Raw genomic sequence first — 60948 nt, 5'->3', positions numbered from 1 at the left:
GCTCCCCCTGGATTCCATGCGATCTAACCTCCCCCAGCAGCCTACCATGTGGAACCTTATCAAAGGCCTTACTGAAATCCATAAAGACTATGTCTACTGCCCTGCCCTCATCAACCTTCCTGATCACCTCATCAAAGAGCTCTAACAAATTTATCAGGCATGATCTCCCACGCACAAAGCCATGCTGACTATTCCTAATCAAACTAATAGCAAACTTTCACTGAATATTTTCTGGTGTTAATTGCTACATTAATAGATTTGTAGATTCATAGAGATGTACAGCACGGAAACAGACTCTTCGATCCAACTCATCCATACTGACTAGACATCCTAATCTAATCTAGTCCCATTTGCCAGCACCCGGCCCATATCCCTCCAAACCCTTCCTATTCATATACCCATCCCGATGCCTTTTAAATGTTGCTATTGTACCATCCTCCACCACTTCCTCTGGCAGCTCATTCCATACACGCACCACCCTCTGCGTGAAAAAGTTGCCCCTTAGGTCCCTTTTCTATCCTTCTCCTCTCACCCTAAAGCTATGCCCTCTCGTTCTGGAGTCCTCCACCCCAGGGAAAAGACCTTGACTATTTATCCTATCCATGCCCCTTTGTGATTTTATAAAGCTCTATAAGGTCACCGGTCAGCCTCCGACACTCTAGGGAAAACAGTCCCAGCCTATTCAACCTCTCCCTATAGCTCAAATCCTCCAACCCTGGCAACATTCTGATTTAGAACCCCTACAGTATGGAAACAGGCCCTTCGGCCTAACAAGTCCAAACCGACCCTCCGAAGAGTAACCCACCCAGACTCATTCCCTAACTAATGCATCTCACCTACACATCACTGAACACTATGAATAATGTAGCAGGGCCAATCCACCTGACCTGCACATCTTTAGACTGTGGGAGGAAACCAGAACACCTGCAGGAAACCCACGCAGACACGGGGAGAATGTACAAACTCCACCCAGACAGTCGCCCAAGGCTGGAATCAAACCTGGGTCTCTGCCGCAGTGAGGCAGCAGTGCTAACCACTGAGCCACCGTGCCACCTGTTATTAAATCAAATCTCTTTGTGAGGTGAATTAATTTTTTATTGATGATTTTGATTTTCTTCTACCCGTTCCCTCTCCTCTTCTGAAATTGTTACTTGTGTTTGGTACACCTTTCTCATAGACAAAGAAGCTATTGGTTATTATCACAGGTGCTGACAGGGAGTATTGGCCACACCAGGGGGACCTGGGTCAATATAGACCATATATTTGGCTGTACATACATTCAGGGCACAGACATTTAGAAATATGTAGATTCAGGATCATTCACACCCTATACATATATAAGCATAGCTCTTCACTTGTACACAGATGCAAATGTACAAAAGAGATTCAGTTAGCTAAGTTGGCTGGATGGCTGGTTTACAATGTAGAGTGATGATGGCAGTATGGGTTCAATTCCTGCATCAGCTGATGTTACCAGGAAGGACTCCTGTTCTTCCCTTTCCTGAGGCGTGGTGACACTCATGTTAAACCACCACCAGCCGAATCCCTCTCTAATGAGAGAGCAGCCCCCATGGTCTGCTAGGGCTTTACCTTTACATGTAAAGGAGCACAACGACTAACAATAATATGTTTTAGTAATATTATTGAAGGATAAACATTGACAAGGACACCAGGATGAATGTTTTCCTGCTTTGAAATGTTGCCATGGGATCGTTTATTCCCAACATAGAGGACAGACATTTACCATTTTAAGTCACAAATGTGCAGTGCTCCCTCACTGGAGTGTCAGCCTAAATACTCTTGCAATTGGACTTGAACCCGTGACCTTCTAACTTCCTGGTGTGAATACTTGAGCTTTAGCATCACCCTAAGGAAAGAAATCCAACAAGCAGACAAGATTTCCAACTAGTTTTAGGAATGTGATAAGTGATACAGACCCTTTGCTAAACTGAGAGCACTGACACTGGGTGTCAGTGGACTGAAAATATACAGGCAGCAAATCCTACTGGGGATTGGTCAGAGAAAGACACCTTAGCTAGGCGGGGTTGAAAAGATGGGGGTTGAGATTTATGTTTAAAAGGTGGAGTGAGCAGGCAATGGGAGTAAAGTGCTTGTGAGGCACTCTCAGAGCAGGATGCAAAGTTGCATAATGATTTTGCAACTATTGCAAGGGGTTGATTTAAAGTCTGAGAGCCTAAAGAGTCTGTGGCAGAGAGACAGTGGGGAAATGTGAGGGATTACCAGTTAATTTGTTTTCCTGATAGAAGTGTTGGTCATAACATTTGAAGAATGCCAAAATAGTGCACTGGGACCTTTTATGTTGAGTAGTAAGACTCTCTCTATTACTGAAATAATACTGAAGGCATGAACAGTGATCGAGGAGTGGTGACAATATGGAGTGATCTGAAAAACAAAGATAAGAAATTTTAAATTGAGATATTGGGAGTCACCAGAATTCAGTGAGCATAGAGGTGATGGTTCAATAGGACTTAGTGTGATTTAAGATATGGGTGGCACAGTTTTGGATAAACTCAAGTTTAGGAGGTTGTAATTGACTTGTGCTGCCTGCAGTCCCCCACTTTGGCTCCAGTCTGATGGTACATGCCAGCTATCTGCTGGGTCATATTAAAACCTGTCAGGTATTACAGGAACCCAGCTTCTGTGCAATTCTGCATCTTCTATACTTGTAAAAACACTGAAATCAGTTAATACAACCCAAGGGATAATGCTCCCTTCGTTCAAACTGTAAACATGGACTGTTACCTTCAGACGTAGTGATCAGGCAACACATAAATGTCGTTGTTGAGAGATAGCTAATATTTTTTTAACTGTTTCTGGTCTTCGGTTTATTGAAATTAACCGATTGCCTGGCAGCCAGAGCCCTTTGCTGTACAATCTGAGTAAGATTTTTACCCTGTCAGAGTACTCACCTCCTTTATCAGCTGTTCAACCCTGATAGTCACAGGCGGCAATTCCTGTGGAGCCACATTAAACAAGGATTGTTTATACTGTGACCGCTTATCCGTCTCAGCTCCACCTATGAAATCATACCTTTGACCATCTGGGCCGAAAATGCGGAAACATTCCTTCTCTGCCTCTCCACCTCTCTTTTCTACTTTTTGCTAGAATGTTTGGAGATCTATTCTAATGTCTACCTCCTGTGACTTGGTCGCTGATTACACTCCTGTGCAGCATGTTGGGATGTTTCACCCAATGGACTCCATCTCGAGGCAAGCTGTTTTGATACTTGATTGTCTGTGTCTGTGACCCAGCAGATAGCTGGCATGTACCATTAGACTGGAGCCAAAGTGGGGGACTGCAGGCAGCACAAGTCAATTACAACCTCCTAAACTTGAGATTCACTTCATCTCCCACCCTCCGCATTCACACACAAATCACCAGGGTCAGATCACTGTTATTATGTTGAATTGTATTGCAAAGGGATAGGTTGTGGAGCGGGGAATCAGTCTCCTTCAACCATTTTAGTCAAAAGCCCTGATTTCTAGATGATATCACTTAATTATTCCCAGAATTAGTGTGACTTATATTTGTAACTATGGTGATTAACTCTGGAAAAAGTCACGAGAGGACATTCTGTTGGATTGTTGCATTTTTGCTGGACAGTTAATCCCAGAGACCTAGATAATGTCCTGGGCACCCCAGTTGTAATCCCACTACAGCAGACAGTGGAATTTGAATTCAATAAATCATTGAGGGCTGAAGGACCTGTACTGTGCTGAATGTTCTAAATATCTGGAATTAAGTGTCTAATGATGGCCATTGTCAGATTGTCAGAAAACCCCATCTGGTTCACTAATGTCCTTTAGGGAAGGAAACTACCATCCTTACCTGGTCTGGCCTACATGTGACTCCAGACCCACAGCAACGTGGTTGATTCTTAACTGCCCCCTAGGCAATTAGGGATGGGCAATAAATGCTGCCTGGCCAGCGATACCCTCATCCTGTGAATTAATTTTTAAAAAGTTTGAGAAAAAACAGGGACATGCTCCATGATTTATTCCTTGACCAGCTTTACAAAAACCCTTAACATTCAATGGTGTTACCATCACTGAATCCCCCCCCATCAACATCCTCGGGGTTATCGTTGACCGGAAATGACACTGGAATCTACATATAAATACAGTGGCTACAAGAACTCAGAATACTGTGACGAGTAACTCATCTCCTGACTCCACAAAGCCTGTTCACCATCTACAAGGCATGGATCAGGAGTGTGATGAATACTCCTCACTTGCCTGGATGGGTGCAGCTCCAACAAGACTCAGTCAACTTGACATCATTTAGGACAAAGCAGTCCACTTGATTTGGCACTACATCCACAAGCATCCACTCTCTCCACCACACTTGGTAGCAGCAGTGTTGACTATCTACAAGATACACTGCAGAAACTCACCAAAGATCCTCACCACCATCTTCTCAAGGGCAACTAGGGTTGGGCAATAAATGCTGGCCAGCCAGTGACGCCCACATCCCACAAACAAATGCAAAATAATTAAAATCCAGCCAGTGTAATGGAAGGCTAACAACAGAAACCAGGCCAGTTGTGGAGCAGTGTAAAGATGTGATCTAATCATGGCACAACACAAATCACACTCTGGTTCAGTTATTTCCTGTAAGTTCTACATATCACCATTGACACACACCCATTACTGAGTCTCTGACTCTGTCAGTACCCCACAGATTCCAATCTAACCAAGCTGTAGAAGCAGAAAATTGGAACAAGAAGGTAAAAGAGGAAAGTAATTTGCATTTATATAGCACCTTCCATGTCTTCAGAATGTCACAAAGTGCTTTGCAGCCAATGAATCACTTTTGAAGAGTGGTCACAGCTCTCAGATGTTTGTGAGTCTTTAAAACTCCTTGCCACAGACAATGGTAGGTGTAGAGTCCTTGTGTATGTTTAAAATTGAGATCAATAGGTTGTTGATCAATAGGGGAATCGAGGGTTATGGGGAAAGGGCAGGAAAGTGGATGTGAGGAATTTCAGATCACCTATGATCCCATTGAATGGTGGAGCAGGATCAAAGGGCCAAACCCATTTCTTACAGCCTTACGGTCTTAATGTGATTGCCAATTTACACACGGCAATAGTCTGGACCAACTATGCTTGCTCCTTGTTGTTAGATAAGCAATGGAAGATGTTGTCCACAGGTCAAAACTGCTCTCCACTTTTCTGCCAATTATGTAAAGAACCACCTGTGTGTGATATAGGTTATTGTGACAATACTATGGCTTTGAGAGGTATATTTTGTCCTGGTTTGTTTATGAAGAAAGTTTAAGACAGAGGTGACAATCGAGGTAAAAACAATGACTGCAGATGCTGGAAACCGGATTCTGGATCAGTGGTGCTGGAAGAGCACAGCAGTTCAGGCAGCATCCGAGGACAGGTGAGGTGACAATCGGTCTACTCAAAGCCAATAAAGTGAACAGATTGTGAGGCCTTGAGTTTTTTTTAAAAGTTGGAACAATAGGAGCAGCCTGATTGGCAGGGATCAAGCTCCCTGGAGTCAGGATATTTAGTTTCAGTTTCTCAGCGGTAGTTGCGGGCTTCTTGAATCTGGGTTTGGATGCTGCAGAACATCTGTCCCTGCTTCTCTCTCTCTCTCTCTCACACAGAGTTTCCTCTAGTTGTTTTTCCTCGTGGAGTGGAGAATTGCCTATCAGATCATTTATTTTATTGAATTTGTCTTTGCCAAGGTGTGTTAATGGGATGTCACTATATCAGAACAGTTACTGTTTAGTCTTTAAATAATCTGTTATTTTGTTAAATTTTCCACTCAAATTAAATTATTCCAATTTCTTCTTTCTTTTGTTGTATTTTAACTATAGTGTGTGAATACAGTGTGTTTTGCTTCAAGACTAGTAGGTTTGACCAATCAAATTGCATCTGGATCTTAATACCTGGCACTTGAATTTAATATAAGAAAAGTTGGAGTCCAAGCTACCTTCTGAGTATATTTTGAGGGGGTTTGGTCTGGTCCGTAATAATATTTACATGAAATATGTACTCGTGGATGGGACATTTATGGAAACATGGCTCCCCGATAGGTGGATGGTTCCTTTTCATTACCCAGAAGGTGAAGGTGAAAATTACCTTAGACTGAAATAAGGAAAGCGACTGGGGAAAGAAGAAAGTGGAAAGTAAGGATGTGGAACAATGGGAGAGGAGCAAGAAGCAAAAGCAGGTGGAGAGGAAACTAGATAGCCAAGTAAAATCTCGGTGAGTGAGGTGATGGGATTAATAGGAGGAAGGAGACGGACAACGTGAGAGAGAAAAAGCGAGAAAGGTGAAAGACAAGGAAACTTGGAAAACAAAGGGCTAAAGGAGAATGAAAAGTGAAATAAAGTGGGTAAATGAAGGAGAAAGTGGGCTGATAAAAACAGAGCAATGAGAGAGAGAGACAGAATAATGGGGAAGAGATGGAAGGTTTGATGTGAATGGCACAGGCAACATGGGTGATAGGATGGAATAGAAGCACCAATTCAATGAATTTCGAGATAATAATTGGGAATAAAGCTTGGCAAACTTCACCTTAATAGATAAGGTTTCAAAATAACTAGTTTCTTCCAACTTATGATGTTCAAAACTATTAATTAAAAAGGGGGACTTGGAGAAGTACAAGGCAATCAGACAGAGTCAATGTCGTTTATGAAAGGAAAATCATGCTTAATAAACCTTTTGGCATTCCTGAGCAAGTAACATGTGCTGTAGATAAAGAAGAACCATTGGATGTACTGTACTTAGACTTCCAGAAGATGCCACATCAAAGATTAGTGCAGAAAATAAGAGCTCATGATGTAGGGTGTAACACATTGACATAATAGGATCATATTGGCAAAGTGGCTAATGTAATGAGTTCTGTGATATAGAAATCAGTGCTGTGGCCTCAACCTTTTACAATTTATATAAATAAAGAGGCCCAAATTATAGTTGTTAAATTTGCTGATGACATAAAGACAGGTAAAACAGAAAGTTGTGCAGAGGACATAAAGAGTCAACATAGAGAGATAGATAAGTTGTGAGAGGGCAAAGATCCAGCAAGTGGAATATGATGTGGGAAAATGTGAAATTGTCTACTTTGGCAAGAAGAATAAAAAAGAAGCATCTTATCTAAATGGTGAGAGAATGTAGAGCTTTAGGATACAAAGCAATCTGGGGTTTTTAATGCATGAATCATGAAAGATATGATGCAGGTACAGAAAGTAATTAGGCAAGCAAATAGAATGCTATTATTTATTGCGAGGGGAATTGAATCCAAAAATAGGCAGGTTACACTTCAGTTTTACAGGACATTGGTGAGATCTTACCTGGAATGCATAATGATCTCCTTACTTCAGGAATGATGGAAATGCATTGAGTGTTTACAGGACCAACACCTGGAGATATTGAACAGGCTAAGCCTGTGGGTTTTAGGAGAGTAAAAACCAACTTGTTTGTTTGGGAATAATTGTAAAATCACTGGACTAGTGATCCAGAACCCTAAAGTAGTGTTCTGGGTTCAAATCTTACTATGGCAGGTGATGAAATTTGAATTTAATCGAAAAGTGTTTTTGAATAAAAATCTATCCTAATTATTTGTGTAACTGTGGTCAATTGTCATAAAATCCCATCCTGTTCATTAATGCCCTTTAAAAGGAAGGAGATCTCCCAGCCATATCTGGCCTGGCATCCACATGTCTCCAGGTCCACAGCAATGTGATTGACTCTGACCTGCCTTCTGGGCCGGTCACAATTGGCAATAATTTGGTATTGGCACAGTCAGCGATGCCCATATCTTGTGAACAAATAAAATAAAATAAAGATCATGAGAGGTTTTGATTGGGTGTGTGTGGAAAGGATGTATTTTCATGTTGGAGAATCTGGAACTAGAGGTCACTAGGGTGATCAGTCAGAGCCTCACATTGGTACCACTGATATAGGTAGACAGAAGGCAGAGATGGGTTAGTGGAACTGGGAAATACATATTACAAGTTGGAGCTATAAAACAGTAATTAGAATAGAATGGAATCCCTACAGTGTGGAAGTAGGCCAGTTAGCCTATTAAGCATACACTGACCCTCTGAAGAGCAGCCCATCCAGATCCACTCCCCCGTCCTATTCCTGTAACCCTGCATTTCCCCTGAATAATCCAGCCAGCCTGCACATCCCTGGACACTCTAGGGCAATTTAGCATCCAGCTAATCAGCACATATTTGGACTTTTTAATGCCCAAATGTTTCCCAGTGCCAGTCACAAGTAAACCCAGTAATAGGACAGAGCAAAGGAATGTATTGCTGGAGTGGGGGGGAGGGCTTCAGATTTTGGAGATATTGAAACTGGATTGGGCTGAGGTGGAACTATTGAACCAGTTGCTCTTCAGCAAGGAAGGGGCAGAGTCCAATGTTGTGGATTGCTTCTGAGGAGAGATTGAGTTATCTTGGAACTGGGATGGCAAACTGAAGTTGGGATAGGAAGGGACAAAAGCAAATGGAGAACAAAAAACTAGTAATTGAGTAAAGATGGCAGTGAAATCAAAGGCTAGGCAATCAAGTGGAATTGTTCAGTGACCGGGTTATACAGACCCATGCAAGGAGTGTGGTGATGATCAGAAGGCACAGATAGACATTGGAAGAAGTGCAGGAAGTGCTGCTTTTTGTCATTGATATAAATGATTTGGATGTGTGTACAGGAGCAGATGATACAAAAACAGGTGCTGTCGTTCCACTGCCTTATGGTGTACTGAGCATTTTCCAATGTTTTGGAATCTCACTCCAATTCCCATTAAATTCTTCTCACGAAGCAATGTCTGTGTCGGACCAGTAATTGTGTGCTTTTTTTTAAATTGCCCAACACACATCTGCTTAAAGTGGCCTGGTTAGTGATTTCCTGGCTCTCTGCTCCTGGAATGTATAAGCTTCCTCTCACAGCCCTCTTGGTTTCACTCTCCAGCCTTGTCTCATTGTATCCATCCACTACAGCCACCATGTCAGATGGGGTTACAGCTGTTAAAAACATTCCTGCCCTTCCAGCCTGGATTATTTAAGGATTCCCCTAATGCACAGGGATTGTTGTTTGGTTTTAATTCACATGATCCTCAACATTTGAACAGCTCACCAGCTCAACTTCGACTCAGGGCCATTCTGGAGACAATGTAACGTAGCCTGTATCTCTGTCTCAGAGCTGTAGATCAATTTTGTTCCAGTGTGTTCTCTGACAGGTAAGGAAGGCACCCTGAGTTGTTTTCAGAAGTATACCTCTGTTTTAAGTGTTTGCATAACATTTATGGGGTTCATCAGCATCCAACAGTATCTGGAGTACTGGGACCAGCGGTGGGTGTACTGCAGGGCTGAGTGCAGGGACAACTGCTGTTTGTCGTTTTTTTATATAAACGATGGGGATGAGAATATAGGAAGCATGGTTATTAGATTTGTGGATGACACAAAATTAGTGGCATAGTGGACAGTGAAAAAGCTTTTCAATGATTACAAAGAGATCTTGATCAATGGGCTGAGGAGTCGCAGGTGGAGATTAAGTTAGATAAATGTGAGATGTTACATTTTGATAAGATGAACAAGGGCACACTTACACAGTTAATGGTAGGGCCCTGGGGAGTGTTGTATAACAGAGAGCTCTAGGGGTTCAGGTGCACAGTTCAGACCATCTACACACAGCAAGTTCCAACTGTCAGTGGTGTGAATGCAGACAGTCCCTTTCTCTTTGTGTCCACAGCAGTCTTTAGTTTCCCGGTCTCTGATTGAACATTGATTGAAATACACTCTGGAATGCCCCTGTCCGCTCCAATCCTCTCCATCCTCCGCCACCCCCATCTCTGTCTCTCACAATTCTTGCCCCATTGTAAAATTTCAAACAGTGATGGCTCTATCCTCTTTCTATCTCTCCTGTTCACTGCTCCTGGACACAATAATCCCAGAACTGATGTTCTGGCACTTGGCAAAAACAACTTTCCCTGTCCCAGACCCTTTATTGTGCTTCCATCCTCTCCTCTCTTCCTATCTCACCTCCACCTCTGCCTCTTTTTCTTACTCTTTCGTGATCCAGCCATCCATCTTTTTCACACTCCCTCTGATTCAAGCCTTCTCGGAGCTCTTACACTCACACCAATTTGAACAGCTGAAGTTGAACAGAGAAAGAGAGAGTGAATGAAAGAAATTGAGGGGACAAGAGAGAGAGGGAAGGAGAAAGAGAGAAAGAAAGAGAGAGCAAGATGGACACACACACACACAGCTCTACAATTACATCCCCTGGGCATTTCATTTTAAGGTCAAATTCCTGCCACTAAAACAGACATTAATGAACCAGAACTACACCAGGCTCCAGCTCAGGGCTGTTTAATCTCGAGGCCGTTGAGAATCGAACCAGTACACAGCAAGATCCCACAAAGAACAATGTGACAGCAAACAGATTATGTGTTTCACTGATTCTATTTAAGGAATTAATTTTTGGCTCTAGGACTACAGAGAGGAAATGTCCTGCTGTTTGACAAATTCAAAACACTTGCCCCCTCTCTCTCTGTGTCTCCATCGAACACAGGATGCCCATATAGCACAGGAATAGCCCCTTCAGCTCACCATGTCTATACCAACCATAATCGTGTACCTGCACCTAATCCTAATGCCATCTGCCTGCACATGGTTGGTAGCCCTCTATTCTCTGCCTGTTCATATCTCTGTGTAAATGCCTCCTAAACATTGCTTCCAGAACCTCCCTCAGTAGTGGATTCCACTGGCACTGGTTAAGGGATCCGTATCTGCCTTAGGATTAGTTCAAAACACTTTTCCCTTGTTCTTTTCTCTGCCCTCACTGATCTTTTCCTCTCTCTGATTTAATCTTGTACACTGCAAACATTGTTTCATATTCAAAAGACTGAATCATTTGTTTTTATAAACCATGACCATTTCCCTATGACGCACAGTGAGATAACACAGACAGTCCAGAATGAGCTAAAATCCCCCTTTACATTCAGCACGTGATGGCTCATTCCTTTCCAACCCCTTTGTCAAAGAAAATTCACCAGGTGTTGGTAAGGCTACTTTTGGAGTATAGTTTTGGTCACCCTGCTACGGGAAGGATATTATTGATAGTATGCAGAAAAGATTTACAAAGGTCTTTTTCCCTAGGATAGGGGGATTTAAAACTAGAGGGTGGGAGGAGAAAGATTTGAAAGAGACTTGAGGGGCAACCTTTTCACACAGAGGGTGGATTCATGTGTGGAATGAACGGCCAGAGCAAGTGGTAGATGCAGGTACCGTTATAACATTTAAGAGACATGTAGACAAGTACATGAATAAGAAAGGTTTAGAATGATATGGGCCCAACGCAGGCAAGTGAGACTCATTTATTTGGGAAACTTGACAGAGACGGGTTGGTCTGAAGAGTCTGTTTCCATGCTGTATAACTCTGATTCTATTCTTGGGGGCTCTTTGTGAAGCACTGTAATCTAATTTCTCTCAGTTGACACAGCTGGTCACCAATACTCAATGTTGTAGCAGGGGCCCAGCATTGCTATTGCCTTCAGGTCCAAAATGACCAAGTAATGGATTAGTAAATACACCTTGCTGGTCTAACTGGAGGTGTTACTTGGAGTAAACAATGTGAGGTTATGGCATTACTGCAACAGGTTACATGTATGTAACTGACACTAACTAGCACATAGACTGTTTAGAGCACACTAGTCTCAGCTCCTTCTTTCCTCTGACCAAGTTTCCCTGATATTCATTACAATGGAACTAGTCCCCTTACCTTTGACCTGGCATCAATCACCCTGATTGTTGTCAATCATCCTCCATCCTTCCTCTGTCATAACCCGCCCTCTGTTCCCCTCACCTCACAGTAACTCCCTGTATAACCCTCTCATCAGGCTTGCCCTACTGTCCATTGACCCTCCCTGAGGTCGAGCTGCTTCCCTCCTTTCTCCAGAGGACTACCTCCCTCTCTCCCTAGATCAGGCCTGCCCCTGTTTCCTCTCTCCCTAGATCAGGCCTGCCCAGTTTCCCCTCTCCCTAGATCAGGCCTGCCCTGTTTCCTCTCCCTAGATCAGGCCTGCCCTGTTTCCTCTCTCCCTAGATCAGGCCTGCCCTGTTTCCTATCTCCCTAGATCAGGCCTGCCCTGTTTCCTATCTCCCTAGATCAGGCCTGCCCCTGTTTCCCCTCTCCCTAGATCAGGCCTGCCCCTGTTTCCCCTCTCCCTAGATCAGGCCTGCCCTGTTTCCCCTCTCCCTAGATCAGGCCTGCCCTGTTTCCCCTCTCCCTAGATCAGGCCTGCCCTGTTTCCTCTCTCCCTAGATCAGGCCTGCCCTGTTTCCTATCTCCCTAGATCAGGCCTGCCCTGTTTCCTCTCCCTAGATCAGGCCTGCCCCTGTTTCCCCTCTCCCTAGATCAGGCCTGCCCCTGTTTCCCCTCTCCCTAGATCAGGCCTGCCCTGTTTCCCCTCTCCCTAGATCAGGCCTGCCCTGTTTCCCCTCTCCCTAGATCAGGCCTGCCCTGTTTCCTCTCTCCCTAGATCAGGCCTGCCCTGTTTCCTCTCCCTAGATCAGGCCTGCCCTGTTTCCTCTCTCCCTAGATCAGGCCTGCCCTGTTTCCCCTCTCCCTAGATCAGGCCTGCCCTGTTTCCCCTCTCCCTAGATCAGGCCTGCCCCTGTTTCCCCTCTCCCTAGATCAGGCCTGCCCTGTTTCCTCTCCCTAGATCAGGCCTGCCCCTGTTTCCCCTCTCCCTAGATCAGGCCTGCCCCTGTTTCCCCTCTCCCTAGATCAGGCCTGCCCTGTTTCCCCTCTCCCTAGATCAGGCCTGCCCTGTTTCCCCTCTCCCTAGATCAGGCCTGCCCTGTTTCCTCTCTCCCTAGATCAGGCCTGCCCTGTTTCCTCTCCCTAGATCAGGCCTGCCCTGTTTCCTCTCTCCCTAGATCAGGCCTGCCCTGTTTCCCCTCTCCCTAGATCAGGCCTGCCCCTGTTTCCCCTCTCCCTAGATCAGGCCTGCCCCTGTTTCCCCTCTCCCTAGATCAGGCCTGCCCTGTTTCCCCTCTCCCTAGATCAGGCCTGCCCTGTTTCCTCTCCCTAGATCAGGCCTGCCCTGTTTCCTCTCTCCCTAGATCAGGCCTGCCCTGTTTCCCCTCTCCCTAGATCAGGCCTGCCCTGTTTCCCCTCTCCCTAGATCAGGCCTGCCCCTGTTTCCCCTCTCCCTAGATCAGGCCTGCCCTGTTTCCCCTCTCCCTAGATCAGGCCTGCCCTGTTTCCCCTCTCCCTAGATCAGGCCTGCCCTGTTTCCTCTCTCCCTAGATCAGGCCTGCCCTGTTTCCCCTTTCACAATGCCTCCACCCCTCAGTTCGATAATGCTCTCTGTAGACAAGAAGCTGTACCTATTCAGTTCAAATCCATCAGAGGGATGACCTTATCTATTGCAGGACATCTTTAGCCTGTTGCAGAGCTGAAGGCCGATATTTCTCTTTCAGTCCATACCTTACTCCGAAAGTGCAAATTTATTCTGGCAAAGTTGAGTTTTAGAGTCATAGTCATGTGGTTAAAAAAAAGGATCCCACACTTTCTGTCAGGAAGTTACTCTGCCCTCAATTTGCTGCCAACTTCCGTCTTACCATCAGGAAACTGACATTCTGCCTCCTACTCATACTTACTGGCCCATACTGCCCCCATCTCGGGCAGTAAGGTGGCTCAGTGGTCAGCACAGCTGCCTTACAGCGCCAGGGACTCGGGTTCGATTCCAGCCTCGGGTGACTGTCTGTGTGGAGTTTACACATTCTCCCCGTGTCTGCGTGGGTTTCCTCCGGGTGCTCCGGTTTCCTCCCACAGTCCAAAGATGTGCAGGTCAGGTGGATTGGCCATTGGAAAATGCAGGGTTATGGGGATAGGGTAGGGAACTGGGATACTCTTTGAGTGTGGGTTTGATGGGCCAATGGCCTGCTTCCACACTGTAGGGATTCTGCTCTATACCCATCTCATTTCCCTCGTGAGATCTTCACAGCGTTTGGCCCACCCAGACTTTCAGCACTGTATCCACGGGGGCTGGTGTGAAATTGCAAATGGGAAATCTGTGGCTGTTCACAGACCATCTGAGTGAGTATGAGTCAGTAGCCTTTACAGGGAAGGACTGCTGGTTATTGGAGACTCACTTTGTTTCATTACATTGGAGGTGCTCAGGGACGGGGCCCTCTTATCTATAAAATTCACCAGGCGAGACCGGTGACCAGAGAGGTCCCAGATCTCCAGCTTGTTTAATCTTTCTGATGTTGGCACTTGCCAAATCTCCAGCTAAGGGATCCCCAAGTACCAATCACTACCTCCCAGACAGTCTAACCCAATAACCCCTGCTATTGATTAACTGTAAAAAAGAAGATTGAAGAATAAGAGATATCATATCCACTGACTTCTGGGCCAATGAATGACTCTGCCGTGATAAAAAGATAATGCCAATTTGAAGTGGGAGCAGCTCCCAGCGTGACCGCAGTTGTTCTGGAGTCCCCTCCCTGCCCCTTTGACGTATTACACTGATGCTGCAAGTCTTATTTAAAGGTTGGGGAGCTCACTAAGTGTGCTCAGACACCTCTGACTGATCTACCATCGCAGCTCTTGTCAGAAACATCAGTGAGTCTTTGAAAGCGGTGTTCTCCTCAGCGTGAAGTCACACAGTCAGGCTGCCAGATCAGGAGGAAACGTCACTGAGACTCACGGTAAGTGCCCATCACTCCACCCAGCCCCTGGGCTCAGTTATTCCATTCTCTGGCCACTCACTTCTCCTCTTCATTTTGCTGTTAAAGTTTCTCCTGTTTCTGTTTGACAACCATCTCTTCCTATTACACTGGCTAGTTTTCATTCAGAGTACAACTGAAAACTGAGCATCACAATGAGCTCATAACTGCAATTAAATATGTCGATGTGTACATGTTTGTGATTTTATCTGTTTAAATGTATTTGTGTGAGTATCTGTATGTAAATCTTTCTGCATGTGTGTTTCTGTGCATGTATGTATCTGATTCTGTGGGTGTATATAGTCGAGTACATTGGTAGTGTGTGGGCATGTGTATCTGTTTTTGTGTGTGCGCATTGCGTGTATGCTTATCTGGATTTGTATACGTGTTAGGTATATCTGTGTGTGCTTATGTATTTGTGGATATAAGTCTCTGCTTGTAATATGGGCATATCCGTATGTGTGTGTATGTGCTGTGTGGGGGTTGATGTATTTTTATACATATGTGGAGTGTTTCTGTGTATGCATTTTTGTGTGTGTGGTTGTGAATGCGTGACTGTACGCATGAGGGGAGTGTTTTTGTGTGTTTTATGTATCTGGGTGTGAGTGTGTGTGCCTGTATGAATGTGTGTGTAGTATATATTGGGTTTTTGTATACGGGTGTAATGCGTGTAATCTGTATATGTATGTATTTCTGCATAACGTATAACGACTGAAATCTCAGAAATTCTCAGCGTGTCATATCGAATAGAACTGACAGAACAAAGACACAAGTGATAGTTATGGGGAAATACAGCAGCTGATGCACCTGTTTTTATCTGAAGGTCTTCACCTCAAACACAAACTCATCCTTATCTTCAGACCTTGGAGACTGTTAGACCTGTTGAAGTTTCTGTCTGAAAGCTTACACCAATAAATACAATCCACACAACGACACTCACTGTTCACCTCCTGAGAGAGGCAGCAGGTTCAGTAATAATTACTCTGCTCACCATCTCCCTTCACTCTTTCGCTTGTTTGCACTTTGATGTCATTCTCTTCTCTGTTTTATTAAATGATTCTATGCTCAAGGTTAATCATTTCTTCAAATCAGTTCAGTCTGGACCCATCTCTAATGGTTTAGCTGTTTTTGTGATAATTCCCACATCACTTTCCTCTCTATTTCTCACCTTTCTTCATCACCGTATATCAGTCACTGTCTGATAGCCATCACATACATCTGCTAACCTCTCTTCCTGATTTAACTCCTCACCTCTTTCCTATCTCCCATTTCCAGTTCTCCCCAGCTGTCTGATTCCTTGCTATTTCTTCCTCTGATTCCTTTCTCCCTCTCCACCCTCTCAGACTCTCCCATTCTGAGGAAGGGTCACTGGATCTGAAACATTGATTCTATTTCTCTCTCCACCGATGCTGCCAGACCTGCTGAGTTCCTCCAACATTCCTGTTTTTGTTCCATCATAGAATCCCTACAGTGTGAAAGCAGGCTCTTTGGTCTGTCAAGTTCACACTGACCTTCCAAAGGAGCATCCTACCCAGACCCACCTCATCCCTGCAGTTTCCATGCCTAACCCACCCCTGGACAATATGGGCAACTTAGCACGGCGAATCTGCCTGCACATCTTTGTGGGACAGTGCGAGGGAACATGCGGACATTGTGCAAACTCTAACAGACAGCTACTCGAGGGTGGAATTGAACCAGGGTCCCTGGCACTGTGAGGCAGCGCCGCAAACCACTGAGCCACCATGCTGCCCATTCTCTCACTCTTCTCTTTTATTCCCTACATGCCTCAGAACTTCCTTCCAACTTCTACCTAGCTCTTAAGAAGCAGATTTTTTTTTTGCTGTTCAATTTTTCAACCCTCTTTCTCTGAATCTTTGTTCTCTTCCATTATTCCTCATCACTCTGATCCATCATCTTTCTCTGTCCTTGTTTCTGCTGATGTTTAGAAACACAGAAAATAGGTGTAAGGGTAGGCCATTCGGCCCTTCAAGCCTGCACTACCATTCAATATAATCGTGGCTGATCATGCAATCTCAGTATCCCACTCCCGCCCTCTCCCCTGTACCCCTTGATCCCTTTAAACCCAAGGGCCATGTCCAACTCCCTCTTGAATCTATCGAATGAACTGACTCCAACAGCTTCCTGTGGGACAGAATTCCACAGGTTCACAACTCTCTGAGGGAAGAAATTCTTCCTCATCTCAGTCCTGAATGGCTTATCCCTTATTCTTAGACTGTGACCCCTAGTTTTGGACTTCCCCAACACCGGAAACATTCTTCCCACATTCTAGCCTGTCCATCCCATCAGGATTTTATATGTTTCTGTGAATACCCCCACATTCTCAGTCTGTGCTGGCTCCACCGTGGGACTCAGTCTGTGCTCGCTCCACCGTGGGACTCAGTCTGTGCTCGCTCCACCGTGGGACTCAGTCTGTGCTGGCTCCACCGTGGGACTCAGTCTGTGGTGGCTCCGCCGTGGGACTCAGTCCGTGCTCGCTCCACCGTGGGACTCAGTCCGTGCTCGCTCCGCTGTGGGACTCAGTCCGTGTTCGCTCCACCGTGGGACTCAGTCTGTGCTCGCTCCGCTGTGGGACTCAGTCCGTGCTCGCTCTGCCGTGGGACTCAGTCCGTGTTCGCTCCACCGTGGGACTCAGTCTGTGCTGGCTCCGCCGTGGGACTCAGTCCGTGCTCGCTCCGCCGTGGGACTCAGACTGAGCTCGCTCCACCGTGGGACCCAGTCCATGCTCGCTCCACTGTGGGACTCAGTCCATGCTCGCTCCACCGTGGGACTCAGTCTGTGCTCGCTCCACCGTGGGACTCAGTCCGTGCTCGCTCCACCGTGGGACTCAGTCTGTGCTCGCTCCACCGTGGGACTCAGTCTGTGCTGGCTCCACCGTGGGACTCAGACTGAGCTCGCTCCACCGTGGGACTCAGTCTGTGCTCGCTCCACCGTGGGACTCCGTCTGTGCTCGCTCCGCCGTGGGACTCAGACTGAGCTCGCTCCACCGTGGGACTCAGTCCGTGCTCGCTCCATCATGGGACTCAGTCTGTGCTCGCTCCACTGTGGGACTCAGTCCATGCTCGCTCCACCGTGGGACTCAGTCCGTGCTCGCTCCACTGTGGGACTCAGTCTGTGCTCGCTCCACCGTGGGACTCAGTCTGTGCTCGCTCCACCGTGGGACTCAGTCTGTGCTCGCTCCACCGTGGGACTCAGTCTGTGCTCGCTCCACCGTGGGACTCCGTCTGTGCTCGCTCCATCATGGGACTCAGTCTGTGCTCGCTCCACTGTGGGACTCAGTCCATGCTCGCTCCACCGTGGGACTCAGTCCGTGCTCGCTCCACTGTGGGACTCAGTCTGTGCTCGCTCCACCGTGGGACTCAGTCTGTGCTCGCTCCACCGTGGGACTCAGTCTGTGCTCGCTCCACCGTGGGACTCAGTCTGTGCTCGCTCCACCGTGGGACTCCGTCTGTGCTCGCTCCATCATGGGACTCAGTCTGTGCTCGCTCCACTGTGGGACTCAGTCTGTGCTCGCTCCACCGTGGGACTCAGTCTGTGCTCGCTCCACTGTGGGACTCAGTCCATGCTCGCTCCACCGTGGGACTCAGTCCGTGCTCGCTCCACTGTGGGACTCAGTCTGTGCTCGCTCCACCGTGGGACTCAGTCTGTGCTGGCTCCACCGTGGGACTCAGTCCGTGCTCGCTCCACCGTGGGACTCAGTCTGTGCTCGCTCCACCGTGGGACTCAGTCTGTGCTGGCTCCACCGTGGGACTCAGACTGAGCTCGCTCCACCGTGGGACTCAGTCTGTGCTCGCTCCACCGTGGGACTCCGTCTGTGCTCGCTCCGCCGTGGGACTCAGACTGAGCTCGCTCCACCGTGGGACTCAGTCCGTGCTCGCTCCATCATGGGACTCAGTCTGTGCTCGCTCCACTGTGGGACTCAGTCCATGCTCGCTCCACCGTGGGACTCAGTCCGTGCTCGCTCCACTGTGGGACTCAGTCTGTGCTCGCTCCACCGTGGGACTCAGTCTGTGCTCGCTCCACCGTGGGACTCAGTCTGTGCTCGCTCCACCGTGGGACTCAGTCTGTGCTCGCTCCATCATGGGACTCAGTCTGTGCTCGCTCCACTGTGGGACTCAGTCCGTGCTCGCTCCACTGTGGGACTCAGTCCGTGCTCGCTCCACCGTGGGACTCAGTCTGTGCTGGCTCCACTGTGGGACTCAGTCTGTGCTCGCTCCACCGTGGGACTCAGTCCGTGCTCGCTCCACCGTGGGACTCAGTCCGTGCTCGCTCCACCGTGGGACTCAGTCCGTGCTCGCTCCACCGTGGGACTCAGTCTGTGCTCGCTCCACCGTGGGACTCAGTCTGTGCTGGCTCCGCCGTGGGACTCAGACTGAGCTCGCTCCACCGTGGGACTCAGTCTGTGCTCGCTCCACCGTGGGACTCCGTCTGTGCTCGCTCCGCCGTGGGACTCAGACTGAGCTCGCTCCACTGTGGGACTCAGTCCGTGCTCGCTCCGCCGTGGGACTCAGACTGAGCTCGCTCCGCCGTGGGACTCAGACTGAGCTCGCTCCACCGTGGGACTCAGTCTGTGCTGGCTCCGCCGTGGGACTCAGTCCGTGCTCGCTCCACCGTGGGACTCAGTCCGTGCTTGCTCCGAATCCACGCTGACTCGGATCGATTCTGTCACCATTTTCCAAATGCTCAGTTATTACATCCTTAATAATTGACTCCGGCATTTTCCCCACCATTGGTGTCTGTCTGACTGACCTATAATTCCCCATTTTCTCTCTCCCTCCCTTTTTAACGAGTTGGGTTATGTGAGCTAACCTCCAGTCCAATAGAATGCTTCCAGTGTATACAGAACGCTGGAAAGTGACCACCAACGTATCTGCTATTTGTTCTTTTAAGCACCAACGAGATACGATATTACATACACAGCAGAAATGAAGTGACTGAGGTGGGCACTGCCATTCTGCCCAGCATGCTGCATTAGCTCCCAAAGTATAGAACTACCTAACCTGTCATTAGCTCCCAAAGTATAGAACTACCTAACCTAATGTCCTTTCCGTTATAGCTATCAGGCATTTTGTTGCATGTAACCAGAGCTCAACGGTTTAAATCATAAATATTTCACTGTTCTCAGTTTCTTGCTCCGTCATTTCTCTAAGTAAGTATTTTCTTTGCAGCTGTGTATAATACTGTGTATATTGAACCTCAGCCAATACGGGAATTGAATTCACTCGGTTGGTATCACACTGCATCGCAAACCAGCTGTCCAGCCAACAGAGCAAACCCAACGCATTTCTGGTTGCTAACGCATCTCTGTTTGTCTGCTTTGAAACCAGGACGTGTGTGCACGATGCTGTTTCCCGGCCAGGCTCTGACCTTCACCCTGATCATTTTACTTTGCAGTTCGGTGAGATGTCAGAATACTGTGGAAAGGTGAGTGTGGCTCCCCTGTCCTGCCGCCTTATACCTGTGGATTTCACAGTGTGTTCAGCCCTAGTTTCTTATTGCTTTATTCTTATGTGGGACGTGGGTGTTGCTGGCGAAGACTCACTAAATGTCCATGCCCAATTACCCCTGAAACCAAGTAGCTTGGTTGGTCATTTCTGAGCTCTAAGAATCAGACACGTGTGGCAGAGTCCAGTTCTGGTGAGACTTGAACCTACGTCCCCAAGACATTACGGGTGGGCCTACTTGGGTTATGCATCCAGTGACACTACACTGTGCCCCCCCCCCCCCTCCTTGCTTCTCTATATCTGTCAGTGTCAGAAAGGGAACTTTCTGGAAATATATTCCTGAAGAGAAGCAGAGTGAACACATCATGTCAGTGACGATTTGTCGGAGCTGGACAGGGAGAGAAAGGTCCGTTTTGAAGTCGGTAAAATGTGGGAGGAGAGGGAAGAACAAAACGGAAGTTCTGTGGATTACAGGGAAGTTTAAATAACAAATAAATACTTATATTTTTTCTCTTAAACAGCTGCCCTCTCCCTCTTCCCCACCCCAAACAATCCTACTCTCAAATGTCTCTCATCAAGCCCCACCCCCACAGGGTCTGGGGCACCCCCTCTTTGTTTTTTTTTTAAATTTAGCCATTCATTCTTTATTTGATCACAACTTTTATATACCCATTACTACTCTGTTTAAACTTCTGTTAAAAATCACACACTCCAACAGATTTATTTGGAAGCACTAGCTTTTTGAGTGCTGCTCCTTCATCAGGTGGTTGTGGGGCCATAATTCTCCCAAAGCGAGTGCTTCTGAATAAACCTGTTGGACTATACCCTGGTGTTGTGTGATTTTTAATTGTGTCCTCCCCGGTCCAGCACCAGCTCCTTCACGTCCTGGCTGTTGAACAGGGCTGTGGTCATTGCCAATGCCACCACTAGATGGCAGAGGGACCAGGCATGTGCAGAAACCCCTGAGGACCAGCTCCCTGACATTAACAGACATTACAGCAGCTGAACAAGGTATCTCTGAACAAACTGGAAAACCCTTTGAGCAAGAGGGTGTGGTCACAAAGAGTTCTTGGCGCCAGAAACCTCTGCACCACCTCTGCCAGCCATATTGGCATTGACAACACCACAGTCCAACTGATCAGACTGAATCCCTGATGTCAAGTCCTCAGCTTGTCTTTCAACAATTTATTTTACAATGAGCACCCAAAGAAACGTTTGGATGGTTCAGCCCCTGCTCAGGGGCTTTACAGTTGTGACGGGGGGGTGGGGGGGGTTGGGGGCAATTAAACCAATTCAATGTAAAGGTAAAAACAATGACTGCAGATAGAGTCATAGAGTCACAGAGATGTACAGCACGGAAACAGACCCTTCGGCCCAACCCATCATAGAGATGTACAGCACGAAAACAGACCCTTCGGCCCAACCCATCATAGAGATGTACAGCATGGAAACAGACCCTTCGGCCCAACCCATCATAGAGATGTACAGCACGAAAACAGACCCTTCGGCCCAACCCATCATAGAGATGTACAGCACGAAAACAGACCCTTCGGCCCAACCCATCATAGAGATGTACAGCACGGAAACAGACCCTTCGGCCCAACCCATCATAGAGATGTACAGCACGGAAACAGACCCTTCGGTCCAACCTGTCCATGCCGACCAGATATCCCAACCCAATCTAGTCCCACCTGCCAGCACCCGGCCCATATCCCTCCAAACCCTTCCTATTCATATACCCATCCAAATGCCTCTTAAATGCTGTAATTGTACCAGCCTCCACCACATCCTCTGGCAGCTCATTCCATACACGTACCACCCTCTGCCCCTTAAGTCTCTTTTATATTTTTCCCCTCTCACCCTAAACCTATGCCCTCTAGTTCTGGACTCCCTGACCCCAGGGAAAAGACTTTGTCTATTTATCCTATCCATGCCTCTCATAATTTTGTAAACCTCTATAAGGTCACCCCCTCAGCCTCCGACGCTCCAGGGAAAACAGTCCCAGCCTGTTCAGCCTCTCCCTGTAGCTCAGATCCTCCAACCCTGGCAACATCCTTGTAAATCTTTTCTGAACCCTTTCAAGGAAAGTCAACGTTTCAGGCCAAAGCCCTTCATCAGGAATGCAGCTGTATTCCTGATGAAGGGCTTTTGCCTGAAACATCGATTTTACTGCTCCTCAGATGCTGCCTGAACTGCTGTGCTTTTCCAGCACCACTCTACGCCAGAATTCAATGTAAAACCCTATTGTAACCCTGTGGGAAAAAGACACATATCCACTCGATGAGAAGAGAGTGCTAATTGGTTGGCAAGTGGAGTCTGATTAGTGGAGGCATTGTTCTGGAAAATGTACCCAGTTCCTGTTGATTGACAGTTTCCGGAGATTGGTATAGATTGTACCAAACAGCTTATCCCTTCAGCTGCTTGCAACATGCAAGTTACTGACTGTGTCCAATTACCCTGCGCTGGCAAAGGTGATAATACAGTCTCCAGCAGTAAATGTGATTCTAGACCTGGACAACATTTGCTGGGTAATTTTGAACGTGTGTGAAATTATGCTGACAACCAATGGAAGATTATTCGTTGAGCTTATGGTGAACTTGTGCGCGACACACATTGATCAACACAGTCCTGATCTTTGCAGACAGAGAGAGCATGCAACACAGTCTGTGCCTGTTACAACTCAACAAAATGGGTGACAGCCAATCACTGGCTCCCAGGGCAATGCCCTGACCAATTAGAGTCAATCTATCTGGTTTAAAGTTTAAACACGGCCTGGCTGTTAACTGTCAATCATCATTAGTGGATGCATTCTCCAGGGCAAATGTCTCTACCAATCAGGACTCTCCTTTTCCCCTCGAATTTTTATTCATTTGAAATGTCCTGAAGAGTGCAAGACAAAAGGTTTTGAGAGAATGTCTCTTGTCAGCAATATTTGATTTCTGCATAACCACATGACTAGACACACCTCTACCTAGTCCTTGGCTTTAAAGTGGTGCAAAGGAATATTAGAGGTAAACAGTGATTTGTCCATATCAGCTACACACTTTATCAAGATGGGGCAGTAATCATAGCAGGACAACACAAATCCAACTCTCTAAATCTATTAAAGCACTGCACCTATTCCAGTGCAAACTAGCAGTGAACAGATTCACTCCAATTTGACAGACTCCACCATAAATTCACACCAGGTTGAGTTACGCACTCCATCACAGCTGTGTTGGTGCAGGTGGCTCCAGGTTTTATCTTTCTTGCACTGGAACAAACACTTGGCAAAGGGGAAAGTAGGTGGTTGGATTGGCTATCATGAATCATCCAATCAGGTAAACGATTAGTGTGTGAAGGCGGAACCCCCTGAGAGTGGACACCTGGGCTGACCAATGATGGGCGAGTTGCGGGCAGGTTAGAGTTGGGAGGTCATGTGATGAAAGCTCCTGGAATCTGCCTGGCCAGAGTTGGCAACACTTGAACACTGTAATCTGTCTTTCAGTAAACGGACAGTGACAGAGCACCAGCTGCTGCATGACAAGGGGAGGACCATGGAGCAGCTCAAGCGGCTGATGTGGCTGAACAACGCGATGAGTGGGGTCCACACTGCCAGCAGGAGGCGCTGGCCCAGTGTAGGACTGCTCTCTGCCAAGCGGGCCCAGCAGGCAGAGTGCAGTAGCCCAGGGAGACTGAACACAGGCTTCCACCCTGCAACCAATGTCTAGCCTAGTCTCCTGGAACATTCCATGAGCCAGGATGTCTGAACAAAGTGCCATTCATTTTGACAGAATGACGCACTGCCATCCCAGCAGTTTGTCTGCGCCTTGTCCTTAGCTTTGTGTTCGGCTCCAGTCTGGGACGGATTCCTATGTGTTCTGTTGGCTGCAATACTACCCTGTGTAAAATGCCACAATTAAAACACCATTTTTTGCTTCATCGCCTCTGGCATTTTTTGATTCCTCGGCGTTGCAGGTGTAACCCCAGGGTAAAGGCAAGAGTGCAGAGTGGGGCTGGGAGCAAGGTGGGCTAAAGACGGGAGAGCAAGGGCAAAAACCAGCCGTGTCTCCCTTCAGCATCCATCTACTTCAAACCAGACACCAAGTCGTTGTGTGAGAACTGCTGGAGGTTTATGAGACCATCAGGTACAGGAGCAGAAGTTGGCTACTCAGCCCATTAGAATCTGCTCTCCCATTCAGTGAGACCATGGCTGATCAGCTCACCCTCACTCCACTGTCCTGCTTTTTCCCAATAACCCTTGATGCCCCTCTGGATTAAAACAGTGTCTATCTCCGCCTCAAAGATGCTTCACAACGCAGACCTGATCGCTGTCTGTGGTAAAGAGTTCTATTAGGGACTAGGCTCAGAGAGAAACATTTCCTCTTCACCTCTGTCTTAAAAGTGCGACCCGTTATTCTGAGATGATTCTCTCTGGTCCTACGCTCTCCCACAAGGGGAAACGACCGTTCTCCATCAACCTTGGACACTGAGAGTCTTGGATGTTTCAATGGCATCACCTTTTACTCGTCTCAGCTTCAATGGGTATGAGCCCAACTTGTTCAACCTTCCCTCATCAGACAAACCCTCCATTTTCTAGACTGCCCCCAATGTCAGTAGATCTTCCCTTAGACAAGGGGATCCAACTTTTCACAGTATTCTCGGTTTGGTCTGAAGATTGCCTTGTATAGTTTGAGCAAGACACCCCGACTTCGAAGTTACATTCCCTTTGAAAGACAGACCAACATTCCATTCACCATTGTTAGTATTTGCTTTTCGTAACTCCCAAATACCCCTCTGTGGTGCAAGTATTCACCATTTAAGTCATATTCAGAATGGGAAGTTTGAAAAGACTGGTACCGACTGCAGCTGCACAGCCCAGACACAAGAAAACTGACCCACACATACTCAGACAGAAAGATTGGAGTGACAGAGGAACTCTGGGAAAAATGGGACGCTCTGTGAGAGAGTCATAGGATCATACAGCACGGAAACAGACCCTTCGGCCTAACTAGTCCACGCCGAACATAATCCCAAACTCAACTAGTGCCACTTGCCAGCGTTTGGCTCATATCCCTCCAAATGTTTCTTATTCATGTACTTGCCCAGATGTCTTTTAAATGTTGTAACGTTACCTGTAACAATCAGTTCCTCTGGCAGTTCACACAACATTTTAAAATCTTTCACCTTAAAAAAAGTACCCCACCGCAGGGAAAAGACCTTGTCATTCACCTTATCGTTGTCCCTCATGATTTTATAAACCTCTATAAGCTCATCTCAAACTCCCACAGTCCAGTGAAAAAAACTTCCCAGCCTCTCTTTATAACTCAAACCCACCATTCCCGGCAACATCCCGGGTACATCTCTTCTGAACTCTTTCCGGTTTAATAATATCCTTCGTATAGCATGGAGGCCAGAGCTGCACACAGTGTTCCAGAAGAGACCTCACCAATGTCCTGAAAAACCTCAACATGACATCCCAACTCCGACACTCAAAGGACTGAGCACTTCTTAACCACCCTGATCGAAGAGAGTGTTGCTGGAAAAGCACAGCCGGTCGGGCAGCATCTGAGGAGCAGGAGAATCGACGTTTCGGGTATAAGCCCTTCATCAGGAACGTCGTTTCTCCTGCTCCTCGGATGATGCCCGACCGGCTGTGCTTTTCCAGCACCACGTTGTCAACTATAATCTCCAGCATCTGCAGTCCTCATTTCTTCTTCCTAACCACTCTGTCTACCTGTAATGCAACTTTCAAAGAATTATGTACCCCTCTCTGTTCCACAACACTACTCAAGGCCCCACCATTAATTGTGGAAGTCTTGCCGTTGTTAGGGTGAAGATCAGGACCAATTAACCAGCAGAGGATTGAATGGAGCAACAGCTCAAAGTGAGTGGGAATGGATGGTGTGTCAAATGTGTCTGTGTGACTGGACAAAAATCAGCTAAAAACAATGTGAATGGATAAAGATGAAAGATAAAGGGAGCTACAGGACAAGACCAGGCCAGCAAAACAAATACAATGCCAAGAAAATAAACAAGATTGGTCAGCCAGGACTCAATGTATGAAACCAGCAGCACAGACCGAAAGATGAGGTTGGGGAATGTCCTTTGACTCACTCACTCAGGAAAGCCCAACTCGCAACAAGGGCAGCAAGAGATAGAAACCGCTTTCACAGAGAAACCATGTGAAGGGGTAGAGGAAGCGGATTATCGGAAGAAGTTTTGCAGAAACCGAGCAGAAAGGCAATGGACATCGATTCCTATAAAATTCAGTGATTCCACGACAGACAGTCGCAGCGCTGCATAACACAGAACCTCACCGTTCGGTCACCTTGACAATGCAGACCAGATATCCAAAAGTAACCTAGTCCCATTTGCCAGCTTTTGGCCCATATCCCTCTAAACCCTTCCTATTCATATATCCATCTAGGTGCCTTTTAAATGTTGTAATTGTAACAGCCTCCACCACTTCCTCTGGCAGCTCATCCCACACACACACCACCCTCTGCATGAAACGTTTATCCCTGAGGTTTCTCTTGTATCTTTCCCCTCTCACCTTAAACCTATGCAATCTAGTTTTGGATTGGTCAGCCTTGAGTCTTTACAAGAAGCTAAGATTCACACTCACAGTGAATCAGGGAACTCTAAAATTCTGCCGGGAAAGGGAAGGGATGAGATGGCACATTCCATCTTGATATTAATTCATTCTCCAAATGTTGTTGTGTGGCCAGCATTCCTCAGACCACTCCTGAGGTCCCTGAAGATAGTGACAATGGGCCTCCTTCATGAGCCCTGAATGTACAGGCTGACAGGAACACTGTGTGTACAGTTCACAATGTGTTACTGTGTACAGGCTGACAGGAACACTGTGTTTACAATTCACAATGTGTTACTGTGTACAGGCTGACAGGAACACTGTGTGTACAGTTCACAATGTGTTACTGTGCACAGACTGACAGGAACACTGTGTGTACAGTTCACAATGTGTTACTGTGTACAGGCTGACAGGACCACTGTGTGTACAATTCACAATGTGTTACTGTGTACAGGCTGACAGGAACACTGTGTGTACAATTCACAATGTGTTACTGTGTACAGGCTGACAGGAACACTGTGTGTACAGTTCACAATGTGTTACTGTGTACAGGCTGACAGGAACACTGTGTGTACAGTTCACAATGTGTTACTGTGTACAGGCTGACAGGAACACTGTGTTTACAATTCACAATGTGTTACTGTGTACAGGCTGACAGGAACACTGTGTGTACAGTTCACAATGTGTTACTGTGCACAGACTGACAGGAACACTGTGTGTACAGTTCACAATGTGTTACTGTGTACAGGCTGACAGGACCACTGTGTGTACAATTCACAATGTGTTACTGTGTACAGGCTGACAGGAACACTGTGTGTACAATTCACAATGTGTTACTGTGTACAGGCTGACAGGAACACTGTGTGTACAGTTCACAATGTGTTACTGTGTACAGGCTGACAGGAACACTGTGTGTACATTCACAATGTGTTACTGTGTACAGGCTGACAGGAACACTGTGTGTACAGTTCACAACGTGTTACTGTGTACAGGCTGACAGGAACACTGTGTGTACAGTTCACAATGTGTTACTGTGTACAGGCTGACAGGAACACTGTGTGTACATTCACAATGTGTTACTGTGTACAGGCTGACAGGAACACTGTGTTTACAATTCACAATGTGTTACTGTGTACAGGCTGACAGGAACACTGTGTGTACAGTTCACAATGTGTTACTGTGCACAGACTGACAGGAACACTGTGTGTACAGTTCACAATGTGTTACTGTGCACAGACTGACAGGAACACTGTGAGTACAGTTCACAATGTGTTACTGTGCACAGACTGACAGGACCACTGAGTGTACAATTCATAACGTGTTACTGTGTACAGGCTGACAGGAACACTGTGTGTACAGTTCACAATGTGTTACTTTGTACAGGCTGACAGGAACACTGTGTGTACAATTCACAATGTGTTACTGTGTACAGGCTGACAGGAACACTGTGTGTACAATTCACAATGTGTTACTGTGTACAGGCTGACAGAAACACAGTGTATACAGTTCACAATGTGTTACTTTGTACAGGCTGACAGGAACACTGTGTGTACAGTTCACGATGTGTTACTGTGTACAGACTGACAGGAACACTGCGTGTACAGTTCACAATGTGTTACTGTGCACAGACTGACAGAAACACAGTGTATACAGTTCACAATGTGTTACTTTGTACAGGCTGACAGGAACACTGTGTGTACAGTTCACGATGTGTTACTGTGTACAGACTGACAGGAACACTGCGTGTACAGTTCACAATGTGTTACTGTGCACAGGCTGACAGGACCACTATGTGTACAGTTCACAATGTGTTACTGTGTACAGGCTGACAGGAACACTGTGTGTACAATTCACAATGTGTTACTGTGTACAGGCTGACAGGAACACTGTGTGTACAATTCACAATGTGTTACTGTGTACAGGCTGACAGGAACACTGTGTGTACAGTTCACAATGTGTTACTGTGTACAGGCTGACAGGAACACTGTGTGTACATTCACAATGTGTTACTGTGTACAGGCTGACAGGAACACTGTGTTTACAATTCACAATGTGTTACTGTGTACAGGCTGACAGGAACACTGTGTGTACAGTTCACAATGTGTTACTGTGCACAGACTGACAGGAACACTGTGTGTACAGTTCACAATGTGTTACTGTGCACAGACTGACAGGAACACTGTGAGTACAGTTCACAATGTGTTACTGTGCACAGACTGACAGGACCACTGAGTGTTCAATTCACAATGTGTTACTGTGTACAGGCTGACAGGAACACTGTGTGTACAGTTCACAATGTGTTACTTTGTACAGGCTGACAGGAACACTGTGTGTACAGTTCACAGTGTGTTACTGTGCACAGACTGACAGAAACACAGTGTATACAGTTCACAATGTGTTACTGTGCACAGACTGACAGGAACACTGTGTGTACAGTTCACGATGTGTTACTGTGTACAGACTGACAGGAACACTGCGTGTACAGTTCACAATGTGTTACTGTGCACAGACTGACAGGAATACTGTGTGTACAGTTCAAAATGTGTTACTTTGTACAGGCTGACAGGAACACTGTGTGTACAATTCACAATGTGTTACTGTGTACAGACTGACAGGGACACCGTGTGTACAATTCACAATGTGTTACTGTGTACAGGCTGACAGGAACAATGTGTGTACAGTTCACAATGAGTTACTTTGTACAGGCTGACAGGAACACTGTGTGTACAGTTCACAATGTGTTACTGTGTACAGGCTGACAGGAACACTGTCTGTACAGTTCACAATGTGTTACTGTGTACAGGCTGACAGGAACACTGTGTGTACAATTCACAATGTGTTACTGTGTACAGACTGACAGGAACACCGTGTGTACAATTCAGTGAATTACTTTGTACAGACTGACAGGAACATCGTGTGTACAATTCACAATGTGTTACTGTGCACAGGCTGACAGGAACACCGTGTGGACAGTTCACAATGTGTTACAGTGCACAGACTGACAGGAACACTGTGTGTACAGTTCACAATGCGTTACTGTGTACAGGCAGACAGGAACACTGTGTGTACAGTTCACAATGTGTTACTTTGTACAGGCTGACAGGAACACTGTGTGTACAGTTCACAGTGAGTTACTGCGCACAGACTGACAGGAATACTGTGTGTACAGTTCACAGTGTGTTACTGTGCACAGGCTGACAGGAACACTGTGTGTACAGTTCACAATGTGTTACTGTGCACAGACTGACAGGAATACTGTGTGTACAGTTCACTGTGTGTTACTGTGCGCAGGCTGACAGGAACACTGTGTGTACAGTTCACAATGTGTTACTGTGCACAGAATGACAGGAACACCGTGTGTACAGTTCACACTGTGTTATTGTGCGCAGGCTGACAGGAACACTGTGTGTACAGTTCACAGTGTGTTACTGTGCACAGACTGACAGGAACACTGTGTGTACAGTTCACAGTGTGTTACTGTGCACAGACTGTCAGGAACACTGTGTGTACAGTTCACATTGTTTTACTGTGAACAGGTTGACACAAACACTGTGTGTACAGTTCACAGTGTGTTACTGTGTACAGACTAACAGGAACACTGTGTGTACAGTTCACAGTGTGTTACTGTGCACAGACTAACAGGAACACTGTGTGTACAGTTCACAATGTGTTACTGTGCCCAGACTGACAGGAACATCGCGTGTACAGTTCACAATGTGTAACTGTGTACAGGCTGACAGGAACACTGTGTGTACAGGTCACAATGTGTTACTGTGTACAGGTTGACAGGAACACTGTGTGTACAGTTCACAATGTGTTACTGTGCACAGACTGACAGGAATACTGTGTGTACAGTTCAAAATGTGTTACTTTGTACAGGCTGACAGGAACACCGTGTGTACAGTTCACACTGTGTTATTGTGCGCAGGCTGACAGGAACACTGTGTTTACAGTTCACAATGTGTTACTGTGCACAGACTGACAGGAACACTGTGTGTACAGTTCACAGTGTGTTACTGTGCACTGACTGTCAGGAACACTGTGTGTACAGTTCACATTGTTTTACTATGAACAGGTTGACACGAACACTGTGTGTACAGTTCACTGTGTGTTACTGTGTACAGACTAACAGGAACACTGTGTGTACAGTTCACAGTGTGTTACTGTGCACAGACTAACAGGAACACTGTGTGTACAGTTCACAATGTGTTACTGTGCACAGACTGACAGGAACATCGCGTGTACAGTTCACAATGTGTAACTGTGTACAGGCTGACAGGAACACTGTGTGTACAGTTCACAGTGTGTTACTGTGCACAGACTAACAGGAACACTGTGTGTACAGTTCACAATGTGTTACTGTGTACAGACTGACAGGGACACCGTGTGTACAATTCACAATGTGTTACTGTGTACAGGCTGACAGGAACACTGTGTGTACAGTTCACAATGAGTTACTTTGTACAGGCTGACAGGAACACTGTGTGTACAGTTCACAATGTGTTACTGTGTACAGGCTGACAGGAACACTGTGTGTACAGTTCACAATGTGTTACTGTGTACAGGCTGACAGGAACACTGTGTGTACAATTCACAATGTGTTACTGTGCACAGACTGACAGGAACACTGTGTGTACAGTTCACAATGTGTTACTTTGTACAGGCTTACAGGAACACTGTGTGTACAGTTCACAATTGTTACTGTGTACAGACTGACAGGAACACCGTGTGTACAATTCAGTGAATTACTTTGTACAGACTGACAGGAACATCGTGTGTACAATTCACAATGTGTTACTGTGCACAGGCTGACAGGAACACCGTGTGTACAATTCAGTGAATTACTTTGTACAGACTGACAGGAACATCGTGTGTACAGTTCACAATGTGTTACAGTGCACAGACTGACAGGAACACTGTGTGTACAGTTCACAATGCGTTACTGTGTACAGGCAGACAGGAACACTGTGTGTACAGTTCACAATGTGTTACTTTGTACAGGCTGACAGGAACACTGTGTGTACAGTTCACAGTGAGTTACTGCGCACAGACTGACAGGAATACTGTGTGGACAGTTCACAGTGTGTTACTGTGCACAGGCTGACAGGAACACTGAGTGTACAGTTCACAATGTGTTACTGTGCACAGAATGACAGGAACACTGTGTGTACAGTTCACACTGTGTTATTGTGCGCAGGCTGACAGGAACACTGTGTTTACAGTTCACAGTGTGTTACTGTGCACAGACTGTCAGGAACACTGTGTGTACAGTTCACATTGTTTTACTATGAACAGGTTGACACGAACACTGTGTGTACAGTTCACAGTGTGTTACTGTGCACAGACTAACAGGAACATTGTGTGTACAGTTCACAATGTGTTACTGTGCACAGACTGACAGGAACATCGCGTGTACAGTTCACAATGTGTTACTGTGTACAGACTGACAGGAACACTGTGTGTACAGTTCACAATGTGTTACTTTGTACAGACTGACAGGAACACTGTCTGTACAGTTCACAATGTGTTACTGTGCACAGACTGACAGGAACATCGCGTGTACAGTTCACAATGTTTTACTGTGTACAGACTGACAGGGACACCGTGTGTAAAATTCAGTGAATAACTTTGTACAGGCTGATAGGAACACTGTGTGTACAATTCACAATGTGTTTCTGTGCACAGGCTGACAGGAACATCGTGTGTACAGTTCACAATGTGTTACTTTGTACAGGCTGACAGGAACACTGTATGTACAGTTCACAATGTGTTACTGTGCACAGACTGACAGGAACACTGTATGTACAGTTCACAATGTGTTACTGTGCACAGGCTGACAGGAACATCGTGTGTACAATTCACAATGTGTTACTGTGTACAGACTGACAGGAACACCGTGTGTACAATTCAGTGAATTACTTTGTACAGACTGACAGGAACATCGTGTGTACAATTCACAATGTGTTACTGTGCACAGACTGACAGGAACACTCTGTGTACAGTTCACAATGTGTTACTGTGCACAGACTGACAGGAATACTGTGTGTACAGTTCACTGTATGTTACTGTGCACAGGCTGACAGGAACACTGTGTGTACAGTTCACAATCTGTTACTGTGCACAGAATGACAGGAACACTGTGCGTACAGTTCACACTGTGTTTCTGTGCGCAGGCTGACAGGAACACTGTGTGTACAGTTCACAATGTGTTACTGTGCACAGACTGACAGGAATACTGTGTGTACATTCAAAATGTGTTACTTTGTACAAGCTGACAGGAACACCGTGTGTACAGTTCACACTGTGTTATTGTGCGCAGGCTGACAGGAACACTGTGTTTACAGTTCACAGTGTGTTACTGTGCACAGACTGACAGGAACACTGTGTGTACAGTTCACAGTGTGTTACTGTGCACAGACTGTCAGGAACACTGTGTGTACAGTTCACATTGTTTTACTATGAACAGGTTGACACGAACACTGTGTGTACAGTTCACAGTGTGTTACTGTGTACAGACTAACAGGAACACTGTGTGTACAGTTCACAGTGTGTTACTGTGCACAGACTAACAGGAACACTGTGTGTACAGTTCACAATGTGTTACTGTGCACAGACTGACAGGAACATCGCGTGTACAGTTCACAATGTGTAACTGTGTACAGGCTGACAGGAACACTGTGTGTACAGTTCACAGTGTGTTACTGTGCACAGACTAACAGGAACACTGTGTGTACAGTTCACAATGTGTTACTGTGTACAGACTGACAGGGACACCGTGTGTACAATTCACAATGTGTTACTGTGTACAGGCTGACAGGAACACTGTGTGTACAGTTCACAATGAGTTACTTTGTACAGGCTGACAGGAACACTGTGTGTACAGTTCACAATGTGTTACTGTGTACAGGCTGACAGGAACACTGTGTGTACAGTTCACAATGTGTTACTGTGTACAGGCTGACAGGAACACTGTGTGTACAATTCACAATGTGTTACTGTGCACAGACTGACAGGAACACTGTGTGTACAGTTCACAATGTGTTACTTTGTACAGGCTTACAGGAACACTGTGTGTACAGTTCACAATTGTTACTGTGTACAGACTGACAGGAACACCGTGTGTACAATTCAGTGAATTACTTTGTACAGACTGACAGGAACATCGTGTGTACAATTCACAATGTGTTACTGTGCACAGGCTGACAGGAACACCGTGTGGACAGTTCACAATGTGTTACAGTGCACAGGCTGACAGGAACACTGTGTGTACAGTTCACAATGTGTTACTGTGTACAGGCTGACAGGAACACTGTGTGTACAATTCACAATGTGTTACTGTGCACAGACTGACAGGAACACTGTGTGTACAGTTCACAATGTGTTACTTTGTACAGGCTTACAGGAACACTGTGTGTACAGTTCACAATTGTTACTGTGTACAGACTGACAGGAACACCGTGTGTACAATTCAGTGAATTACTTTGTACAGACTGACAGGAACATCGTGTGTACAATTCACAATGTGTTACTGTGCACAGGCTGACAGGAACACCGTGTGGACATTTCACAATGTGTTACAGTGCACAGACTGACAGGAACACTGTGTGTACAGTTCACAATGCGTTACTGTGTACAGGCAGACAGGAACACTGTGTGTACAGTTCACAATGTGTTACTTTGTACAGGCTGACAGGAACACTGTGTTTACAGTTCACAGTGAGTTACTGCGCACAGACTGACAGGAATACTGTGTGGACAGTTCACAGTGTGTTACTGTGCACAGACTGTCAGGAACACTGTGTGTACAGTTCACATTGTTTTACTATGAACAGGTTGACCCGAACACTGTGTGTACAGTTCACAGTGTGTTACTGTGCACAGACTAACAGGAACACTGTGTGTACAGTTCACAATGTGTTACTGTGCACAGACTGACAGGAACATCGCGTGTACAGTTCACAATGTGTTACTGTGTACAGACTGACAGGAACACTGTGTGTACAGTTCACAATGTGTTACTTTGTACAGGCTGACAGGAACACTGTGTGTACAGTTCACAATGTGTAACTGTGTACAGGCTGACAGGAACACTGTGTGTACAGTTCACAATGTGTTACTGTGTACAGGCTGACACGAACACTGTGTGTACAGTTCACAATGTGTTACTTTGTACAGACTGACAGGAACACTGTCTGTACAGTTCACAATGTGTTACTGTGCACAGACTGACAGGAACATCACGTGTACAGTTCACAATGTTTTACTGTGTACAGACTGACAGGGACACCGTGTGTAAAATTCAGTGAATAACTTTGTACAGGCTGATAGGAACACTGTGTGTACAATTCACAATGTGTTACTGTGCACAGGCTGACAGGAACATCGTGTGTACAGTTCACAATGTGTTACTTTGTACAGGCTGACAGGAACACTGTATGTACAGTTCACAATGTGTTACTGTGCACAGACTGACAGGAACACTGTATGTACAGTTCACAATGTGTTCCTGTGCACAGGCTGACAGGAACATCGTGTGCACAATTCACAATGTGTTACTGTGTACAGACTGACAGGAACACCGTGTGTACAATTCAGTGAATTACTTTGTACAGACTGACAGGAACATCGTGTGTACAATTCACAATGTGTTACTGTGCACAGACTGACAGGAACACTCTGTGTACAGTTCACAATGTGTTACTGTGCACAGACTGACAGGAACACTGTGTGTACAGTTCACAATCTGTTACTGTGCACAGAATGACAGGAACACTGTGTGTACAGTTCACACTGTGTTTCTGTGCGCAGGCTGACAGGAACACTGTGTGTACAGTTCACAATCTGTTACTGTGCACAGAATGACAGGAACACTGTGTGTACAGTTCACACTGTGTTTCTGTGCGCAGGCTGACAGGAACACTGTGTGTACAGTTCACAGTGTGTTACTGTGCACAGACTGACAGGAACACTGTGTGTACAGTTCACTGTATGTTACTGTGCACAGGCTGACAGGAACACTGTGTGTACAGTTCACAATCTGTTACTGTGCACAGAATGACAGGAACACTGTGTGTACAGTTCACACTGTGTTTCTGTGCGCAGGCTGACAGGAACACTGTGTGTACAGTTCACAGTGTGTTACTGTGCACAGACTGACAGGAACACTGTGTGTACAGTTCACAGTGTGTTACTGTGCACAGACTGTCAGGAACACTGTGTGTACAGTTCACATTGTTTTACTATGAACAGGTTGACACGGACACTGTGTGTACAGTTCACAGTGTGTTACTGTGTACAGGCTGACAGGAACACTGTGTTTACAATTCACAATGTGTTACTGTGTACAGGCTGACAGGAACACTGTGTGTACAGTTCACAATGTGTTACTGTGCACAGACTGACAGGAACACTGTGTGTACAGTTCACAATGTGTTACTGTGTACAGGCTGACAGGACCACTGTGTGTACAATTCACAATGTGTTACTGTGTACAGGCTGACAGGAACACTGTGTGTACAATTCACAATGTGTTACTGTGTACAGGCTGACAGGAACACTGTGTGTACAGTTCACAATGTGTTACTGTGTACAGGCTGACAGGAACACTGTGTGTACATTCACAATGTGTTACTGTGTACAGGCTGACAGGAACACTGTGTTTACAATTCACAATGTGTTACTGTGTACAGGCTGACAGGAACACTGTGTGTACAGTTCACAATGTGTTACTGTGCACAGACTGACAGGAACACTGTGTGTACAGTTCACAATGTGTTACTGTGCACAGACTGACAGGAACACTGTGAGTACAGTTCACAATGTGTTACAGTGCACAGACTGACAGGACCACTGAGTGTACAATTCATAACGTGTTACTGTGTACAGGCTGACAGGAACACTGTGTGTACAGTTCACAATGTGTTACTTTGTACAGGCTGACAGGAACACTGTGTGTACAATTCACAATGTGTTACTGTGTACAGGCTGACAGGAACACTGTGTGTACAATTCACAATGTGTTACTGTGTACAGGCTGACAGAAACACAGTGTATACAGTTCACAATGTGTTACTTTGTACAGGCTGACAGGAACACTGTGTGTACAGTTCACGATGTGTTACTGTGTACAGACTGACAGGAACACTGCGTGTACAGCTCACAATGTGTTACTGTGCACAGACTGACAGAAACACAGTGTATACAGTTCACAATGTGTTATTTTGTACAGGCTGACAGGAACACTGTGTGTACAATTCACAATGTGTTACTGTGTACAGGCTGACAGGAACACTGTGTGTACAATTCACAATGTGTTACTGTGTACAGGCTGACAGGAACACTGTGTGTACAGTTCACAATGTGTTACTGTGTACAGGCTGACAGGAACACTGTGTGTACATTCACAATGTGTTACTGTGTACAGGCTGACAGGAACACTGTGTTTACAATTCACAATGTGTTACTGTGTACAGGCTGACAGGAACACTGTGTGTACAGTTCACAATGTGTTACTGTGCACAGACTGACAGGAACACTGTGTGTACAGTTCACAATGTGTTACTGTGCACAGACTGACAGGAACACTGTGAGTACAGTTCACAATGTGTTACTGTGCACAGACTGACAGGACCACTGAGTGTACAATTCACAATGTGTTACTGTGTACAGGCTGACAGGAACACTGTGTGTACAGTTCAAAATGTGTTACTTTGTACAGGCTGACAGGAACAATGTGTGTACAGTTCACAATGAGTTACTTTGTACAGGCTGACAGGAACACTGTGTGTACAGTTCACAATGTGTTACTGTGCGCAGGCTGACAGGAACACTGAGTGTACAGTTCACAATGTGTTACTTTGTACAGGCTGACAGGAACACTGTGTGTACAATTCACAATGTGTTACTGTGTACAGGCTGACAGGAACACTGAGTGTACAGTTCACAATGTGTTACTTTGTACAGGCTGACAGGAACACTGTGTGTACAGTTCACAATGTGTTACTGTGTACAGGCTGACAGGAACACTGTGTGTACAGTTCACAATGTGTTACTGTGTACAGGCTGACAGGAACACTGTGTGTACAGTTCACAATGTGTTACTGTGTACAGGCTGACAGGAACACTGTGTGTACAGTTCACAATGTGTTACTGTGTACAGGCTGACAGGAACACTGTGTGTACAGTTCACAATGTGTTACTGTGTACAGGCTGACAGGAACACTGAGTGTACAGTTCACAATGTGTTACTGTGTACAGGCTGACAGGAACACTGTGTGTACAGTTCACAATGTGTTACTGTGTACAGGCTGACAGGAACACTGTGTGTACAGTTCACAATGTGTTACTGTGTACAGGCTGACAGGAACACTGTGTGTACAGTTCACAATGTGTTACTGTGTACAGGCTGACAGGAACACTGTGTGTACAGTTCACAATGTGTTACTGTGTACAGGCTGACAGGAACACTGTGTGTACAGTTCACAATGTGTTACTGTGTACAGGCTGACAGGAACACTGTGTGTACAGTTCACAATGTGTTACTGTGCGCAGGCTGACAGGAACACTGAGTGTACAGTTCACAATGTGTTACTTTGTACAGGCTGACAGGAACACTGTGTGTACAATTCACAATGTGTTACTGTGTACAGGCTGACAGGAACACTGAGTGTACAGTTCACAATGTGTTACTTTGTACAGGCTGACAGGAACACTGTGTGTACAGTTCACAATGTGTTACTGTGTACAGGCTGACAGGAACACTGTGTGTACAGTTCACAATGTGTTACTGTGTACAGGCTGACAGGAACACTGTGTGTACAGTTCACAATGTGTTACTGTGTACAGGCTGACAGGAACACTGTGTGTACAGTTCACAATGTGTTACTGTGTACAGGCTGACAGGAACACTGTGTGTACAGTTCACAATGTGTTACTGTGTACAGGCTGACAGGAACACTGAGTGTACAGTTCACAATGTGTTACTTTGTACAGGCTGACAGGAACACTGTGTGTACAATTCACAATGTGTTACTGTGTACAGACTGACAGGAACACCGTGTGTACAATTCAGTGAATTACTTTGTACAGACTGACAGGAACATCGTGTGTACAATTAACAATGTGTTACTGTGCACAGGCTGACAGGAACACAGTGTATACAGTTCACAATGTGTTACTGTGCACAGACTGACAGGAACACCGTGTGTACAATTCAGTGAATTACTTTGTACAGACTGACAGGAACATCGTGTGTACAATTCACAATGTGTTACTGTGTACAGACTGACAGGGACACCGTGTGTACAATTCACAATGTGTTACTGTGTACAGGCTGACAGGAACAATGTGTGTACAGTTCACAATGAGTTACTTTGTACAGGCTGACAGGAACACTGTGTGTACAGTTCACAATGTGTTACTGTGTACAGGCTGACAGGAACACTGTCTGTACAGTTCACAATGTGTTACTGTGTACAGGCTGACAGGAACACTGTGTGTACAATTCACAATGTGTTACTGTGTACAGACTGACAGGAACACCGTGTGTACAATTCAGTGAATTACTTTGTACAGACTGACAGGAACATCGTGTGTACAATTCACAATGTGTTACTGTGCACAGGCTGACAGGAACACCGTGTGGACAGTTCACAATGTGTTACAGTGCACAGACTGACAGGAACACTGTGTGTACAGTTCACAATGCGTTACTGTGTACAGGCAGACAGGAACACTGTGTGTACAGTTCACAATGTGTTACTTTGTACAGGCTGACAGGAACACTGTGTGTACAGTTCACAGTGAGTTACTGCGCACAGACTGACAGGAATACTGTGTGTACAGTTCACAGTGTGTTACTGTGCACAGGCTGACAGGAACACTGTGTGTACAGTTCACAATGTGTTACTGTGCACAGACTGACAGGAATACTGTGTGTACAGTTCACTGTGTGTTACTGTGCGCAGGCTGACAGGAACACTGTGTGTACAGTTCACAATGTGTTACTGTGCACAGAATGACAGGAACACCGTGTGTACAGTTCACACTGTGTTATTGTGCGCAGGCTGACAGGAACACTGTGTTTACAGTTCACAGTGTGTTACTGTGCACAGACTGACAGGAACACTGTGTGTACAGTTCACAGTGTGTTACTGTGCACAGACTGTCAGGAACACTGTGTGTACAGTTCACATTGTTTTACTGTGAACAGGTTGACACAAACACTGTGTGTACAGTTCACAGTGTGTTACTGTGTACAGACTAACAGGAACACTGTGTGTACAGTTCACAGTGTGTTACTGTGCACAGACTAACAGGAACACTGTGTGTACAGTTCACAATGTGTTACTGTGCCCAGACTGACAGGAACATCGCGTGTACAGTTCACAATGTGTTACTTTGTACAGACTGACAGGAACATCGTGTGTACAGGTCACAATGTGTTACTGTGTACAGGTTGACAGGAACACCGTGTGGACAGTTCACAATGTGTTACAGTGCACAGACTGACAGGAACACTGTGTGTACAGTTCACAATGCGTTACTGTGTACAGGCAGACAGGAACACTGTGTGTACAGTTCACAATGTGTTACTTTGTACAGGCTGACAGGAACACTGTGTGTACAGTTCACAGTGAGTTACTGCGCACAGACTGACAGGAATACTGTGTGGACAGTTCACAGTGTGTTACTGTGCACAGGCTGACAGGAACACTGTGTGTACAGTTCACAATGTGTTACTGTGCACAGACTGACAGGAATACTGTGTGTACAGTTCAAAATGTGTTACTTTGTACAGGCTGACAGGAACACCGTGTGTACAGTTCACACTGTATTATTGTGCGCAGGCTGACAGGAACACTGTGTTTACAGTTCACAATGTGTTACTGTGCACTGACTGTCAGGAACACTGTGTGTACAGTTCACATTGTTTTACTATGAACAGGTTGACACGAACACTGTGTGTACAGTTCACAGTGTGTTACTGTGTACAGACTAACAGGAACACTGTGTGTACAGTTCACAGTGTGTTACTGTGCACAGACTAACAGGAACACTGTGTGTACAGTTCACAATGTGTTACTGTGCACAGACTGACAGGAACATCGCGTGTACAGTTCACAATGTGTAACTGTGTACAGGCTGACAGGAACACTGTGTGTACAGTTCACAGTGTGTTACTGTGCACAGACTAACAGGAACACTGTGTGTACAGTTCACAATGTGTTACTGTGTACAGACTGACAGGGACACCGTGTGTACAATTCACAATGTGTTACTGTGTACAGGCTGACAGGAACACTGTGTGTACAGTTCACAATGAGTTACTTTGTACAGGCTGACAGGAACACTGTGTGTACAGTTCACAATGTGTTACTGTGTACAGGCTGACAGGAACACTCTGTGTACAGTTCACAATGTGTTACTGTGTACAGGCTGACAGGAACGCTGTGTGTACAATTCACAATGTGTTACTGTGCACAGACTGACAGGAACACTGTGTGTACAGTTCACAATGTGTTACTTTGTACAGGCTTACAGGAACACTGTGTGTACAGTTCACAATTGTTACTGTGTACAGACTGACAGGAACACCGTGTGTACAATTCAGTGAATTACTTTGTACAGACTGACAGGAACATCGTGTGTACAATTCACAATGTGTTACTGTGCACAGGCTGACAGGAACACCGTGTGGACAGTTCACAATGTGTTACAGTGCACAGACTGACAGGAACACTGTGTGTACAGTTCACAATGCGTTACTGTGTACAGGCAGACAGGAACACTGTGTGTACAGTTCACAATGTGTTACTTTGTACAGGCTGACAGGAACACTGTGTGTACAGTTCACAGTGAGTTACTGCGCACAGACTGACAGGAATACTGTGTGGACAGTTCACAGTGTGTTACTGTGCACAGGCTGACAGGAACACTGTGTGTACAGTTCACAATGTGTTACTGTGCACAGACTGACAGGAACACTGTGTGTACAGTTCACAATGTGTTACTGTGCACAGAATGACAGGAACACCGTGTGTACAGTTCACACTGTGTTATTGTGCGCAGGCTGACAGGAACACTGTGTTTACAGTTCACAGTGTGTTACTGTGCACAGACTGTCAGGAACACTGTGTGTACAGTTCACATTGTTTTACTATGAACAGGTTGACCCGAACACTGTGTGTACAGTTCACAGTGTGTTACTGTGCACAGACTAACAGGAACACTGTGTGTACAGTTCACAATGTGTTACTGTGCACAGACTGACAGGAACATCGCGTGTACAGTTCACAATGTGTTACTGTGTACAGACTGACAGGAACACTGTGTGTACAGTTCACAATGTGTTACTTTGTACAGGCTGACAGGAACACTGTGTGTACAGTTCACAATGTGTAACTGTGTACAGGCTGAGAGGAACACTGTGTGCACTGTTCACAATGTGTTACTGTGTACAGGCTGACACGAACACTGTGTGTACAGTTCACAATGTGTTACTTTGTACAGACTGACAGGAACATCGTGTGTAAAATTCAGTGAATAACTTTGTACAGGCTGATAGGAACACTGTGTGTACAATTCACAATGTGTTACTGTGCACAGGCTGACAGGAACATCGTGTGTACAGTTCACAATGTGTTACTTTGTACAGGCTGACAGGAACACTGTATGTACAGTTCACAATGTGTTACTGTGCACAGACTGACAGGAACACTGTATGTACAGTTCACAATGTGTTACTGTGCACAGGCTGACAGGAACATCGTGTGTACAATTCACAATGTGTTACTGTGTACAGACTGACAGGAACACCGTGTGTACAATTCAGTGAATTACTTTGTACAGACTGACAGGAACATCGTGTGTACAGTTCACAATGTGTTACTGTGCACAGACTGACAGGAACACTCTGTGTACAGTTCACAATGTGTTACTGTGCACAGACTGACAGGAATACTGTGTGTACAGTTCACTGTATGTTACTGTGCACAGGCTGACAGGAACACTGTGTGTACAGTTCACAATCTGTTACTGTGCACAGAATGACAGGAACACTGTGCGTACAGTTCACACTGTGTTTCTGTGCGCAGGCTGACAGGAACACTGTGTGTACAGTTCACAATGTGTTACTGTGCACAGACTGACAGGAATACTGTGTGTACATTCAAAATGTGTTACTTTGTACAAGCTGACAGGAACACCGTGTGTACAGTTCACACTGTGTTATTGTGCGCAGGCTGACAGGAACACTGTGTTTACAGTTCACAGTGTGTTACTGTGCACAGACTGTCAGGAACACTGTGTGTACAGTTCACATTGTTTTACTATGAACAGGTTGACACGAACACTGTGTGTACAGTTCACAGTGTGTTACTGTGTACAGACTAACAGGAACACTGTGTGTACAGTTCACAGTGTGTTACTGTGCACAGACTAACAGGAACACTGTGTGTACAGTTCACAATGTGTTACTGTGCACAGACTGACAGGAACATCGCGTGTACAGTTCACAATGTGTAACTGTGTACAGGCTGACAGGAACACTGTGTGTACAGTTCACAGTGTGTTACTGTGCACAGACTAACAGGAACACTGTGTGTACAGTTCACAATGTGTTACTGTGTACAGACTGACAGGGACACCGTGTGTACAATTCACAATGTGTTACTGTGTACAGGCTGACAGGAACACTGTGTGTACAGTTCACAATGAGTTACTTTGTACAGGCTGACAGGAACACTGTGTGTACAGTTCACAATGTGTTACTGTGTACAGACTGACAGGAACACTGTGTGTACAGTTCACAATGTGTTACTGTGTACAGGCTGACAGGAACACTGTGTGTACAATTCACAATGTGTTACTGTGCACAGACTGACAGGAACACTGTGTGTACAGTTCACAATGTGTTACTTTGTACAGGCTTACAGGAACACTGTGTGTACAGTTCACAATTGTTACTGTGTACAGACTGACAGGAACACCGTGTGTACAATTCAGTGAATTACTTTGTACAGACTGACAGGAACATCGTGTGTACAATTCACAATGTGTTACCGTGCACAGGCTGACAGGAACACTGTGTGGACAGTTCACAATGTGTTACAGTGCACAGACTGACAGGAACACTGTGTGTACAGTTCACAATGCGTTACTGTGTACAGGCAGACAGGAACACTGTGTGTACAGTTCACAATGTGTTACTTTGTACAGGCTGACAGGAACACTGTGTGTACAGTTCACAGTGAGTTACTGCGCACAGACTGACAGGAATACTGTGTGGACAGTTCACAGTGTGTTACTGTGCACAGGCTGACAGGAACACTGTGTGTACAGTTCACAATGTGTTACTGTGCACAGAATGACAGGAACACCGTGTGTACAGTTCACACTGTGTTATTGTGCGCAGGCTGACAGGAACACTGTGTTTACAGTTCACAGTGTGTTACTGTGCACAGACTGACAGGAACACTGTGTGTACAGTTCACAGTGTGTTACTGTGAACAGACTGTCAGGAACACTGTGTGTACAGTTCACATTGTTTTACTATGAACAGGTTGACCCGAACACTGTGTGTACAGTTCACAGTGTGTTACTGTGCACAGACTAACAGGAACACTGTGTGTACAGTTCACAATGTGTTACTGTGCACAGACTGACAGGAACATCGCGTGTACAGTTCACAATGTGTTACTGTGTACAGACTGACAGGAACACTGTGTGTACAGTTCACAATGTGTTACTTTGTACAGGCTGACAGGAACACTGTGTGTACAGTTCACAATGTGTAACTGTGTACAGGCTGACAGGAACACTGTGTGTACAGTTCACAATGTGTTACTGTGTACAGGCTGACACGAACACTGTGTGTACAGTTCACAATGTGTTACTTTGTACAGACTGACAGGAACACTGTCTGTACAGTTCACAATGTGTTACTGTGCACAGACTGACAGGAACATCGCGTGTACAGTTCACAATGTGTTACTGTGTACAGACTGACAGGGACACTGTCTGTACAGTTCACAATGTGTTACTGTGCACAGACTGACAGGAACATCACGTGTACAGTTCACAATGTTTTACTGTGTACAGACTGACAGGGACACCGTGTGTAAAATTCAGTGAATAACTTTGTACAGGCTGATAGGAACACTGTGTGTACAATTCACAATGTGTTACTGTGCACAGGCTGACAGGAACATCGTGTGTACAGTTCACAATGTGTTACTTTGTACAGGCTGACAGGAACACTGTATGTACAGTTCACAATGTGTTACTGTGCACAGACTGACAGGAACACTGTATGTACAGTTCACAATGTGTTCCTGTGCACAGGCTGACAGGAACATCGTGTGTACAATTCACAATGTGTTACTGTGTACAGACTGACAGGAACACCGTGTGTACAATTCAGTGAATTACTTTGTACAGACTGACAGGAACATCGTGTGTACAATTCACAATGTGTTACTGTGCACAGACTGACAGGAACACTCTGTGTACAGTTCACAATGTGTTACTGTGCACAGACTGACAGGAATACTGTGTGTACAGTTCACTGTATGTTACTGTGCACAGGCTGACAGGAACACTGTGTGTACAGTTCACAATCTGTTACTGTGCACAGAATGACAGGAACACTGTGTGTACAGTTCACACTGTGTTTCTGTGCGCAGGCTGACAGGAACACTGTGTGTACAGTTCACAGTGTGTTACTGTGCACAGACTGACAGGAACACTGTGTGTACAGTTCACAGTGTGTTACTGTGCACAGACTGTCAGGAACACTGTGTGTACAGTTCACATTGTTTTACTATGAACAGGTTGACACGAACACTGTGTGTACAGTTCACAGTGTGTTACTGTGCACAGACTAACAGGAACACTGTGTGTACAGTTCACAATGTGTTACTGTGCACAGACTGACAGGAACATCGCGTGTACAGTTCACAATGTGTTACTGTGTACAGGCTGACAGGAACACTGTGTGTACAGTTCACAATGTGTAACTGTGTACAGGCTGACAGGAACACTGTGTGTACAGTTCACAATGTGTTACTGTGTACAGGTTGACAGGAACACTGTGTGTACAGTTCACATTGTTTTACTATGAACAGGTTGACACGAACACTGCGTGTACAGTTCACAGTGTGTTACTGTGCACAGACTAACAGGAACACTGTGTGTACAGTTCACAATGTGTTACTGTGCACAGACTGACAGGAACATCGCGTGTACAGTTCACAATGTGTTACTGTGCACAGACTGACAGGAACATCGCGTGTACAGTTCACAATGTGTTACTGTGTACAGACTGACAGGAACACTGTGTGTACAGTTCACAATGTGTTACTTTGTACAGGCTGACAGGAACACTGTGTGTACAGTTCACAATGTGTAACTGTGTACAGGCTGACAGGAACACTGTGTGTACAGTTCACATTGTTTTACTATGAACAGGTTGACACGAACACTGTGTGTACAGTTCACAGTGTGTTACTGTGCACAGACTAACAGGAACACTGTGTGTACAGTTCACAATGTGTTACTGTGCACAGACTGACAGGAACATCGCGTGTACAGTTCACAATGTGTTACTGTGTACAGACTGACAGGAACACTGTGTGTACAGTTCACAATGTGTTACTTTCTACAGGCTGACAGGAACACTGTGTGTACAGTTCACAATGTGTTACTGTGCACAGACTGACAGAAACACAGTGTATACAGTTCACAATGTGTTACTGTGCACAGGCTGACAGGAACATCGTGTGTACAATTCACAATGTGTTACTGTGCACAGACTGACAGGAACACTGTGTGTACAGTTCACAATGTGTTACTGTGCACAGACTGACAGGAATACTGTGTGTACAGTTCACTGTGTGTTACTGTGCACAGGCTGACAAGAACACTGTGTGTACAGTTCACAATCTGTTACTGTGCACAGAATGACAGGAACACCGTGTGTCCAGTTCACACTGTGTTACTGTGCGCAGGCTGACAGGAACACTGTGTGTAAAGTTGACGGTGTGTTACTGTGCACAGACTGACAGGAACACTGTGTGTACAGTTCACAGTGTGTTACTGTGTACAGGCTGACAGGAACACTGTGTGTACAGTTCACAATGTGTTACTGTGTACAGGCTGACAGGAACACTGTGTGTACAATTCGCAATGTGTTACTGTGCACAGACCGACAGGAACACTGTGTGTACAGTTCACAATGTGTTACTTTGTACAGGCTGACAGGAATACTGTGTGTACAGTTCACAATGTGTTACTGTGTACAGACTGACAGGAACACTGTGTGTACAGTTCACAATGTGTTACTGTGCACAGACTGACAGGAACACTGTGTGTACAGTTCACAGTGTGTTACTGTGCACAGACTGACAGAAACACAGTGTATACAGTTCACAATGTGTTACTGTGCACAGATTGACAGGAACACTGTGTGTACAGTTCACAATGTGTTACTGTGCACAGACTGACAGGAACACTGTGTGTACAGTTCACAATGTGTTATTGTGCACAGACTGACAGGAATACTGTGTGTATAGTTCACAATGTGTTACATTGTACAGGCTGACAGGAACACTGTGTGTACAGTTCACAATGTGTTACTGTGTACAGGCTGACAGGGACACCGTGTGTACAATTCAGTGAATTACTTTGTAGACGCTGACAGGAACATCGTGTGTACAATTCACAATGTGTTACTGTGTACAGGCTGACAGGAACACTGTGTGTACAGTTCACAATGTGTTACTTTGTACAGGCTGACAGGAACACTGTGTGTACAGTTCACAATGTGTTACTGTGTACAGGCTGACAGAAACACTGTGTTTACAGTTCACAATGTGTTACTGTGTACAGACTGACAGGAACACCATGTGAACAGTTCACACTATGTTACTGTGCACAGACTGACAGGAACACTGTGTGTACAGTTCACAATGTGTTACTTTGCACAGGCTGACAGGATCATTGTGTGTACAGTTCACGATGTGTTACTGTGTACAGACTGACAGGAACACCGTGTGTACAATTCAGTGAATTACTTTGTACAGACTGACAGGAAAATCGTGTGTACAATTCACAATGTGTTACTGTGCACAGGCTGACAGGAACACCGTGTGTACAGTTCACAATGTGTTAGTGTGTACAGACTGACAGGGACAACGTGTGTACAATTCAGTGAATAACTTTGTACAGTCTGATAGGAACACTGTGTGTACAATTCACACTGTGTTACTGTGCACAGGCTGACAGGAACACTGTGTGCATAGTTCACAATGTGTTACAGTGCGCAGACTGACAGGAACACTGTGTGTACAGTTCACAATGCATTACTGTGTACAGGCTGACAGGAACACTGTGTGTACTGTTCACAATGTGTTACTTTGTACAGGCTGACAGGAACACTGTGTGTACAGTTCACAGTGAGTTACTGTGCACAGACTGTCAGGAATACTGTGTGTACAGTTCACAGTGTGTTACTGTGCACAGGCTGACAGGAACACTGTGTGTACAGTTCACAATGTGTTACTGTGCACAGACTGACAGGAATACTGTGTGTACAGTTCACTGTATGTTACTGTGCAAAGGCTGACAGGAACACTGTGTGTACAGTTCACAATGTGTTACTGTGCACAGACTGACAGAAACACCGTGTGTACAGTTCACACTGTGTTAATCTGCGCAGGCTGACAGGAACACTGTGTGTACAATTCACAGTGTGTTACTGTGCACAGACTGACAGGAACACTGTGTGTACAGTTCACAATGTGTTACTGTGCACAGACTGACAGGAACACCGTGTGTTCAGTTCACATTGTTTTACTATGAACAGGTTGACAGGAACACTGTGTGTACAGTTCACAGTGTGTTACTGTGCACAGACTAACAGGAACACTGTGTGTACAGTTCACAATGTGTTACTGTGCACAGACTGACAGGAACATCGCGTGTACAGTTCACAATGTGTTACTGTGTACAGACTGACAGGAACACTGTGTGTACAGTTCACAATGTGTTACTTTGTACAGGCTGACAGGAACACTGTGTGTACAGTTCACAATGTGTAACTGTGTACAGGCTGACAGGAACACTGTGTGTACAGTTCACAATGTGTTACTGTGTACAGGTTGACAGGAACACTGTGTGTACAGTTCACAATGTGTTACTTTGTACAGACTGACAGGAACACTGTGTGTACAGCTCACAATGTGTTACTGTGTACAGGCTGACAGGAACACTGTGTGTACAGTTCACAATGTGTTACTTTGTACAGTCTGACAGGAACACTGTGTGTACAGTTCACAATGTGTTACTGTGCACAGGCTGACAGGAACACTGTGTGTACAGTTCACAATGTGTTACTGTGTTCAAGCTGACAGGAACACTGTGTATACAATTCACAATGTGTTACTGTGCACAGACTGACAGGAACACTGTGTGTACAGTTCACAATGTGTTACTGTGTACAGACTGACAGGAACACCGTGTGTACAATTCAGTGAATTACTTTGTACAGACTGACAGGAACATCGTGTGTACAATTCAGAATGTGTTACTGTGCACAGACTGACAGGAACACTGTGTGTACAGTTCACAATGTGTTACTTTGTACAGGCTGACAGGAACACTGTCTGTTCAGTTCACAATGTGTTACTGTGCACAGACTGACAGGAACATCGCGTGTAAAGTTCACAATGTTTTACTGTGTACAGACTGACAGGGACACCGTGTGTAAAATTCAGTGAATAACTTTGTACAGGCTGATAGGAACACTGTGTGTACAATTCACACTGTGTTACTGTGCACAGACTGACAGGAACACTGTGCGTACAGATCACAATGCGTTACTTTGTACAGGCTGACAGGAACACTGTGTGTACAGTTCACAATGTGTTACTGTGCACAGACTGACAGGAACATCGCGTGTACAGTTCACACTGTGTTACTGTGCACAGGCTGACAGGGACACCGTGTGTACAATTCAGTGAATAACTTTGTACAGGCTGATAGGAACACTGTGTGTACAATTCACACTGTGTTACTGTGCACAGGCTGACAGGAACATCGTGTGTACTGTTCACAATGTGTTACTTTCTACAGGCTGACAGGAACACTGTGTGTACAGTTCACAATGTGTTACTGTGCACAGACTGACAGAAACACAGTGTATACAGTTCACAATGTGTTACTGTGCACAGGCTGACAGGAACATCGTGTGTACAATTCACAATGTGTTACTGTGTACAGACTGACAGGAACACCGTGTGTACAATTCAGTGAATTACTTTGTACAGACTGACAGGAACATCGTGTGTACAATTCACAATGTGTTACTGTGCACAGACTGACAGGAACACCGTGTGTCCAGTTCACACTGTGTTACTGTGCGCAGGCTGACAGGAACACTGTGTGTACAGTTCACGGTGTGTTACTGTGCACAGACTGACAGGAACACTGTGTGTACAGTTCACAGTGTGTTACTGTGTACAGACTGACAGGAACACTGTGTGTACAGTTCACAATGTGTTACTGTGTACAGGCTGACAGGAACACTGTGTGTACAATTCGCAATGTGTTACTGTGCACAGACCGACAGGAACACTGTGTGTACAGTTCACAATGTGTTACTTTGTACAGGCTGACAGGAATACTGTGTGTACAGTTCACAATGTGTTACTGTGTACAGACTGACAGGAACACTGTGTGTACAGTTCACTATGTGTTACTGTGTACAGGCTGACAGGGACACCGTGTGTACAATTCAGTGAATTACTTTGTAGACGCTGACAGGAACATCGTGTGTACAATTCACAATGTGTTACTGTGTACAGGCTGACAGGAACACTGTGTGTACAGTTCACAATGTGTTACTTTGTACAGGCTGACAGGAACACTGTGTGTACAGTTCACAATGTGTTACTGTGTACAGGCTGACAGGGACACCGTGTGTACAATTCACAATGTGTTACTGTGTACAGGCTGACAGGAACACTGTGTGTACAGTTCACAATGTGTTACTGTGCACAGACTGACAGGAACACTGTGTGTACAGTTCACAATGTGTTACTTTGTACAGGCTGACAGAAACACTGTGTTTACAGTTCACAATGTGTTACTGTGTACAGACTGACAGGAACACCATGTGAACAGTTCACACTATGTTACTGTGCACAGACTGACAGGAACACTGTGTGTACAGTTCACAATGTGTTACTGTGCACAGACTGACAGGAACACTGTGTGTACAGTTCACAATGTGTTACTGTGCACAGACTGACAGGAATACTGTGTGTACAGTTCACAATGTGTTACTTTGTAGAGGCTGATAGGAACACTGTGTGTACAGTTCACAATGTGTTACTGTGTACAGGCTGACAGGGACACCGTGTGTACAATTCAGTGAATTACTTTGTAGACGCTGACAGGGACACCGTGTGTACAATTCAGTGAATTACTTTGTAGACGCTGACAGGAACATCGTGTGTACAATTCACAATGTGTTACTGTGTACAGGCTGACAGGAACACCATGTGAACAGTTCACACTATGTTACTGTGCACAGACTGACAGGAACACAGTGTATACAGTTCACAATGTGTTACTGTGCACAGACTGACAGGAACACTGTGTGTACAGTTCACAATGTGTTACTGTGCACAGACTGACAGGAACACTGTGTGTACAGTTCACAATGTGTTACTGTGTACAGGCTGACAGGAACACTGTGTGTACAGTTCACAATGTGTTACTGTGTACAGGCTGACAGGGACACCGTGTGTACAATTCAGTGAATTACTTTGTAGACGCTGACAGGGACACCGTGTGTACAATTCAGTGAATTACTTTGTAGACGCTGACAGGAACATCGTGTGTACAATTCACAATGTGTTACTGTGTACAGGCTGACAGGAACACTGTGTGTATAGTTCACAATGTGTTACTTTGTACAGGCTGACAGGATCATTGTGTGTACAGTTCACGATGTGTTACTGTGTACAGACTGACAGGAACACCGTGTGTACAATTCAGTGAATTACTTTGTACAGACTGACAGGAAAATCGTGTGTACAATTCACAATGTGTTACTGTGCACAGGCTGACAGGAACACCGTGTGTACAGTTCACAATGTGTTAGTGTGTACAGACTGACAGGGACAACGTGTGTACAATTCAGTGAATAGCTTTGTACAGTCTGATAGGAACACTGTGTGTACAATTCACACTGTGTTACTGTGCACAGGCTGACAGGAACACTGTGTGTATAGTTCACAATGTGTTACAGTGCGCAGACTGACAGGAACACTGTGTGTACAGTTCACAATGCATTACTGTGTACAGGCTGACAGGAACACTGTGTGTACAGTTCACAATGTGTTACTTTGTACAGGCTGACAGGAACACTGTGTGTACAGTTCACAGTGAGTTACTGTGCACAGACTGTCAGGAATACTGTGTGTACAGTTCACAGTGTGTTACTGTGCACAGGCTGACAGGAACACTGTGTGTACAGTTCACAATGTGTTACTGTGCACAGACTGACAGGAATACTGTGTGTACAGTTCACTGTATGTTACTGTGCAAAGGCTGACAGGAACACTGTGTGTACAGTTCACAATGTGTTACTGTGCACAGACTGACAGAAACACCGTGTGTACAGTTCACACTGTGTTAATCTGCGCAGGCTGACAGGAACACTGTGTGTACAATTCACAGTGTGTTACTGTGCACAGACTGACAGGAACACTGTGTGTACAGTTCACAATGTGTTACTGTGCACAGACTGACAGGAACACGGTGTGTACAGTTCTCATTGTTTTACTATGAACAGGTTGACAGGAATATCGTGTGTACAGTTCACAGTGTGTTACTGTGCACAGACTAACAGGAACACTGTGTGTACAGTTCACAATGTGTTACTGTGCACAGACTGACAGGAACATCGCGTGTACAGATCACAATGTGTTACTGTGTACAGACTGACAGGGACACCGTGTGTACAATTCAGTGAATTACTTTGTACAGGCTGATAGGAACATCGTGTGTACAATTCACAATGTGTTACTGTGTACAGGCTGACAGGAACACTGTGTGTACAGTTCACAATGTGTTACTTTGTCCAGGCTGACAGGAACACTGTGTGTACAGTTCACAATGTGTTACTCTGTACAGGCTAACAGGAACACTGTGTGTACAGTTCACAATGTGTTACTGTGTACAGGCTGACAGGAACACTGTGTGTACAATTCACAATGTGTTACTGTGCACAGACTGACAGGAACACTGTGTGTACAGTTCACAATGTGTTACTTTGTACAGGCTGACAGGAACACTGTGTGTACAGTTCACAATGTGTTACTGTGTACAGACTGACAGGAACACCGTGTGTACAATTCAGTGAATTACTTTGTACAGACAGACAGGAACATCGTGTGTACAACTCAGAATGTGTTACTGTGCACAGACTGACATGAACACTGTGTGTACAGTTCACAATGTGTTACTTTGTACAGGCTGACAGGAACACTGTGTGTACAGTTCACAATGTTTTACTGTGCACAGACTGACAGAAACATCGCGTGTACAGTTCACAATGTTTTACTGTCTACAAACTGACAGGGACACCGTGTGTACAATTCAGTGAATAACTTTGTACAGACTGTCAGGAACACCGTGTGTACAATTCAAACTGTGTTACTGTGCACAGACTGACAGGAACACTGTGTGTACAGTTCACAATGTGTTACTGTGTACAGACTGACAGGGACACCGTGTGTACAATTCAGTGAATAACTTTGTACAGGGTGACAGGAACACTGTGTGTACAGTTCACAATGTGTTACTGTGTACAGACTGACAGGAACACCGTGTGTACAATTCAGTGAATTACTTTGTACAGACAGACAGGAACATCGTGTGTACAACTCAGAATGTGTTACTGTGCACAGACTGACATGAACACTGTGTGTACAGTTCACAATGTGTTACTGTGTACAGGCTGACAGGAACAATGTGTGTACAATTCACAATGTGTTACTGTGCACAGGCTGACAGGAACACCGTGTGTACAGTTCACAATGTGTTACTGTGCACAGGCTGACAGTAACACCGTGTGTACAGTTCACAATGTGTTACTGTGTACAGACTGACATGGACACCGTGTGTACAATTCAGTGAATAATTTTGTACTGTCTGATAGGAACACTGTGTGTACAATTCACAATGTGTTACTGTGCACAGGCTGACAGGAACACTGTGTGTACAGTTCACAATGTGTTACATTGCGCAGACTGACAGGAACACTGTGTGTACAGTTCACAATGCGTTACTGTGTATAGGCTGACAGGAACACTCTGTGTACAGTTCACAATGTGTTACTTTGTACAGGCTGACAGGACCACTGTATGTACAGTTCACAGTGAGTTACTGTGCACAGACTGACAGGAATACTGTGTGTACAGTTCACAGTGTGTTACTGTGCACAGGCTGACAGGAACACTGTGTGTACAGTTCACAATGTGTTACTTTGTACAGGCTGACAGGAACACTGTGTGTACAGTTCACAATGTTTTACTGTGCACAGACTGACAGAAACATCGCGTGTACAGTTCACAATGTTTTACTGTCTACAAACTGACAGGGACACCGTGTGTACAATTCAGTGAATAACTTTGTACAGACTGTCTGGAACACCGTGTGTACAATTCAAACTGTGTTACTGTGCACAGACTGACAGGAACACTGTGTGTACAGTTCACAATGTGTTACTGTGTACAGACTGACAGGGACACCGTGTGTACAATTCAGTGAATAACTTTGTACAGGGTGACAGGAACACTGTGTGTACAGTTCACAATGTGTTACTGTGTACAGACTGACAGGAACACTCTGTGTACAGTTCACAATGTGTTACTTTATACAGGCTGACAGGACCACTGTATGTACAGTTCACAGTGAGTTACTGTGCACAGACTGACAGGAATACTGTGTGTACAGTTCACAGTGTGTTACTGTGCACAGGCTGACAGGAACACCGTGTGTACAGTTCACAATGTGTTACTTTGTACAGGCTGACAGGAACACTGTGTGTACAGTTCACAATGTGTTACTTTGTACAGGCTGACAGGAACACTGTGTGTACAGTTCACAATGTTTTACTGTGCACAGACTGACAGAAACATCGCGTGTACAGTTCACAATGTTTTACTGTCTACAAACTGACAGGGACACCGTGTGTACAATTCAGTGAATAACTTTGTACAGACTGTCAGGAACACCGTGTGTACAATTCAAACTGTGTTACTGTGCACAGACTGACAGGAACACTGTGTGTACAGTTCACAATGTGTTACTGTGTACAGACTGACAGGGACACCGTGTGTACAATTCAGTGAATAACTTTGTACAGGGTGACAGGAACACTGTGTGTACAGTTCACAATGTGTTACTGTGTACAGACTGACAGGAACACCGTGTGTACAATTCAGTGAATTACTTTGTACAGACAGACAGGAACATCGTGTGTACAACTCAGAATGTGTTACTGTGCACAGACTGACATGAACACTGTGTGTACAGTTCACAATGTGTTACTGTGTACAGGCTGACAGGAACAATGTGTGTACAATTCACAATGTGTTACTGTGCACAGGCTGACAGGAACACCGTGTGTACAGTTCACAATGTGTTACTGTGCACAGGCTGACAGTAACACCGTGTGTACAGTTCACAATGTGTTACTGTGTACAGACTGACATGGACACCGTGTGTACAATTCAGTGAATAATTTTGTACTGTCTGATAGGAACACTGTGTGTACAATTCACAATGTGTTACTGTGCACAGGCTGACAGGAACACTGTGTGTACAGTTCACAATGTGTTACATTGCGCAGACTGACAGGAACACTGTGTGTACAGTTCACAATGCGTTACTGTGTACAGGCTGACAGGAACACTCTGTGTACAGTTCACAATGTGTTACTTTGTACAGGCTGACAGGACCACTGTATGTACAGTTCACAGTGAGTTACTGTGCACAGACTGACAGGAATACTGTGTGTACAGTTCACAGTGTGTTACTGTGCACAGGCTGACAGGAACACTGTGTGTACAGTTCACAATGTGTTACTGTGCACAAACTGACAGGAATACTGTGTGTACAGTGCACTGTGTGTTACTGTGCACAGACTGACAAGAACACTGTGTGTACAGTTCACAATGTGTTACTGTGTACAGGATGACAGGAACATCTCGTGTACAGTTCACAATGTGTTACTGTGTACAGACTGACAGGGACACCGTGTGTACAATTCAGTGATTTACTTTGTACAGGCTGATAGGAACATCGTGTGTGCAATTCACAATGTGTTACTGTGTACAAGCTGACAGGAACACTGTGTGTACAGTTCACAATGTGTTACTTTGTACAGGTTGACAGGAACACTGTGTGTACAGTTCACAATGTGTTACTGTGTACAGACTGACAGGAACACTGTGTGTACAGTTCAGAATGTGTTACTGTGCACAGACTGACAGGAACATCGCGTGTACAGTTCACAATGTGTTACTTTCTACAGACTGACAGGGACACCGTGTGTACAATTCAGTGAATAACTTTGTACAGGCTGATAGGAACACTGTGTGTACAATTCACAATGTGTAACTGTGCACAGGCTGACAGGAACATCGTGTGTACAGTTCACAATGTGTTACTTTGTACAGGCTGACAGGAACACTGTGTGTACAGTTCACAATGTGTTACTGTGTACAGGCTGACAGGAACACTGTGTGTACAGTTCACAATGTGTTACTGTGTACAGGCTGACAGGAACACTGTGTGTACAATTCACAATGTGTTACTGTGCACAGGCTGACAGGAACACTGTCTGTACAGTTCACAATGTGTTACTGTGTACAGACTGACAGGGACACCGTGTGTACAATTCAGTGAATAACTTTGTACAGTCTGATAGGAACACTGTGTGTACAATTCACACTGTGTTACTGTGCACAGAATGACAGGAACACACTGTGTACAGTTCACAATGTGTTACATTGCGCAGGCTGACAGGAACACTGTGTGTACAGTTCACAAGGCGTTACTGTGTACAGGCTGACAGGAACACTGTGTGTACAGTTCACAATGTGTTACTGTGTACAGGCTGACAGAAACACTGTGTTTACAGTTCACAATGTGTTACTTTGTACAGGCTGACAGGAACACTGTGTTTACAGTTCACAATGTGTTACTGTGTACAGGCTGACAGGAACACTGTGTGTACAGTTCACAATGTGTTACTTTGTACAGGCTGACAGGAACACTGTGTGTACAGTTCACAATGTGTTACTGTGTACAGGCTGACAGAAACACTGTGTTTACAATTCACAATGTGTTACTGTGTACAGACTGACAGGAACACCATGTGAACAGTTCACACTATGTTACTGTGCACAGACTGACAGGAACACTGTGTGTACAGTTCACAATGTGTTACTTTGTACAGGCTGACAGGATCATTGTGTGTACAGTTCACGATGTGTTACTGTGTACAGACTGACAGGAACACCGTGTGTACAATTCAGTGAATTACTTTGTACAGACTGACAGGAAAATCGTGTGTACAATTCACAATGTGTTACTGTGCACAGGCTGACAGGAACACCGTGTGTACAGTTCACAATGTGTTAGTGTGTACAGACTGACAGGGACAACGTGTGTACAATTCAGTGAATAACTTTGTACAGTCTGATAGGAACACTGTGTGTACAATTCACACTGTGTTACTGTGCACAGGCTGACAGGAACACTGTGTGTACAGTTCACATTGTTTTACTATGAACAGGTTGACACGAACACTGTGTGTACAGTTCACAGTGTGTTACTGTGCACAGACTAACAGGAACGCTGTGTGTCCAGTTCACAATGTGTTACTGTGCACAGACTGACAGGAACATCGCGTGTACAGTTCACAATGTGTTACTGTGTACAGACTGACAGGAATACTGTGTGTACAGTTCACAATGTGTTACTTTGTACAGGCTGACAGGAACACTGTGTGTACAGTTCACAATGTGTAACTGTGTACAGGCTGACAGGAACACTGTGTGTACAGTTCACAATGTGTTACTGTGTACAGGCTGACAGGAACACTCTGTGTACAGTTCACAATGTGTTACTTTGTACAGGCTGACAGGACCACTGTATGTACAGTTCACAGTGAGTTACTGTGCACAGACTGACAGGAATACTGTGTGTACAGTTCACAGTGTGTTACTGTGCACAGGCTGACAGGAACACTGTGTGTACAGTTCACAATGTGTTACTGTGCACAGACTGACAGGAATACTGTGTGTCCAGTTCACTGTGTGTTACTGTGCACAGACTGACAAGAACACTGTGTGTACAGTTCACAATGTGTTACTGTGCACAGACTGACAGGAACACCGTGTGTACAGTTCACAATGTGTTACTGTGTACAGGCTGACAGGAACATCGCGTGTACAGTTCACAATGTGTTACTGTGTACAGACTGACAGGGACACCGTGTGTACAATTCAGTGATTTACTTTGTACAGGCTGATAGGAACATCGTGTGAGCAATTCACAATGTGTTACTGTGTACAGGCTGACAGGAACACTGTGTGTACAGTTCACAATGTGTTACTTTGTACAGGTTGACAGGAACACTGTGTGTACAGTTCACAATGTGTTACTGTGTACAGGCTGACAAGGAACACTGTGTGTACAGTTCAGAATGTGTTACTGTGCACAGACTGACAGGAACATCGCGTGTACAGTTCACAATGTGTTACTGTGTACAGACTGACAGGGACACCGTGTGTACAATTCAGTGAATAACTTTGTACAGGCTGATAGGAACACTGTGTGTACAATTCACAATGTGTAACTGTGCACAGGCTGACAGGAACATCGTGTGTACAGTTCACAATGTGTTACTTTGTACAGGCTGACAGGAACACTGTGTGTACAGTTCACAATGTGTTACTGTGTACAGGCTGACAGGAACACTGTGTGTACAGTTCACAATGTGTTACTGTGTACAGGCTGACAGGAACACTGTGTGTACAATTCACAATGTGTAACTGTGCACAGGCTGACAGGAACATCGTGTGTACAGTTCACAATGTGTTACTTTGTACAGGCTGACAGGAACACTGTGTGTACAGTTCACAATGTGTTACTGTGTACAGGCTGACAGGAACACTGTGTGTACAGTTCACAATGTGTTACTGTGTACAGGCTGACAGGAACACTGTGTGTACAGTTCACAATGTGTTACTGTGTACAGACTGACAGGGACACCGTGTGTACAATTCAGTGAATAACTTTGTACTGGCTGATAGGAACACTGTGTGTACAATTCACACTGTGTTACTGTGCACAGGCTGACAGGAACACACTGTGTACAGTTCACAATGTGTTACATTGCGCAGACTGACAGGAACACTGTGTGTACAGTTCACAAGGCGTTACTGTGTACAGGCTGACAGGAACACTGTGTGTACAGTTCACAATGTGTTACTGTGTACAGGCTGACAGAAACACTGTGTTTACAGTTCACAATGTGTTACTTTGTACAGGCTGACAGGAACACTGTGTTTCCAGTTCACAATGTGTTACTGTGTACAGGCTGACAGGAACACTGTGTGTACAGTTCACAATGTGTTACTTTGTACAGGCTGACAGGAACACTGTGTGTACAGTTCACAATGTGTTACTGTGTACAGGCTGACAGAAACACTGTGTTTACAGTTCACAATGTGTTACTGTGTACAGACTGACAGGAACACCATGTGAACAGTTCACACTATGTTACTGTGCACAGACTGACAGGAACACTGTGTGTACAGTTCACAATGTGTTACTTTGAACAGGCTGACAGGATCATTGTGTGTACAGTTCACGATGTGTTACTGTGTACAGACTGACAGGAACACCGTGTGTACAATTCAGTGAATTACTTTGTACAGACTGACAGGAAAATCGTGTGTACAATTCACAATGTGTTACTGTGCACAGGCTGACAGGAACACCGTGTGTACAGTTCACAATGTGTTAGTGTGTACAGACTGACAGGGACAACGTGTGTACAATTCAGTGAATAACTTTGTACAGTCTGATAGGAACACTGTGTGTACAATTCACACTGTGTTACTGTGCACAGGCTGACAGGAACACTGTGTGTATAGTTCACAATGTGTTACAGTGCGCAGACTGACAGGAACACTGTGTGTACAGTTCACAATGCATTACTGTGTACAGGCTGACAGGAACACTGTGTGTACAGTTCACAATGTGTTCCTTTGTACAGGCTGACAGGAACACTGTGTGTACAGTTCACAGTGAGTTACTGTGCACAGACTGTCAGGAATACTGTGTGTACAGTTCACAGTGTGTTACTGTGCACAGGCTGACAGGAACACTGTGTGTACAGTTCACGATGTGTTACTGTGTACAGGCTGACAGGAACACTCTGTGTACAGTTCACAATGTGTTACTTTGTACAGGCTGACAGGACCACTGTATGTACAGTTCACAGTGAGTTACTGTGCACAGACTGACAGGAATACTGTGTGTACAGTTCACAGTGTGTTACTGTGCACAGGCTGACAGGAACACTGTGTGTACAGTTCACAATGTGTTACTGTGCACAGACTGACAGGAATACTGTGTGTACAGTTCACTGTGTGTTACTGTGCACAGACTGACAAGAACACTGTGTGTACAGTTCACAATGTGTTACTGTGCACAGACTGACAGGAACACCGTGTGTACAGTTCACAATGTGTTACTGTGTACAGGCTGACAGGAACATCGCGTGTACAGTTCACAATGTGTTACTGTGTACAGACTGACAGGGACACCGTGTGTACAATTCAGTGATTTACTTTGTACAGGCTGATAGGAACATCGTGTGTGCAATTCACAATGTGTTACTGTGTACAGGCTGACAGGAACACTGTGTGTACAGTTCACAATGTGTTACTTTGTACAGGTTGACAGGAACACTGTGTGTACAGTTCACAATGTGTTACTGTGTACAGGCTGACAGGAACACTGTGTGTACAGTTCAGAATGTGTTACTGTGCACAGACTGACAGGAACATCGCGTGTACAGTTCACAATGTGTTACTGTGTACAGAC

The 60948-nt window shown here is 45.4% G+C and overlaps 1 protein-coding gene across 2 annotated transcripts; it reads left to right on the top strand.

Moving 5' to 3' along the window:
• The first annotated feature begins 3092 nt into the window (after window positions 1-3092).
• LOC122562993 (parathyroid hormone 4) lies at window positions 3093-24098 on the top strand. 2 transcript variants are annotated; one of them, XR_015751014.1, is made up of 4 exons: window positions 3093-3230; window positions 14543-14700; window positions 20064-20160; window positions 23668-24098. XR_015751014.1 is itself a non-coding variant. In XM_087973823.1 (3 exons), the coding sequence occupies exons 1-3, from the start codon at window positions 3194-3196 to the stop codon at window positions 23888-23890; spliced, it is 357 nt and encodes a 118-aa protein (XP_087829949.1). In that variant the 5' UTR covers window positions 3093-3193; the 3' UTR covers window positions 23891-24098. The 2 variants fall into 2 exon arrangements, 1 of the variants encoding a protein (XP_087829949.1); XM_087973823.1 differs by lacking the exon at window positions 14543-14700.
• Window positions 24099-60948: the final 36850 nt, after the last annotated feature.

Source organism: Chiloscyllium plagiosum, unplaced genomic scaffold (genome assembly GCF_037043375.1).
Source record: "Chiloscyllium plagiosum isolate Xiang-an unplaced genomic scaffold, Cpla_swu_hap1 HiC_scaffold_26, whole genome shotgun sequence".
In the NCBI taxonomy this organism is placed as follows: domain Eukaryota; kingdom Metazoa; phylum Chordata; class Chondrichthyes; order Orectolobiformes; family Hemiscylliidae; genus Chiloscyllium; species Chiloscyllium plagiosum.
Note: the sequence above shows the minus strand (reverse complement) of the source record. Positions and strands in the feature narration are given on the sequence as shown.

What these genes read in the sequence shown, in the direction of transcription:
- LOC122562993 (XM_087973823.1), top strand. Translation starts at nt 3,194, where the DNA reads ATGTTGGGATGTTTCACCCAATGGACTCCATCTCGAG. An exon ending in CCAATGGACTCCATCTCGAG is followed by an intron (nt 3,231 to 20,063) that starts GCAAGCTGTTTT and finishes CTTTGAAACCAG; the next exon opens with GACGTGTGTGCACGATGCTG. An exon ending in TGTCAGAATACTGTGGAAAG is followed by an intron (nt 20,161 to 23,667) that starts GTGAGTGTGGCT and finishes TCTGTCTTTCAG; the next exon opens with TAAACGGACAGTGACAGAGC.